Source organism: Rutidosis leptorrhynchoides, chromosome 3 (assembly GCF_046630445.1).
Source record: "Rutidosis leptorrhynchoides isolate AG116_Rl617_1_P2 chromosome 3, CSIRO_AGI_Rlap_v1, whole genome shotgun sequence".
Classification (NCBI taxonomy): Eukaryota; Viridiplantae; Streptophyta; class Magnoliopsida; order Asterales; family Asteraceae; genus Rutidosis; species Rutidosis leptorrhynchoides.
The window spans coordinates 576568622-576640710 of NC_092335.1; the positions used below are offsets into that span (position 1 = coordinate 576568622).

General features: G+C 33.1%; 3 protein-coding genes and 1 pseudogene across 3 annotated transcripts; 2 read left to right on the forward strand and 2 right to left on the reverse strand.

Moving 5' to 3' along the window:
* Nucleotides 1-7102: 7102 nt before the first annotated feature.
* Nucleotides 7103-15356, forward strand: LOC139898683 (uncharacterized). Its single transcript, XM_071881439.1, has 15 exons — nt 7103-7240; nt 8126-8559; nt 8654-8747; nt 8850-9036; nt 9263-9521; nt 9617-9832; nt 11481-11567; nt 11977-12111; nt 12214-12327; nt 12729-12976; nt 13655-13735; nt 13834-14065; nt 14372-14470; nt 14600-14785; nt 14921-15356. The coding sequence occupies exons 2-15, from the start codon at nt 8221-8223 to the stop codon at nt 15017-15019; spliced, it is 2376 nt and encodes a 791-aa protein (XP_071737540.1). The 5' UTR covers nt 7103-7240; nt 8126-8220; the 3' UTR covers nt 15020-15356.
* Nucleotides 15357-17142: 1786 nt separating this feature from the next.
* LOC139898684 (adenylosuccinate synthetase 2, chloroplastic) lies at nt 17143-27039 on the forward strand. Its single transcript, XM_071881440.1, has 4 exons — nt 17143-17520; nt 18669-19361; nt 25785-26100; nt 26591-27039. The coding sequence occupies exons 1-4, from the start codon at nt 17197-17199 to the stop codon at nt 26755-26757; spliced, it is 1500 nt and encodes a 499-aa protein (XP_071737541.1). The 5' UTR covers nt 17143-17196; the 3' UTR covers nt 26758-27039.
* On the reverse strand, nt 26999-27504 carry LOC139902121 (dehydration-responsive element-binding protein 2E-like; annotated as a pseudogene).
* Nucleotides 27505-27787: 283 nt separating this feature from the next.
* Nucleotides 27788-30260, reverse strand: LOC139898685 (uncharacterized). Its single transcript, XM_071881441.1, has 5 exons — nt 30093-30260; nt 29899-29997; nt 28853-29793; nt 28575-28647; nt 27788-28226 (listed from the first exon to the last, which is right to left on the reverse strand). The coding sequence occupies exons 2-3, from the start codon at nt 29983-29985 to the stop codon at nt 28951-28953; spliced, it is 930 nt and encodes a 309-aa protein (XP_071737542.1). The 5' UTR covers nt 29986-29997; nt 30093-30260; the 3' UTR covers nt 27788-28226; nt 28575-28647; nt 28853-28950.
* Nucleotides 30261-72089: the final 41829 nt, after the last annotated feature.

Consider the following 72089-nt stretch of genomic DNA (forward strand, 5'->3'; position numbering starts at 1 on the left):
CACACACACATTTACCAAATTCATTCAATCATCATCTAAATTCGACCTAGGAGGGTTACAACAAAATAAATTACATATTCGTGATCCTCTCTTCATCCTCTTCATTTTGGTACCAACTTCATCTCGTTTGAGTAACATTTCTAAAACTCTAGATTTCTCTAAATTCGTGTTTTTGACTTGAAATGGTGTTAGTTAGTGTCTATGGCTCATTGTGATGTCGTGTATGTAATTTGTATGCTCGATCTCGTTGTTTTAGTATAACTAGCATGAACTTGAATCTTGGTGTGTTGTTCTTGAATTTTGGATGATCATATGTTGTTAGATGTTAAAAGTTCATGTTCTAATTGTGTTCCTAGTATCACTAGCTTCAATTTGATGTGTAGGTTGCTTGAGAAAACTCCATAAACTTGATTAGTGATTTTTGGTGAATTTGGGTTAGGGTTTGATAAGCTTGAAATGAATAGATGATACATTGAATGCCATGAATTATTGTTAGTAAGTAGTTAGTTGTATTGTATGCTCGATTACCTACAAAACGGCGTGTTGTATGTATGCATTAAATGCCCGAATCATAAATGTGCGCTTATCAAATTCGAGTATTAAATGTGTGCATTAATCGATCATTTATTTTGGAAAGCCGATTGTTACAAATAATGTTTTTGGTTGGTGAAATATATTTAGTTGTGTTCTTTGTCAAATTACCTTTCCAACGATATAAGGTGCGAGTTCTAAGAGTTAGCGGTTTGTAATTTATGCTTGAAAGAGTTTTGATTTGGGACTTGAACAATTGAGACAGACCAGGTACCAGCGCACGACCAATGCCGCGGCGCGGCCAGCTTATGTCGCGGCGCGACATAAGCCGTGGTCAGGTTCTGACCTCCATGTCCAAAATACGAAAAATGTTTGGCATACTACGGACCTCCGATTCACATGAAACTTGTTCTAACATGCTCATATATGATTAAAAACCTCAGAAAAATAGTTCGGGACCCGACCCGAACATGTTGACTTTTTTGTTGACTTTAACCCGACCAAGTTGACTTTTAATCAAACTTAACCAAATATTTGTGCAATCGTTCTAACATGTTTTTATACTTGTACCTTGCATGAAACATGACAATTTGATTCACATGCTATTATGATCGAGTCTTAACGAGCCATAGGACTAATTGAACATCTTTGACCTATCGTGTTTACCGTTATTGATACAACCTATTGTTTAGGTCAAGACTAGCATTGTTCTTTGCACACGTTTACTTGTTGAAGTACTTTACTACTCGTGCACTCAAGGTGAGATCATAGTCCCACTTTTACTCTTTTTGAACTTACATTTGGGATGAGAAAACATAAACATTTCTTTACTAAGTGAACACAAGTACAGGAAAACAAACATTCTACATACGAGTTTAGAACAAAATCCTCAATTCGATTATCATTAGTTACACTTGCCGGGTGTAAGCGAGAACTTATGTTGTATGGATCCATATGGGTTTGACAAACCCTCATTCAAACGGTTCGCTACCGTTTACGAATGAAATATATTTTTGAGAAACAGTGTATGTTCTAGCACTAAGTGATGGGGTTCTATGGAAGGAATGTTAAGCATTGATAATTGGGTGCTCGTAAAACAAACTTTTGGAATGTATTACTATTATTTCATTGATGCAAATCTTGTGGTTCACTTGTACTTACTTACTTAAACCTATGATTTCACCAACGTTTTCGTTGACAGATTTCTATGTTTTTCTCAGGTCCTTGAACGATACATGATACATGCTTTCGCTCATTATTTTGATACTTGCATTGGATGTCGAGTATATATGCATACACAGAGCGTCTTTTGGCTACTTTTAAATTATGTCGCATAAGTTTCATTTGTACTTATAACTTTGTAACGTAACTTGTGGTGGAACTATTCTCGTAAACTTTGAACAATCTTTACATTTGAAATGAATGCGACATATCTTTTGGTCAACCGTTGTTTTAAAGACTTATGACCACGTAACGGGGCCTAAGTAGACGGTGCCGTCAATGACGATTTTGTCGGGTCGCTACATGATCTTCAAAACACACGGGTTCAAACTGATCGGATTTGGGGATGAAACCTTTAGATTTGAAGTTGATTTATGACTTGTGTTTTAGGGAGAAACTTAGGGTTTTTTTTGTTGTTTGACCTCGCGAATGAACGTAATCGATTGATCATTTGATAATCGATTAGGGTGACGAATCATAATACCCGTCATATTGATAGACTTTAGAATTGAAACATCAATGGACTTTTCAGTAGCGATGATTTCGGAGAAATTTTTTGGAGGTGGACGATATCTGCGTGAAAAAATTAGGTGATCCATAGAACCCTAATTTTCTTTGCCCATCCGTATGTTTTTTTTTGTCTCCGAGGGTATATGTGTAATCAAACAATTGAAGATTGGGATTATGAGCTCATTAGGTAGATTAGTAGATAATCAATGGTTTAGATCAAAGTTGGCTATTGTAATGGGTGACTAGGATTGTGTATCTCTTTTTAAAATGAGCTAATTTTCATTTTGTTATTATATATAGTATAGAGTATAGATATAGATATAGATTGTATATTGATTTTTAAAATATTTGTTTTCAAATTTTAACTTTTATTTATTTATTTATTTATTTATTTATTATTATATCATAATACTTGACAAAATCTTTATCAATAAAAACACGTTTAAAACATATTTTATTCATGTAAACACGTTTAAAGCCTAGGTTATAATACCAATATCTGTTGCTGGAGTTATTACTCCATCATTTGCAACTCCCCCTATTGTCAATGATAATGATAAAGTGGTTGGGATCGTAATGGTTCAAAACAATCTCGTCTCAAGAAACACAAACAAAAGGTGAAAGAGGTGGTAGGTAATTTTGTGGCTGGAGACGAAGAAGAGATTGGTATTTCGGATGATCGTCAACAAGTTGATGTGCAAACTGAGATAAGTGCTAATGATCAGCCATTTAAACCTCGTACAAATATTGGTAAGACAAATCCAAAGAAGGATAGCGGTTCGTTTGTGCTTCGGGATGAAAATGAATTGGACAATTCAGTCGATAATCTTAAAGGATTTTTTTTTTTAAATTTGGCGGACCAAGGCTTGAGCCCCCCTTGCGCTTTGGGTTCTTTAATCAATCGTAGCTCGGGCAACGTTACTACTTACAATTATAAATCTAGGATAGACAAATGAGTACATATTGACAAAGTCCACATATGACTTCTCGACAGGACGAAAGATACCAAAAACGTCCTTCTCAAGCCAGTTAACTTGTTTTAAATGTTGTTGTACTTGTTTGCTTTTTGTTTCATGTAGGGGTTGTTTGTATTTTTATCATGGTTGTTGTAGGTTGATTCGTTCTTGTTTTTGGTCTTCGGTAACGTTGGACTCGGTTCGAGTTAGCTTCTCTTTAAGTTGGTCTAGTTGGTTTACTTTTTTCGAGTCCATTCGTTGATGTTATGGTGTATCGGTTTATGGATCTTTCATCTATTGATGAAGGTTCCTTTAATTTTAATAGTAATCGTTATTTTAGCAACAACAAAAAATTATGTAAATTTGGTCAAATATTATATAAAACAGATAAAAATATTTGAAGCTAAAGTTGTAAAAAGATTTTTAAAAGTTAAACATGACAGTTATTTTGGGACCGATTGAGTAATTAACAAGCATATCTATTTATTTAAAAATATATACAAAATCAACAAGTTATATCACAAACTAAGCACAAATGGGTTTTTTTTTTCGCTTTGCAAATCATTAAATCATCTCTTAGAATCATAATGCATATTCTAAAATTGGCAATATTGCAATTATTTTCCAAAATTGTGACACTAGTAGTAAAATATAATACTCTAATACATCAAAAATTAACAAAGTTTTTTTTTTTTTTTTAAACAGCAGTACGCGATCACCCAAGGAGGGACTTAACCACCCACGCGTTCATCTCCCTGCAGTTGAATAACCCACCCCCAACTGCTGCCAGGAGGAAACCCGGTCCAATCCGAGGGCATGGGCGGTAAAACCCCCCTCCCCCATTGCCCTCGCAACGCGATGTGCGGAAGGCACTCTTGGGTGAAATCAAGGGTAAATGGCAACATTATGTGCAATGCTGTACTTCACGGGAGTCAAACTCCTAACCTCTCGCTAAAAGAGGCAGACCAATACTCTGGATATGTAGAAAAATATGGGAAAAATTCTAACTAGCTAACATAACTCATATTTTATTGAGCTTCAATGAAAATATGAACCGAAAGGAAAATGAAAAAGCAAAGAAAAAATTGTTGATACCCTTGATATGTATACAAACTTCAACCATAGGTGTGATGAATGATGAAGATAGGCTAAAAAATGTATGCACTAACACCAACACACACCAAGTGTGTCTCTTTATTACATAACAAATGTGTAATCGATGAAGTTGTCCCTTATTTTCTAGGAATTTTTGTAAGAAAAAAATCGATCAACACTCACTTGCCAAATATTCAACCAGATAAAAATTAGTAGGAAAATATTTACTAATTTCTACTGTTATTAAGAAAATGAACCTCAAATACTACTATATATACATGTACATTGTAATGTTGGAGCTAATCGGTGAAAATGTAAGATATGAAGAGGTGAGTTAAAGAAATGATAGAGTTTTGTGCTAATGTGACTATAATGTGGATGATTAGAATTCTGGTAAGAGTTGTTAAGTTAAGATAGTGAGTGCTCTTAGTACTCTCTATTAGTTATTTGACATACGAGTCATTACTATAGGTCTCCCTTCTCAATTTTAATAAATAATAGAATAGAAAATCAAATTTAAAGAATAGTTTATACAAAATTTTCATATATTAATATAAACCTGCAACTAACCCATGTTCCGAGTCTTTGTGCTAGATCTAAACGGATTTTTTAGATCGAACTTGTTATTTCCTTAACATACTCCTATATGAAGAAAATAAATCCATATCACATTCCATATTTCCATATTATATATCAATAGATTAATAGATAGATAGATAGATAGATAGATAGATGATACCTACGGAGTAGATTATAAGTGGTAGCAAAGGCCTTTTGGCTCACTCCTATCAAGGAGTGTCATTAATCTTGAAGTTATGAGTGCGAATCTCGTCATGGACAAAATGGGTGTGTGTGTGTGTGTGTTTTTGTTGTTTAATTATAAGAGAAAAAAAGATAGACTATTTGTGGTTTATTCAAAAATTACGTGGTTGGTACCCGTGTTTTACTCCATATTACACGTGTGGTCCCTTTATTTTTTACGTGGTTGATCGCATAAATTACGCTGACAGTTCCTGTCACTAACGATCGCAAAATAATTTCTATTAAATTCAATCATGTGCCATGCATGTGAGGGTAAGATTGTCATTTCGGCCCCTTTCTTCTTCTATTCATAAAAGGCAACAACAATCAATCTACAACTTTTTTTTTATCTCAAAATAAATCAAAAACCTTTCAATCTACCCTAAAATAAAAGAATCTCTACCATAAACTCAAGCAAATCGATCTAGTTAACAATGTCGATAACTTTAGTTATATTAAGTATACGGTGAGTTAACTGATGATATACATCTCTCAATCAACCTAACTTACTTGCTCCCGATTAGTATAAATCAGGGACGCAAACCCCAAAAATGATGAACAATTAAAAAAATGTTAAATTGGCGGGGTAAGACATGGTATTAGGTGTTGAGAAATTGGAACCGGATTCTATTAATCTTCTTCACCTTCTTTTTTTCAAGGAGACTTCCGGTCACCTTTTCTGGAGCCACTTCTAGCGGTTATTTAATTTTGCTGGCAAAGGTTAATAGTTTGCCAACTTCATAATTCAGATTAAGTGTATCGTTGTATGAAGTATTAACTGCATTGCTGATATTGATCTCAAAACGGAAACAATACAACTAGGCCGTGAACAAACGTTAGTTGTATTTTCTAAAGTGTTTATCTTTAACCCTATATGTGTGTATCGATCTATGAATATGAGTTTTATGAATATGTTTTATTAGGTGGATTGTGTTTTATGAACAACATCCCGAAAGAAAGAGGGGTAAAAACAGAAGAAGGGTAAAAACGAAAGTTGGGGATAAACTTGAATGACTAAAATACACTCATCTGCAAGACACATGTCAACATTTAATGAATTTTTTACGACCTTTAGTGACAGGGATAAACAGTGTAACTTGTGCAAACCACAATTATTTACCTCGTAAAAAAGTGTAGGGACAAGCGTAATTTAGAATAAATCACACTGGCAAACCGCATAATGTTTTGCCAAAAAAAACTAAAACTATTATAAAAAGTCGAAAAATTCATCAAAAAAATGAAGGCTCTAAACAAAATACAACACAAGGGTATCACGTCCCAAATAAACGAACCAGAACCAAACTAAAACAATCAAACGAACTTACATCAAAGCTACAAAAACATAACTAAACGGCGAACAAGAAACAAATAAAAACACAACGCAAAGCACCACAAGGGACACAAACGCTAGAAGATCACATTCATCAACTTTAAAGTTTCTCATCTCCTCCTCGGGAACCTTTTAAACCTTAGACTGTTTCTTTTATTTTTGCTAAGGAATCGTCTGCGAGTTAATCACTTTTCCTTCGACCCAAATATCTCGAATTCTTTCGTAGCCTCTTCAAAAAAGCTAGAAAAATTGGTCGACTAAGATCCACCGATGTTGATGCTTTTATGTATTGTCGAAGACTAAGCGGGCGTCCTGATTATCCACCAATTTCTGGGGACCACCATCCAAAACACCTAACCCATTAACCTGAAAAGTCACCTTCAATCGAAAAGATTGTTTCTGTTTTATTTTATTCTTCTTAAAATTTCTATTAGTAACATTTTCATTCATATAAATAAGTACCCAAAGTCCTAGTCCTTTTACCCTAGTCCTAGTGTAAAAGGAGGTCAACTTCTTAGATACAAAATTCAAATCTGAAAATAAATAATAGAGATCCTGCATGTAAGTGGGGGTCATGCCATTTGATAAAATCTTCATCCATCAACACTTAAGCCATCATCTCAGGGGGTATTTTAGTAATTTCCTACAGACGTTTTTAGATTAATGTTGAAGTAGATAGAAGTGCAGAACTATTTTCATCGTTAACAAAACGTGTCGTCTTTCACCATTTTATGGTGTCGTTTCTCTCTATTTTCTGGGTTTCACTTCAAACTTGAAAATACAAACCCATCATCTGGTAAGTTGATCTATTAACATATTTTGTTAATGGGATAGTTAAAATTTGAATAATTTAACTTTAATTTCAATAAGATTCCAACTTAAATGCAAATTTCTTGTACATCTTACTGAAATACGGAGTATGTTATAATTCAAGATTAATTTGACTTAGCTAATTTTGAGAATTTTGTGATAAATCTATGTTTTTCTATATGGGTTTGGAAGAAAATGAAAAGGGTTAGCTGAATTTATCTAGTTTTTGTTGTATTTGGTTAACAATTATTGAATCAGTTTCATGTTCTTACTTCTATAACTGTTAATCATCATATGTTTATAGTGGAGTTAGTTAACATTGTTTGTTAGATTCAATTTAGTATACTCTAAAGGTTTGAATAATGATTATTTAATTATGGGGTTTAAAAGGTGAATTATGCTTTTCTGTGTTATTCCTCTTTGAACAATGATTATTAATTTGCATAATTTTTATTTTGACTTCTTCAAATCAAACATATGAACTTGATTTAATTCATTTGGATTTATTAAGTTTGAATTTTGATTTATGGGACAATAATGGGCCCTCTTGTAGAATTCTGCACATGATTTTTGCTTGTTTAACTTTTAACAATTTCAGTTCAAAAGGAAGTTAAAATTTTGTATATGTAGTTGACCTGGGATTGCATTTTAAGGTCAAATGGTGAACTTCTTGAATTACTGTAAAGATTTGATAAAAATAATGGGAATTTGTGGTCTGTATGTAGTTGACTTTCTAAGTTTTAAGTTGACTGGTTCTGATTATTATACATTTGAACCCACCTAAAACCATACAATTGATATTTATATAGTGAAGGTTTCAATCAAAATGCTTTCTTTATATCTGATTTGTTTAAAGCTTATTGATTGACAGCAAAGGGAGATTTGAGAAGGTCAAAGATAGTTTTCAAAAGGTCAACTAAACAAATTGGTTGATTCAAATTCAAGATCCGGAAGTATTGTAGGACGATGTTCCTCGCTCAAAAGTTGAATTGTTCATGGTCATTAGTGGCAACCGTTGTTTCAATAGTAGCATTGGTTTCAGTAGTTCAATTGTTCTTGTTTCCAGCTGTGCCTTCTTTTGAGTATTTTGGATATAAACAAGTCAAAGACTCGTGTATACCGGTCAACGGAACGATTGATGCGGGAAAAAACAACATTTATCGAAGTAATCAACAGCCTTTAATTGTTCGATTTCCAGCTGACTTGCATAACGCTGTTGTTTATCGTGGTGCACCATGGAAGAATGAGATTGGACGATGGTTATCGGGTTGTAGTTCAGTTGCCACCCCAATAAAAGTCAACGAGGTATTAATTAAATTAAATTAAATTCTATGATATATAAATTTACGTTAGCTTATAAAAATCGATAGTTGCTCATAGTTTGTGGCACGGTTGATAGCAAATTAGTGGGAAGAAATGTAAAGACGAGTGTAGCGGTCAAGGCGTATGTAATCATGAATTTGGTAAATGCCGATGCTTTCATGGATACAATGGTTAGTACTGTTTCAATATTTAATCTTGTAATTACGGTGGTGGCGAAACGGGCGGGTTTTTGTAATGGTCTAATGGATTTAGATTTTGTAATGGCGAAACAGGAGACGGATGCTCAGAAAGACAAGAATTTAGCTGTAATTATCCTGCAACTGAGGATCTACCGTATGGACGATGGGTTGTTTCGATCTGTTCTGCACATTGCGACACAACACGAGCGATGTGTTTTTGTGGTGAAGGAACGAAGTACCCGAATCGGCCTGTTGCTGAGGCATGTGGGTTTCAAGTAATGTAAGTTTAGATTTCTTGTATCCACCAAATGCAATTTCGGTTTGACCCGTTTGCTTATGAAGATTTGGGTTTTATTTTATCTTTAATAGAGATGAAAAAAATTAACTTTATGGAAAACGGGTCAAATGGGTTGAAAATGGCATAAAGTGTATTTCACATTCATACAAACTTCTAAATAGCTTTTTAAGCTAAACCAGTATTATTTTTTTTTTTAAATTCAACCCAGATTACCTTCCGAACCTGGTGGCCCGAAAGATGTCGATTGGTCAAAAGCTGACCATGAGAATATTTACTCAACAAACACTAGTGTGCATGGCTGGTGTAATGTTGACCCAGTTGACGCATATTATTCAAAGGCGAAATTTAAAGAAGAGTGTGATTGCAAATATGATGGTGTTTTTGGGCAGTTTTGTGAGATACCCGTGTTAAGTACTTGCATTAACCAATGCTCGGGTCAAGGACATTGTCGTGGTGGGTTCTGCCAGGTACGTTTCTATATAAATCTCGACTTATTTTCAACCATAGATTACTGAATAAAACCGTATGATTCGAATATTTAACCAAACTTGTTTTTATGCAGTGTGAAAATGGATGGTACGGAGTGGATTGTAGCATCCCGTCGATTCATTCTTCGATTCGCGATTGGCCAAAGTGGCTGCGTCCCGCTCGGGTTAGTATTCCTGACGACGGACCGGTTGCCGGGAATATTATCGAGTTAAATGCGGTAGTTGAAAAGAAACGGCCCTTTATTTATGTATATGATTTGCCCCCAGAGTTTAACAGTCTCCTACTTGAGGTTAGAATGCTTACGCAGTTACGCTAAGCTGTATGTGTATACGCTATTTTCTCTGTTTTCTTTATTATCTATAGTTTCTATTAAAATGCTAAAATGATGATGTCATTATTAGACTAATTGCTTTGTTAAGAAAAAATTAAAAATAAAAAGAAAAAAATCTAGGTCACTTAGATGATGTCATTAATTCTAAATACTTTATAATTAAAAAAATTGTATTTATAGTAACTAACATGTCATTAAAATAATTAATTATTTTAATTATAATTATTAACATGTTAATTGTCAATTAATATATGAAGCATTATGTACAACTTTATGATAAAATACTCCCATGACCATAGGTACAATATTTGAAGCAATATGTACAACCTTTTGGTAAAACACCTCCATGACCATATGTACAATATTTGAAACATTATATACAACTTTATGAAAAAACACATCATGAACACACGTATAAACTTTGAAGCATATTGTACAGCCTTCATATAATAATTGTATTTTAGTTTTAAAAAAAATAAAATTAAAGAGGCATTTGTTATTACTAATAATTATTATTAAAAATATAAATACTTAATTTTAGAGCAAACTTTATTACTCCGTATTATTATTAACTGGGTCATCTTTACGGGATTAATTCCGTTACATATATATGCGAAATACATGTCTCAATAAAATGTTGTAATGTACTAGCTTTTATGACAAAAAAATAATAATTGTGATGAAAATTGGAATAAGGTTGTGTCATTAATTCTAAATACTATTAATTTTTAGAAAAAATTAATAGTATTTTATGACAAAAATTAATAGTATTTTATGAAAAAATTAATAGCTTTTATGACAAAAATTTTTAGAAAAAAATCTAGGTCACTTAGATGATGTCAATAATTCTAAATACTTTATAATTAAAAAAATTGTATTTATAGTAACTAACATGTCATTAAAATAATTAATTATTTTAAATATAATTATTAACATGTTAATTGTCAATTAATATATGAAGCATTATGTACAACTTTATGATAAAATACTCCCATGACCATAGGTACAATATTTGAAGCAATATGTACAACCTTTTGGTAAAACACCTCCATGACCATATGTACAATATTTGAAACATTATATACAACTTTATGAAAAAACACCTCATGAACACACGTATGAACTTTGAAGCATATTGTACAGCCTTCATATAATAATTGTATTTTAGTTTTAAAAAAAATAAAATTAAAGAGGCATTTGTTATTACTAATAATTATTATTAAAAATATAAATACTTAATTTTAGAGCAAACTTTATTACTCCGTAAAACTGGGTCATCTTTACGGGATTAATTCCGTTACATATATATGCGAAATACATGTCTCAATAAAATGTTGTAATGTACTAGCTTTTATGACAAAAAAATAATAATTGTGATGAAAATTGGAACAAGGTGGTGGGAGAATCAATGTAGTTCATTTATTCTGACCAAATTTCTTAGTCGGAATCTGTGGTTCTACGGGTCATTAAACTAAATGACTTTAGCATTTACATTCACTTAATACTTAAAACATATCATTAAACTATTTCGTTTAAACAAACCCGTGATTTCACGGGTCATTTCACTAGTATTAAATATTAAAGTTTGTATATTGTCGGGTTGCAGGGTCGTCATTTTAAGTTCGAATGTGTAAATAGGATATATGACCCGGACAATGCTACTTTATGGACAGATCAACTATATGGTTCTCAGGTATCAGCGAATTCTATGATATCATATAAATAAATAATCAGAATATGATTATTATCTAAATAAGACGGAAGCGCTTAGTGCTATAAGTGCTGTCTGAAGTTATAATAATCAAATTCTTAAAAAATTTAATAAAAAATTACCAAAAAGGAGATTTATTGCAAGAAATGACAGACATATTTCAGTAAAATGGTAAAACTTTGGTCTTAGACGCCATTTTATTTTACTTGTTTTGTTTTGGAGGATATAAAACTGATTATCTGAATGGTAAACACTGATTGTTGTTATTTTAAGTTGAAATGATAAATAGTTACAAAATGCAAATCCAAACAGATAAGTAAAACATTTAAGTTAAATTTTGGGATATTAAAATTGAATTTAAGCCACTTTATGTTACTCTCTGCTTTTATAGATGGCAATGTACGAAAGCATGTTAGCCAGCCCACATCGGACTTTAAATGGTGACGAAGCAGACTATTATTTCGTGCCAGTTCTTGATTCATGTATCATAACTCGTGCTGATGATGCACCGCACTTGAGCATGGAGGTATGTGCATGCTAAAACCATTTCTTATACTCCGTAGTAACTTAGAAAAAGTGTTGCTGTTTGTGTGTATATTTAAGTGTTTGTATTTTTTAACCTTTTCAGGAACATAGGGGTCTAAGAAGCTCTTTCACCCTTGATTATTATAAAAAGGCGCATGACCATATTGTTCAAAATTACCCGTACTGGAACCGATCAGCGGGAAGAGATCACATTTGGGTATGGTTTCGGTAGATGGCTAACAACTTTTGCAGGACTCGAAATTACTCGGCGAGTACTCGGTTTTTGCAACAGGAGTACTCGGTCAAACTTGTTCAAACTGGATCAAAACACGGTCAAACTTGGCCAAAACTCGGAAACTGGGAAATTGGTCAAAACTCGGGATTAACTCGGAAAAACAGTCAAAACTTGGTCAAAATTGGTCAAAGTCAAACTTGGTCAGCATCCGAGTACTCCCCGAGTTGCCGAGTACTCCCTAAAAAGTACCAACCGAGTACTACCTGAGTAGCGATTTTTGCAACAGTGTTGCTATCTAAACCATTTAAAAGCCTAAAGAAGTCGATTACAATTTTCCTTATTTATGTTTTTTTTTTCTCTTTTTGTCTTATATGGTAAAACAGTCATTTTCATGGGACGAAGGTGCTTGCTATGCCCCGAAGGAGATATGGAACAGCATGATGTTGGTCCATTGGGGTAATACGAATTCGAAATACAACCATTCGACAACTGCTTATTGGGCCGACAACTGGGATCTAGTCTCTTCAGATAGAAGAGGGAATCATTCTTGTTTTGACCCGCAAAAAGATCTCGTGATTCCTGCGTGGAAACGGCCCGACGTCACCTCCTTAAGCTTAAAGCTTTGGGCTAGGTACATTTTTGAGCACAAGTGTTCATTATTTAATGATTTATCTATATACATGCATAATATTAATAGGTGACAAAGTAGGTGGGTTATTGAATGGGTTGTGCCACGATCGAAGTTTCATGTCATGAAGCATTTACTAAAATCGCTTTTTAATTTTTAAGTACTACTTGCAAGACATGATTAGTAATATTCGATTCGATTATTTAATAATATTATGGATCTTGAATAATGATTTATGAGATTTTATGGATTTTAGAAGCTTCAGATAACTTTCAACTCGTTCCGGTTGCCCCATACTTTTAATTTTATTTTTAAAATTTTATTTTTTTATTTTTAATTTTAACAGTCAGAGAAGTTAAAACGCCACCTTTTTTCCGTAAGTGTATGGGTTGACATTGCCACCTCTACTAGTTTCCCTTTGCGAAACTTATATTAAAATAACTTTTTTGCTTGTTTATGATTGATACAATATGGTAACATTGATTTTGAATCAAAACTTTTGAGGCTTATGTTCATTATCGAGTTAATATTTACTAATAGCCAAACACCCTTTGCAAACTGTTTTTCGTTAGTTGCAGTTATTTATGTGAAAAAATTCCCATATATTCTAATGGCACAGTACAGGGTAGTGTACACCGAGGGTAAAAACGTAATTCGCTAACTGTAATTCCATCCGTGTAGGCCTCGTGAGGAACGGAGAACATTGTTTTACTTCAATGGAAACTTGGGACCAGTTTATGAACACGGACGCCCTGAACCTTCGTAAGAGAATTAACGAATATACGTAGTTGACTTGGTCAAACTAACTTTTATCCTTTTTTTTAAAAAAAAATTATGGTTTTATGTCATCACGCATGCAGATATAGTATGGGTATAAGGCAGAAACTAGCAGAAGAATTTGGATCGTCTCCAAACAAAATCGGGAAGCTAGGGAAACAACATGCAGAAGATGTGGTTGTGGTCTCGCATCGAACAGAAAGTTATCACGAGGAATTGGCGAGTTCTGTATTTTGCGGAGTTATGCCGGGCGATGGATGGAGTGGTAGAATGGAAGATAGTATTTTGCAAGGTTGTATTCCTGTTGTTATTCAGGTTATTACCTCTACCTTATTTTTTTTTTTTTTTATTTTAATGTGCAAGTTTACAATACAATTAAAAAAAAAATATTAGTAATGCTAATTATGTCATTAGCCCTTAGGGCTGTCATTAACAATTATATTTATGAATCAAGTAGTGGTACATTGAGTTGGTGGAGGTAGTTATTATTAAGGAGTGGGTGGTTATATTCAATGTACAAATAAATGATGCTCGTCTAATGATCGTCCTTAGGGCTCTCATTAGAAAATTCCTTATTTTTTTGCGTTTTTTTATTTCCCTAAATCAAAATATCATTTTCAGGATGGGATCTTTTTGCCTTGGGAGAATGTGCTAAACTACGAGAGTTTTGCAGTTCGAATCGGTGAAGATGAAATACCAAACCTCATAAACATCCTTCGGGTAAATTCTCTATTCATAAATTAAACCATTTGTCACACTAGCACAGTATGTAAACACATGACCCATTTGCTACTTCTCGTGACCCGTTTTTTCAACCATTATAATATGAAGTAATGTTTGTTTATGTAGGGGTTCAATGAAACGGAAGTAGAATTCATGTTGTCGAACGTAAAGAACATTTGGCAAAGATACTTTTATCGTGATTCTATTATGCTCGAGGCCGAAAGACAAAAATCTACATTTAAGTACATCAAAGATTGGGCTGAAAAGGTTTCTGAGCTAACCGATGATGATGTTTTCTCAACATTCATACAGGTATACGTTCATATTGCACCACAAAGGATGAAAAATGAGATAAAACAATACTCCTTTACTAAGTTTCAGAAAAAAAAAATACGAATACTTAAACGCTTTGAATTTATATCATTTTATTTTTATTTTTTTTGCTAGATATTGCATTACAAGGTATATAACGATCCTTGGAGAATACAAAGCGCTACCCTGAAAAATGAAACGGGTATACCCGACGAATGCTTACTCAAAGTATAGCGAAGAACGTATATATATTCATTGAACATGAGCTTTGGAACCGTACGTTGTTTGGATCATAGGAACAGGGCGACACAAAATTGTAAAATTATATATGTCCTTTCCAGGTTCTTTTGGTTTTTGTCTTGTTTTGTTTTGTTTTGTTTTGTTTATTTCTATATAGGAGTCTTAATTTTGTGTAAATGCAAAGGCCATTTTTATTTGTTTTGGTAGATACTATTTGAATGTGGTCATTTTTGGTCAGGTTATGTTTACCATGCGTGTATATGTGTATATATGGATTCATATGGACAAAGGGAAGTTTGATTTGAGTTTTATATAATAGGAACAAAAGATAAAAGACAAGTTGATGGTGAATACATTATGTATATTTATTTACATTGGTCATGATAAGTACGTATAATAGCAGTCAGTAACCGGAGCTCAGCCCGCGTTGTAACCCTCCACCACTGGGCTACTGCGAACCAATCTGAACACTATTCACTAACATCCATAGATCACTTGACAATGCAATGCTTGTTTAACTAAAGAGCAAAAAGGAAGGGAACGATATACTGATCATATACTTGATTATTTTGCCCGATTATTCACCAACGGTCAATTTCATATCTCGGGCAAAGAGGATTGTCCCGGTAAAATTTACCGTATTAAATAATTATAAGTTACAAGAATAAAAAGGTGCAAGGCCAGATATGGGCATGTAGCTTTTAATCTAAAATGACATATGAATTATTATAGCCTGCATGATTGCATGTAGTCGGAACTGTGGATGTGGTTGCCGGAATTATGGTGGTGGTAGTCGGAACTGTGGTGGTGGTCGTTGGAGTCATAAGTAGAGGTTATGTTTGATGATTGGTTCACAAGATGTTAATTATCATAAAGAAATACAAAGATATGACAAGGGTAGTTTTGAAAATAGGAGTAGCTATATGGATAGTAGTGAGCTTTTTGGACAGTCTCAGAAAGTCTTTAAGTCAGCTAAAGTTAATTATAGAGTTGAAAGTAAACAACGTGGACTTTTGACCGAATAATCCAATAGCTCAATCCAGCCCATTAAGCCATATGTAAACAACCCCTTACTCTATTTTATTTAATATTAGCTTCTTATGATCAAAGTTCTTATTGTTAATGTGAATGCTCTCCATCTTGAAGGTTCAAAATGTATGATGTGGGAATGTGTTGTCTTCATGTCTTTATGGTGCACCATTGGGTTCAATTTTAGTTCGAATGTGTTGTCTTCATGTTTTTTGGTTTGGGTTAAAGGTGCAGTAGTCAAGAAATGAATGATAAGGAGTTGGGATGCATGAATTTATGATGATCATTCATTTAAATCTCATGTTCTTTTTTCATGAAAGTGTAGTTCACAAAGCTTATAAACATGGATATATTGTTTTAAATGTGCCAAGATGAGTAAGGTGTAGTGTCAAGGTACGTTCACACATTTTTCTCAATGCATTTTGATAATCCTTAAGAATTGTTCCGGTTTGTTTCTATTGTGAACTTTATAGGCAGTGGCGTAAACATAAACTTTTTTCACCGGAGTAAATAAATTTTAAAAGCGTAGTAAAATTTTTGAGCAAAATATGTTGGTTTTTGGGTAAAATATGGAAGTTTTTTTAACAAGATATAGAGACTTTTAGGAAAAAATATGGATGATTTAGCGGTAAAATATGAAAATTTTTGAGAAAAAAAAAATAACCGACGACAAAATTAAAAAATTCAAAATTTTTACACTAAAAATTTCAAAGTCATTGATGAGATCAGATGCCCCTTATCCTTACTAATTTACCACTTGTTATAGCTGATTGCTTAGAGTTTTGTTGGTTTCGTGATTATTTTGTATTTTTTTTTTTTTTTTAAGTTCTATAATTTGGTTGATGCTTATCATCATTATCATGATAAGTTTCTCTTCTTAATACATTTATTTTCTATTTTTAGCCAAAGAAAAAAAAACTTATTGTAAAATTAAAATTTGTATTAAATTAAATTATAAAATAAATTGTTAATTTATTAAATTAAAATTAAAGTTTAATTGTATTCTAATTCTAATTTATTTAATTTTAATACACTAATAAAATAAAATGAAAACTGAAATGTAACTTTATACAGGAAATAGTTTATAATCCTCTGGCTGCGCACCCTCAACATCAATTCAATAACATTACAGCGAGTTAGTCATGAACTTAACCTCAATCCAATTACACACAAACCCTAGCATTATCAACAACGACTCTGCTTCACGCAGGACCTCCTTTAATGGCGTCACTACTTTACCTGGCATTTCACTTCACAATTACACCACCAAAAAATCCGGTCTAATTACATGTTCAGCAGCATCATCTCCGCCGGTTGCCGTACAACAATCGGCAACTGAGTTACCGAGTCGAATCGGAGAATTGAGTCAAGTATCAGGTGTTCTAGGGTGTCAGTGGGGTGATGAAGGTAAAGGGAAACTGGTTGATATCTTAGCTAAACATTTTGATGTTGTTGCTCGTTGTCAGGTATACTTTGCACTTCAATTATTATTATTATTTTCTTATATATTTAATAAGTTTTATGAAATTATTTATAGTCAACTCTGGCATGTAAAATGGTTGAACCCTAAATGCTAGCTTCGACCTGTTTATGACCTGGGCTAGATTAATAAACTGCATGACAAATGTTAGAAGATTTTATTTGAATAAATGATAAATTTATGGTATACATATAAGAAAAGGTATAGTAATTTAACATTAGTGGAAAATGGAACTGATTGTAAAGGTACAATAGGTATTTAATCGATTAATTAATTAATTGTCTTCGGAAATTGTAGCCACTAGCTTCTTTTTTTTTTTTTTTTTTTTTTTTTTTTTTTTTTTTATGAACAATAGTACGTGATCACTCAGCGGGACTTAACCACCCACGCGTTCATATCCCGCAGTTGCATAATCCGTCCCAACTACTGCCCAGAAGGAAACCCGGCCCAATCCGAGGGCATGGGCGGTAAACCCCCCACCCCCACTGCCCCCGCGATGTGCAGAAGACCCTTGGGTGGAATTCAAGGGTAAAGAGGCAACCTTGTGTGCAATGCTACACCCCACGGGAGTCGAACTCCTAACCTCTCACTAAGAGAGGCAGACCACTACTACATGAGCTACAAGCCCCTAGTTAATGGTGGTGGTCGCTCTAGAGTCGATACTTGTGAGTAAACTTATAAATAAATGGAAGTTTTTAGCAAGCAGACCCTATAATTTCACCCTGGATTTGTAAATAAAGTTTATTATATGTTTTTTAGTATTATAATCTTCTATCGCTCAGGTATAGGTATATCAGTATATGAACATGATTCAATTGGTAGTTTTCAGTAGTTTTGTTGTAAATAAGGAGTTGTGTCCCTCATGAATGCAATTTATAAACAAAAAGTTGCAGATAGGCAACTATGTATAAGTAATCTGTAGTAGGTTGGGGGTAAAGGTAGGGCAATTAAGTATCAATACAGTTGCAATTTTGCTATCAAGTTTGTCTACTTTTGAATGCGATGTTTTATGTTGGTTCCGGGTTAGGTTATTCCATTTCGGATTAGTTTCAATTTTGTTTTGTGTACATATTAGCCAAAGTTCATTTATTTCCCTTCTTTAACTTTTTTTTTTTTTTTTTTTTTTCGTTTCAGGGTGGAGCAAACGCTGGGCACACAATCTACAATTCGGAAGGCAAGAAATTTTCACTTCATCTTGTGCCATCAGGGATACTTAATGAGGAAACTATGTGTGTTGTTGGAAACGGAGTTGTAATCCATCTTCCCGGTTTTTTTAAAGAAATTGACGGTCTTGAATCTAACGGAGTTACCTGCAAAGGAAGGATTTTAGTTTCAGATCGTGCACATTTACTATTTGATTTCCATCAAGAAATTGATGGTCTTAGGGAAGCAGAATTAGCCAAATCGTTTATTGGGACCACAAAAAGAGGAATTGGGCCATGTTATTCTAGTAAGGTTATTAGAAATGGTATAAGAGTAAGCGATTTAAGGCATATGGATACTTTTCCTCAAAAGCTTGATCTTTTATTATCAGACGCAGCTTCGAGATTTAAGGATTTTAAATATACACCTGATATGCTTCGGGAAGAAGTTGAGAAGTATAAAAGGTTTGCTGAGAGGTTGGAACCGTTTATTTGTGATACGGTTCATTTTATGAATGAATCTATATTACAGAAAAAGAAGATTTTAGTTGAAGGTGGTCAAGCAACTATGTTGGATATTGATTTTGGGACGTACCCTTTTGTTACTTCTTCTAGTCCATCTGCTGGTGGAATATGCACAGGCCTAGGGATTGCTCCGCGAGCCCTCGGTGATATTATTGGAGTGGTACTGTACTTTCTATATATATATATATATATATATATATATATATATAGGGAGAAGATCCAGCGCTAGAGAAGGGGGGGGGGGGTGGGGATAAGGGGATAAGTTTTTCATATATTTGATTTTCTAAAAAAAAAAAATTAAATATTCTGGTATCAATTTTCATTGTGTAGATTCAGAAAAATAATAATTTTTTTTTTAACTGGCTTGTTAACTTACATATGATGTCTGATGTGTTAACATCTTTTCACACACCAGATGCATGATAACAAAAAAAACAGAGAAAAAATGACTTTTGATCAATGAAAAACAGTATTTAGAGTTTAGAAATTAGGGTTTAGGGTTTAGATTTAGGGTTTAGAATGAGTTTTTAATACGAATGGTTTAGAGTTTAGGGTATAGGGTTTAGGGTTTTGGGTTTAAGGACTAAACCCAAAACACTAAACCCTAACACCTAAACTCTAAATCGAGCTAAATTAAAAAAAAAAAAAAAAACTCAAAACAGGTTAACATACATCAGATGTAGGATAAGCTACTTTCAAAATTAAAAAAAAAAAATTAACTTTTTTTTTTCTTTCTGAATCTACACAATGAATACTATTCCCAGATATTTTTATTTTTTAAATTGGAGCTGTAGAATTAAATATATAAAATAGAGCCCACAAACATTAAAAAACATTAAGATTAGGTGAAAATATGAACAATTAAAAAAGGACAATTTGTGATAAATGTTATTATTCTGACAAGAAAACGTTCGAAGAAATAACATTCATCGATAAATGTTATTCTTGATAACATTTATCGTGATTAATGTTATTCTTCGAGCGTTGTTTTTCATCTTATGTGAAGTTTTTTACTTTCAAAATTTAGCCCGATTTAGAGTTGGGGTTTAAGGTTTAGTGCATTGGGTTTAGTCCCTAACCCTAAACTCTAAACTGTTCGTGTTAAAAACTCAATCAAAACCCTAAGTAAAAACCCAAAACCCTAATTTCTAAACTCTAATTTCTGAACGCTAATTTCTAAACTCTAATTTTTAAACTCTAAAAAAAAACGCTCGAATAATAACATTCATCACGATGAATGTTATATGTTATTTCTTCGAGCGTTTTCTCGTCAAAATAATAATATATTTCACAAAGTGTCTTTTTTGAATGTTCATATTTTCACGTGATCTTAATGTTTGTAAAGGAAAAAAAGTTACTTCCCCCTTCCCCCAACTTGTCACTTCCCTCTGAATCCTCCCATGTGTGTGTGTGTATATATATATATATATATATATATATACACACACACACACACACACATGGGATGGGAGAGATCAAAAGATAAGTACCCTTTTGGGGATAAGGGAATAATCTTTTTTTTTTTTTTTTTGTATCTTTAAAATTAGAGGTTAGATTTTTTAATTTCTGGGGTTAGTATTCATTATTTAGATTCAGAAAAAAAAATCAATATTTTTTTTTTTTTTTTTTTTTTTTACAAAAGCTATGATGTATGATAAGCTACCGTGAGTAATTTTTTTAAAAACATTCAGCCCGATTTAAAGTTTAGGGTCTAGTGTTTTGGGTCTAGTGTTTTGGGTTTAGTCCCCAAACCCTAAACTCTAAACCATTTTTGTTATAAACTCGATCTAAACCTTAAATCTTAAAATCTAAACCCTAATTTCTAAACCCTAATTGTAAAACCCTGAACATTGTTTTTCATCAGCAACAACAATACCCAATTCACCTGGTAGGTATGTGGGAGGTGAGATGTAGACAATCTTTCCTGTACCCGAAAATAAAAGAGAAGTCGTTTCTCTAACCACGAGTCAAGAAAGGATTCTCCACCTACAGGAAGAGAAGTCATTGGTTATTTTCTCATTAGTTTTGGTTATCATACATCAGATGTATATGTATGATAACCTCATATCATACATAGATGTATGATACCAAGGTTGTAAAAAACTTTTTTTTTTTTTTCTCTGAATCTACACAATGAATACTAATCTGAGATTTTTTTTTTAATTCAACTCTAATTTTGAAGATTAAAAAAAAATAATTTGCTTATCTCTTATCCCCAAAGGGGTACTTAGTGCTATATATATATATATATATATATATATATATATATATATATATATATATATATATATATATATATAGTGGTAGGATCAAGAGGGAAGTAACCAATCGGGGGAAGCGGGGGGAAGCAAAATCTTTTTTTTTTTTTTTCGTTTTTTGAAAAAACTTTGTTCACGAACATTATAGATTGGATGAAAATATGAACATTTAATAAAGACACTTTGTGATGAATGTTTTTATTTTGGCGGGAAAACGCTCGAAGAACTAATATATAACAATTATCGTGTTTTTCGAGCGTATGTTGAGGTTTTAGATATTAATCTTTAGATATTAGGGTTTATAGGGTTTAGATATTAGGGTTTAGAAATTTAGGGTTTAGGGTTTAGATTTAGGGTTTAGATTTAAGATTTAGATTGAGTTTTTAACACGAACGGTTTAGAGTTTAGGGTTTAGGGTTTACGGTTTAGGGTTTGGTGTTTTGGGTTTATTCCATAAACCCAAACCCCAAACCCTAAACCCTAAATTTTAAATCGGGTTAAATTTTACTTCACAAAACATGAAGAAAAAAAAACGTTAACATTCTTCACGAACAATATTATCTTGAATGTTATTTTTGTCGATCGTTTTCCCGCCTAAATAATAACATTCATCATGAAGTGTCTTTTCTAAATGTTCATATTTTCGTGTGATCTTGATGCCTGAAAAAAAAAAAATTCCAAAAAAAACGAAATTTTTTTTTTTTTTTTTTGCTCCCCCTCGCTTCCTTCGATTGGTTACTTCCCCATTGATCCTGCCCCTATATATATATATATATATATATATATATATATATATATTTTGGGGAAGGGGGAAGTAAATTTTTTATTTTTAGTTTTTCATTTAAAAAAAAAAAAATTTGAACATTAAGATCACATGAAAATATGAACATTTAAAAAAGACACTTTGTGATGAATGTTATTATTTTGGCGGGAAAACGCTCGAAGAAATAAATGATAACATGCATCTTGAGTGATGTTTTAATTAAAATTTTATCATCGTTTTTTTTTCACCTTATTTGAATTTATTATTTTGGCGGGAAAACGCTCGAAGAAATAAATGATAACATGCATCTTGAGTGATGTTTTAATTAAAATTTTATCATCGTTTTTTTTTTCACCTTATGTGAATTTTTTTTCTTCAAAAATTAGGCCGATTTAGAGTTTAGGGTTTAGTAATCCTAAACTCTAAACCGTTCGTGTTAAAAATTCAATCTAAACCCTAAACCCTAAACCCTAATTTTTAAACCCTAATTTCTGAACCGTAATTTATAAAACCTAATTTATAAACCCTTAAAAACAACTCTAATTAAAACATTACTCATGATGCATGTTATCATTTATTTTTTCGAGCGTTTTCCCGCTAAAATAATAACAGTTATCACAAAGTGTCTTTTTTAAATGTTCATATTTTCATGTGATCTTAATGTTTGAAATATTATATATATATATATATATATATATATATATATATATATATATATATATATATATATGAATTAAACATTTAATATTATAAAAAGTAAAGAACACCCCAAATAAGTAGTATGAGTTGTATAAAATGACGATCCTTAACACAAAATCGTCACACGAACATTCACCCGTTAGTATACAGGTATTTAGCAGTAGCATATTAAATACTTCTGCTTTTATTTATACATACATAAGCTAATTTTATACGTACATTATGAACAAACAGTTTAATAATTTTTTCTATTAGACATTTCATCAACAATTTAGCAACATAATAGGATCTCAATACTGAATATCTAATTTTTGGTAATAAAAGTGCTTGGTTCTTTCCAATTCCATTTTACTCTCAGGTGCTGCACTCTGTGTGTTATCAACGCTTCCATTTTTCCCTTTAAAGTACAAGTATGTCAGCACCATAGAACTGCAAACGCAAATAATCACTTTAGCCCATTTATCCCCCATCACGGCCATCTTGGCCACCTTCTCACAGTAAATCCTGACTAGACTAAATATTATAATTAATATTAATATACATTTATATAGCATATATACATCTATACATATATAATATAAACTTGATTGTTACAAAAAAGTTACTAGAATAACTATCTTTACCAAAATAATTATGCATTTGGAATAACAAAAAGTCAATCATAAACTTGACAGTTGAACTTCCTATTTGAACCATGGGAGTAACTACTAACCTAGGAAATTCGTTAGCAATTTTTTTTAGCAAACTATTCAGCAAAGACAACAAGATTACTTATAGAAATTTTTTTAGGAGAGCCAACTTGAGATCTATATATTCAGAAATCGTTAATAGTTATAGGTATAATTAACATTGCATGATATTATATAGATCTTACTTAAAATTAAGATGTCTCTCCAAAAGATCCTTTTATAAGTAATCCCGTTGTGTTTGCCGAGTATTTTGCTAAGAAAATTGATAAGAAATTTTCTAGGTTAATGTTACTTTCATAGTTCAAATAGGAAAGTCAACTATCAAGATTATAGTTGACTTTTTGTTTTTTAGATGTTTCATTATTTTGTTAAATATAATTATTGTAGTAAATATTTTAATACATTAATATAATGGCGAGCATGTTAGTTATTTGTATAGATGTTATCTCATAATGGTGCTAATTTCAATACATTTGTAATGATCAAGTTTATATGTATAGATGTTATATAAATGTATTACGAGTATTAGTTATTATATTTTTGGTCAGGTTTTTATTTACTGTGGAAAGGATGACCGTGATGGGGAAAAATGGGCTAAGGTGATTATTTGTGGTTCTATGGTGCTAGCATACTTGTACTTTAAAGGAAAAATGAAAGCGTCAATAATCTAGAGAATACAGCTCCCGGAGTAAAGGGGAATTGGAAAAAACCAAGAACTTTTATTATTTGAGTTTAGATATTAAGTATTGAGATCATATTATGTTGATGAGTTGTCTAATAAAAAAAATTACTCCATCCGTCCCATAAAAATGATCACATTTGACTTTTCAAAGTCTTTCTCCTTTAATTGTATTGTTTGTATTATTAAATACTTTATGAAAGTTATACCAATGAAAAATACATTTTAATAGTCAATCCATTTATATTATTTTCATCAAATATTATATCATACAAACAAAAATATCTAAAGTCAATTTGATATAGAAAGACCTGAAAAGGCCAATTAGGACATTTTCTTTTGGAACAAAGGGAGTATTAAAGTGCTTGTTCAAAATGTACGTATAAAAATACTTGATGTATGTAGGGCTTAAATAAGTACAATAGTACACTGCAAAATACCTATATACTAACGGGTGAATGTCTGTGTGCCGTTTGTGTAGAACATTGTCTTTCTATACAACTTGTATTATTTATTTAGGGTGTTATATATATATATATATATATATATATATATATATATATATATATATATATATATACACACACACGAGTTCTGTATTCTTTGGAGGTGGCTACTGACCCATTTATTTATGAATGGTTTGATTTAGGTTTTGTTTATCTCTAACGGGTTAACAATTCTAAATTATAATAGAAAGCTTAAAAGTAAGGAGTTGAAAGTTTTAAAAAGTGTATTACAAGACATTAAGTTTTTATATCATGTTGAAATATTATATTATGATCTGTAGATAGCATTTCACCGATTTTTAATAAATAATTTTTGGACAAAAAGTATTTTTTTTCCCTCACAATATGCCTGTTTTATGCCAATATGCCTGATCCCTTTGACCAACTCATTATGCCAATTGCCACCTCAAGTATTCATGCTACACATAAGAGAACTTCACTTGTTGGAGAAAATCTCATTATTGATGGTATTTTCTATTGAAATTAAGTTGAGGTGTGTTTGATTACCTTTTAATTGAATATTCTGACCCCGAATGACATAGGATGTTGAATGGTTCAACATTCAGTGCTGAACCATTCATGGTTGAAATACCTTTTTAGCCATTTATCACCCAAATTTTATGTAGTATCCCTTTAAAATTATATCAAGAACACTTATTAAACAACTCTGTTGTTTTTTAAATTAATGCGATAATAAAGTAAATTGACATCATTTATATTGTTTATTTAAATTGATTATCAAATAGTTTATTGTCATTCAGATCAACTTTATTCATCGCTAAATCATCCAGTTTTATCGGACAAAGTCTTAGTTTTTTTTCTTCTTCTAGATTTGTATTCTCATGAATGTTTTGATGAAAATGGTAGTAAGCCTATGATATTATGATTTTTTTTAACCTTTCAGCTTTGTTTTATGATAGTTCCAAAGAACATAACCTTCAAGAATTAAAGTTATACACTTTAGTAATTATTATTGCCTTTTGATACAGGTTAAGGCATACACTACTAGAGTTGGATCTGGCCCTTTTCCAACAGAGTTATTGGATAAAGCTGGTGACCTTTTGCGGTTTTCTGGTCAAGAATTTGGCACAACAACCGGTCGTCCACGTAGATGTGGTTGGCTCGATATAGTCGCTCTTAAATACGTTTGTCAGATAAATGGATTTTCATCTCTAAATCTCACCAAACTTGATGTTTTGTCTGATCTTCCCGAAATTCAATTGGGCGTTTCTTACAAACATTTGGATGGTACACCCATTAATTCGTTCCCTGGTGATTTACGTGTTCTTGAACAGTCAAAGGCAAGTGCTGCTTCCTTTTCTTTTCTTTTCTCTTCTCTTCTTAAGTTTCATATTTATTTATATTTTTATTTTAAATATATAATAAGGGTATGAAGGAATGAAATGATGTCAAAGTATTTTTCATGTTGTGTGCGAACTAAATTACTGAAATGCTGATTGAACAACCATACTTAAACTTAGAGTTTGCAATTTTAATCCTTTTACCTATGAATTGGTCTATGATTTTGTCTAAAGGGTCATAGTAGTAAATTAAAAAAAGTTTCGCTAAGAAGGTAAATTATATTTTTTTTCCTGCTAGAAGAAAAAAGAATGAAAAACAACTTTTGGGTCAACTGAATGAACCCAGAACCCTACCCAAATTATCCCGTTCCTATGGAATTATTTTCTTTGAATTGGATAATTTTTTCTTTATTTACTCAATTAGAGATTATACATTGTTTAAATGCAGGTTACACATTGGTTTCATTTGCATATCTTGTGTGTGTTTCAGGTAGAATATGAAACTATGCCCGGGTGGAAGACTGATGTCTCATCTATTAGAAATTATTCTGATCTACCGAAGACTGCACGTCATTATGTTGAAAGAATAGAAGAATTAGTTGGCGTGCCAATTCATTACATTGGTGTAGGGCCCGGACGTGATGCTCTTATATACAAATGATGATCACGTTATGCAGATTTGTAGCGTTAACTATCTATTGCCTAAAATTTATTGGTGAGGTTACAGCAATTTGTGGGCACAAGTTGTGTATTCGGGATCATGAAGTTGGTCTTTCGCTTCTGTATTGTTGGATGTATTTCATAAAAGATGTATCAAGTAATTTACTTGACCCATACTTATGGTGTTATGTCATTTTATGGTAAAAAGAAAATAATGACCGCTTTTAATCCAACATTTGTCTTCAACTCTTCAATTTGCTGGTTTTTAATGCATCTTTCACATGGGTAGTTTTCTCATTAGTAACTTGAACTTGGATCTAATTTGTTCTGATTAATAATAGAACTATTCGAGTTAACAACACGGTGATTCGTGAGTTCTTGAAGTCTTTAATGAATAACATTATCACTTTGGCTGTGCATTAAGATTACATAAAGAAAATCATGTACACTTGTGTGATTTATCAAAAGGTTTGAAGTTAGATTGAAGATGGGGTAAGTTGAGTTAAGCATCAGGACCATAAAGTAGTCTAGCAGCTTTATCGCAAGTAATTGCAGCTTCTTTGGCAGTTGCAAAAGAGCTCAACCATAAACATAAACGTGGTCGTTTACTGGGCTCACGGATTTCAGCAACCCATTTGGCTGAACACCATGATACTCACAAGCTGTGTTATGTGGGCCGTCTTTGCTTCAAGTGAGACCTTTCCTTCCATGGCTAGAATCAGGCTGCGGTTCTAGGGCTGTTGCCCATAGTGTTTTTTAAATTGAGAAGTAGGAGATAGTGGTGAGTCAAGTGTGAATGGGCGCGGGATTATGTAAAAAAGAGAGAGAGAGAGAGAGAGAGAGAGAGAGAGAGAGAGAGAGAGAGAGAGAGAGAGAGCTTTTTGGGGATTAAAATGCGATCATGTTTTCGAAGCCCATGTTACCATGTATTAGTAGTGTGTAGTGTACACCCACTTCAAAAGCCCAAAATAAGTACTATTGTACCTATTTTTGTTGGTATCAAGTATTAACCAAATTTCAATTGGCAAGTTTCTTCCATTTGAAATATACAAAAACAACAATACATATAATACTCTAATATCTTTGTGATTTCATCAACAAAAACACAAATTGTCGTTCATGAATTATCCAAGATTTCATGAACTTCAGCAATTTTTGGGTCGAAACACTTTATAGAGAGAGTGTTCAGACGATTCAGGAATCAATCCGGATTATCATTCCATACCTAGTTTCGAACAAGGCTGACATTCAATAAAAGAAACCAAAAGAATCATATATATAGGAATATAAAACTTTGAAATATTACAGTTTTATTTTATTAGAAGATGGACTTCTTTTGCACAAGTTTCTCCATTTATCTTTTAAGTCAATTGTTGTACGACTTTTATCGAAAACATCGTGTCCGAAATGTAAAATCTCTTTCCATGGTATTCCTTTCCTATTGGTAGCTGGAAACTTTTGCACACCTTCCTGAAAATAATCAATCATAATTTCACATCAACTAAATCTCTGCTTGTAACTGATTGAATTATAAGTGTCAAATGGGCAGGTTAGGTAATGGGCCAAATGAACAGGATCATGCACCCAAAAAGATAACACTTTCTCATTAGCATCTACACATAATTTGACATTTCAAATACGTTTGAGAAGACTATCATCCAATTTTTACAATAGAACGATTTACAAAAATACTTTACTCATAATGGGTCAAAAATACTTGAACAAATTTTTTATACATCAAACAAATAATTTGATTACCGATCGATATAAATGTGAAAAAAGAATCAAAAATTAGATAAAAGACTAGAGAGTGAATACCTGTAGTACATCCTCTTCTGATTTTGACCATGGAAGGTTCTTTCGTCGCGCTAAATTAACATTCGGTATTATGCTACAATTTGAAATGTATGCTAATCAATGATCAGTTCATCACAATCAAATTCCAGGGGAAAAAAAAAAAAAAAAAAAAAACTAAATATTATTAGTAACACGGTACGAGAAAAATATGTCAAAGAAAAAAAAAAAAAAAAAAAAAAGATTTTTGACTGATTTTTTAGTGGGAAAATTCGAGTAACTATCCACAGTGAAGAACTTACTACTGTCGCTCGCTTTTAATGGATCGTTTTGAACGATGAGACGCAGAGTACACAGGGCTTTCTTTTTCGCAGAGCTGTCTCTTTCGCATGCGTATTGGTCAATGAGGTGAGCCAGCTGGCACACAATGATCTTTACTTCTCATCATCGTATCCTCATTGCTACTTACTTTGTCCTTCTTTGGGCTCGGGCCCACGTCTCTAGTTGGGCTTAATTCATTGTTATCCAAGCAAGCTTCTTTTTCAGAATACACCTCTGGTTTGTCTTTGATCCCCGAGCTTAAAAACGCTTGTACATTTTTCCTAGCCAAAGAAGCCTTTTTCTTAACTTCAAGATACTTGGATATTGCATGAGAATACGCACAAAACGGGCAGAAATAATTCCCATTTTCATCAAACTTTGCAGCAGATCCTACACACCTCTCGTGAACCCTAATCGGACAAGTATCAGAACTACAAACCAATAACTGACCATCTTTGTTACACTTCATACAAAGATAAATCTCACTGCAATCAATTGTTGCCATGAAATCTTGACTAAGTGTTTGTTGAGAGCTCAAAAAAGCTTCTTTCTTTGAAGCAATATCAGTCCCCTCATCATAAGATTTTTCACTATCGGTCCCTGTTTCAAGTTGACTACCATTTTCAATGGGATTTTTTCCATTACGAGAGGGCCCACTAATTGAAACATTTGGTAGAATGTCATTATCATCCTCACCAAGATCAATATTAACATTACCACAAGTATCTTCAAGTTTTTTTGATAGTGTAGGGTCCACGTCATCTGTTAACGTGTTTCCCTCTAAGCCTATAACAGGGGATTCTTTATAAATTTCATGTTCTTTTAGGATTGTATTTTTCAATACATTTTCACCTCCTACATTACTCATCTCTTTTAATGATGCAAGCTGCGGGTGATTTCCCTCAAGAAGTACTTCCTTAAGCTGTTTAATCAAGATTTAAAATGTAAATAAACCCAAAATGTTTATTTTTTGGTAAATGGTTATGTATGTGTAATTGTGTATACGAAAAAAGATTATGTAACTCACCTTTTGCAAAGTACTTTTAGGCAAAGAGGTCCTTTTATGCGATATGAATGGACGAACATTCCACTTCTGCCTTTCTAACTCCGTCATTGGTCCAGATATCTGTTACAATTTTATAAATTGAATTAAAACATACGAAAAGTTTAAAGTTTTGCTTTATTTATTTTAATATATAGCCACGTATATAGCCACATTACCCTGTCTAATATCTTGTGCAAAACGTCTTCACAATGCGCTGATACATCAAACGAGATCTTACCAATGTGGGACCCAGCAATACCAACAGTAGCTACAGTTTCATGAATAAACAAGCTCTCTAAGATCCTCAAAGAGACCGTCTCCCTCGCATCCTTTCCCACGTCATCCAAGATTGCAGGGGCATTTTTCACCAGATCTGAAACCTCGAAAGTATGATTATTTAAGAATATTTGTTAAAACGAACATAACACAGAGTAAGAAGACTCAAACATACCAGTTAAAGTCGATGAATCTACTTGATCAAATTGTGCAACAGATTGAATGACCCAACTCCATGCCAAGTCTGTTGCAGAACAAGACTCAGTTGGCATGAAGATCACTGTTTAACAGACAGTCAATGCAAAAACTCAACTTTGAAAATGATATCAAGTTCGTGTAAAGAGAATCAAATATTGATTGCTCAACTAGTGTTACATCCACCTTACTTAATTAGGTTTACAGTAGATATTATTAAAATCATATTCTCCGTTAGATGAGCCTGTTTGTTTCCATCAATTAGAAAATTTTAATTAATAATTATGTTACATTTTAAGAAGAAAAGAAAAAAAAAACCCTAGGTCAACAGTCAAGTCTATCATGATCAAAATTAATAACTAACAAGTTTTGCACGAACAATTTATCAAGTAAATGCAAATACAAACAAGTTAACATAACAATATACATATTAGTATATTACATATAGAAAAATTATAGCACATAAATAGATTTATTCTGAAATCCGTTGAATAATTAATTAATGAAACAAATACAATAAAAATTAAAACTAAAAACTGTGAGTAAGCAAACCGAGTTGCAACGTAGACGGTTGAAAGGTAGAATTTGTTACAGAATGACGCAATTAACATCCGAAGATTGAAGCTTTTGTAATTGCGTTCGAGAATTGGGCGTGATTAGTACTCCGTATGATTTATGAGGACGAACAGACAGTATTGTAGTATTACTACTACTACTGTTACAATTATGTAGAGTGGAAATGGAAAAGCTTGTGTGATAAGCCTCGGCAATTTCAAGCATTCCTCCTCCTTTTATTCTGTTTATTTATATTTATGATTTATGATGATTTATGATACGATTTAACTCTGAATTTCTATTCTATATTAGATAGAAGTAATTTTCTACTTTAAAAAATAAATAAATATTATATATTAATTGGTCATCAAAATTTATTGTTTTGTATTTGTAAGTCATTCATATATAAAAAGATTTTGTAGGTTACTCAAATTTAACTATTCGTGTATGTAGGTAACCCATATTTAAAAAATCATTCGTAAGCAATCCAAATTCGTATGTTGTCACATAATTAAATTCGACTTAAACTCTTTGTAAATTTTTTAAAAAAAAATGTACATACTCATGTGTTTGGTATGAACTAATCGTCATATAAATAATGTTAATTAAAAAAAAACTTGGTTATTTGTGTTATTTTTTACATTTTTTCAATGAGATTTTAGCCAGATTTGGTAACGATGGAAGAACACACGAACTTGGATAACCTACAAAAATATTTTCGAATATAGGTTAGCCGTAAACACGAAAAGATAAATTTGGGTGGCCTACAAAATCATTTTTAAATATGTGTGGCCTAAAAATAAAAAATTATGAACTTGGGTGACCTCCCGATATATAATCCTGAAAAAAATACAATAAAGTTTTTGTAACGACCCAACTTCGTTTTACCAAAAAACACGACTTATTTATTTATTTTTTTTAAACAGGCAACCTGGACGGCGTCCAGTTATGTGGACGGCGTCCAGCAGTGAAGACCAGGACGGCGTCCAAGCCTTTTGGACGGCGTCCAAATGAACTAAATGTTTCAGCTCAGTTTTTCAAATTCACGCGGGCAGAAAACCCGCTTTCCAACACTTTTAAACGAAACGGTTTTTACAACACATTAGTATAATTATAATTAAGAGATTTCCACAATAAAAATCGAGTTTTACAACACCGGTCCCACATGGACCCGAATTACGACAAAGTGACCATTTCGACCCATTTATATATATATATATATATATATATATATATATATATATATATATATATATATATATATATATATATATATATATATATATATATATATTGACGGATTAGGACTCTACAACCCAACCCGATACCATGAGCATAATCCCGGGGACTACCAAATCCCCCATCCGCGTCCGATTATCCAAAAGCTACCCCATCAAGCCCGAGCGTTCCTAAGCGTCTAGTCTAACAACTAGTTAGCTTCAAATTTACAATACCTGTAAAAAGGGAAACAACGAGAGGGGTAAGCATAAAGCTTAGTGAGTGCAATAGTTATACATACACATATATAACCTACTTACTTGCAACCACTTACACAATTCCGCATACAAAACTTGTAACTCAAATAGCATGTCATCATACTCGTAATACTAACAAGTTGTACACCATCACAAAACCGCATTAGCATATACTCAACACAATATATATATATATATATATATATATATATATATATATATATATATATATATATATATATATATATATATATATATATATATATATATATATATATATAATATGCTAAACAATCAACAACCCCCCATATGGTTAACCATAAACGCTATGGTGCTACCGGCTCGTGGTTCACACCATACGCATTTGAGTCATACTCTTTTATAGTGCTACCGGCTCGATGGTTCACACTTTATTTTATAGTGCTACCGGCTCGTGGTTCACACTTGATGCTACCGGCTCGATGGTTCACATCATGATTTTATAGTGCTACCGGCTTGTGGTTCACACTTTGATGCTACTGGCTCGTGGTTCACATCATGATTTTATAGTGCTACCGGTTCGTGGTTCACACTTTGACACTCGTCACATACATGTTATGGCACTACCGGCTCGATGGTTTATACCATAACATTCACAAATAAATACACCATATACACATACGTATAATTACTCCACTCACCTCGTAACGCCCGCACAAATCATGTATGTAAATCGCCTCCAAACGCAACCGAGCAAACCTTTTACCTATATTACGCATATAGATATACAAACAATCAACATACATCCTCTACAAGAGAATTCGACGCCAAAGCCCTTAACCAAGGGTTTATACCTACCTCCACAAATCCGCCCATTTAGACACCTAAAGTGGACTTCACCAATTACCACTATGGGTGATAATTCCGACCCATCAAACAAGTACAATTTAACCAAAATTATACTTGACACCATTTAAACCAAAATCGCTTCCCATGATTACTTTCATTCAAAAACGCCGCTTAAGACCTAACAAAAGCGTTTAACATCCATTTGACCAAAACTAGCGTCATTACCAACTTTGACCCATCAAAGTCAACCCATTTTGACATAAGTCCCAAAAACGTCTTTAATCACTAACGGCTAGTGATTTACTTTACAAAACACCATTTAACACTTTAATCAAACATTTATATACTCGATTCATCACATCTTGACCCAAAATATAATTCGACACAAATCAAGGTCAATACCCATTTTGACTAGTACACAAGTTCTTATGAACATCTATACACTAACACATTTATGATTTAGTGATTATGACCAAAACCATGACCAAATTCGTCATCAAACCCTAACCAGCCAATAACGGGTCAAAACCCATCTACTAACCACAACAAACCCATTTCACAACTATTCAAGGGTTTCTAACAAAATCAAGCTCAACCCCTAATTTGAATATCAAAATCAAATAAAGATAATCGGAGTTAGGACTTACCACCACTACCAAAACGTAGCTAAGGACGCAAGGAATAACTTTAACACTCGAACCTTTACCCGATTCAAGCTTCTTCTTCTCCAATCGAAGCTTTCTCTCTCTAAAACTCACCCTCTCTCTCTAAATAAGATGGGAGTGTTTGTGTGGGTGAAAATGAGGCTTAAAAGAGCCTTGGATCAGTTTTGATGATCTCAAACCGACCCCAAAGTGAAAAGGCAAAAACACCCCGAAATATACCCTTTAAAAACATTAAAATATCACAGCTGGCCTGTCAGGCCTTTTGGACGGCGTCCAAAAAGGTTGGACGGCGTCTAGATCAACTGGATCAGCTTTCTGAACTTGTTTTGGTCGTAACTTTCAAACCGTAACTCCGTTTTCGATGAATCAAATATCGTTGGAAACGTAATGAGATTCCTTTCTAATGGTAAGGTTTTGAAACATCAACTCAAACTTTATTTACGATCCAAATATACGCTTACATGCCTCGTAATTCGAATGACGTCCAAAATAACGTGTAACAGAAAACAGAGTGTTACAACTCTCCCCCACTTGGCCTGGATCATGTCCCCATGATCTTCATCATCTACCAAGAGGTAAGTGCTCCAAAGCCTTCTCACTTACTTACAACAAGGAACCACGCCTCACGATCCTACGAAACACAACCAAACTCGATGTCCATAACAATTTTCATTACCCCGAATATCTCATCACACGCTAATAATCACTAGCGTGCATTACCGCAACAAGCGATATCTCATACGCTCAAAGTTTAAATGCCCATTTAGGAAAAGTACGGAAAACACCGTTATCCCTTTAAATTCTCCCGGCTACAACTCGCAACAATCTACATCCATAACTATATCAACCAACGCAATCTACTAAATCCACTATGTCGTGAACCATGTCTTGCATTAATCCCAATCGAGAAGGATTCATGCTTCCTTAAAACTCCGTACTCTATCGGTTCATAAACGTACTACTCAACCGGTCATTCATGTGTAGTGACCCGAACTTTTCCATGTTAATATATATTAAATGAAATTGTTATTTACATGATTAAGTGTTTCCAACATGTTAAGCAATCAAACTTGTTAAGACTTTATTAATTGAAATAGGTTTCATATAGTCAATTGACCACCCAAGTTGACCGGTGATTCACGAACGTTATGAAATGTCCTGTTCATATTGATTATAAACGTTCCATATTAATTGATTTCGTTGCGAGGTTTTGACCTCTATATGAGACGTTTTTCAAAGACTGCATTCATTTTTAAAACAACCATAACCTTTATTTTATCAATAAAGGTTTCAAAAGCATTACGTAGATTATCAAATAATGATAATCTAAAATATATATTGTTTACACACGACCATTACATAATGGTTTACAATAGAAATATATTACATCGACATATGTTTCTTGAATGCAGTTTTTACATAATATCATACAAACATGGACTCCAAATCTTGTCTTTATTTTAGTATGCAACAGCGGAAGCTCTTAATATTCACCTGAGAATAAACATGCTTTAAACGTCAACAAAAATGTTGGTGAGTTATAGGTTTAACCTATATATATCAAATCGTAACAATAGACCACAAGATTTCATATTTCAATATACATCCCATACATAGAGATAAAAATCATTCATATGGTGAACACCTAGTAACCGACATTAACAAGATGCATATATAAGAATATCCCCATCATTCCGGGATACCCTTCGGATATGATATAAATTTCAAAGTACTAAAGCATCCGGTACTTTGGATGGGGTTTGTTAGGCCCAATAGATCTATCTTTAGGATTCGCGTCAATTAGGGTGTCTGTTCCCTAATTCTTAGATTACCAGACTTAATAAAAAAGGACATATTCGATTTCGATAATTCAACCATAGAATGTAGTTTCACGTACTTGTGTCTATTTTGTAAATCATTTATAAAACCTGCATGTATTCTCATCCCAAAAATATTAGATTTTAAAAGTGGGACTATAACTCACTTTCACAGATTTTTACTTCGTCGGGAAGTAAGACTTGGCCACTGGTCGATTCACGAACCTATAACAAATATGTACATATATATATCAAAGTATATTCAAAATATATTTACAACACTTTTAATACATTTTGATATTTTAAGTTTATTAAGTCAGCTGTCCTCGTTAGTAACCTACAACTAGTTGTCCAACGTTAGATGTACAGAAAAAAATTGATATATATTATCTTGAATCAATCCACGACCCAGTGTATACACGTCTCAGGCTAAATCACAACTCAAAGTATATATATATTTAGAATCAACCTCAACCCTGTATAGCTAACTCCCACATTACTGCATATAGAGTGTCTATGGTTGTTCCAAATAATATATACACATGGGTCGATATGATATGTCAAAACATTTGCATACATGTCTATGGTATCCCAAGATTACATAATATATTAGAATACATGTATAATACAATATAAGTTAGCTAGGATATGATTAATATAGATTTATTACCAATTTTCACGTTGCTACAACAAGAAAAATTATCCAATCTTGTTTTACCCATAACTTCTTCATTTTAAATCCGTTTTGAGTAAATCAAATTGCTATGGTTTCATATTGAACTCTATTTTATGAATCTAAACAGAAAAAGTATAGGTTTATAGTCGGAAATATAAGTTACAAGTCGTTTTTTAAAGGTAGTCATTTCAGTCGAAAGAACGACGTCTAGATGGCCATTTTAGAAAACATACTTCCACTTTGAGTTTAACCATGATTTTTGGATATAGTTTCATGTTCATAAGAAAAATCATTTTCCCAGAAGAACAACTTTTAAATCAAAGTTTATCATAGTTTTTAATTAACTAACCCAAAACAGCCCTCGGTGTTACTACGACGGCGTATGTCCGATTTTACAGTGTTCTTCGTGTTTTCAGGTTTTAAATCATTAAGTTAGCATATCATATATATATAGAACATGTGTTTAGTTGATTTTAAAATTCAAGTTAGAAGGATTAACTTTTGTTTGCGAACAAGTTTAGAATTAACTAAACTATGTTCTAGTGATTACAAGTTTAAACCTTCGAATAAGATAGCTTTATATGTATGAATCGAATGATGTTATGAACATCATTACTACCTCAAGTTTTCTGGATAAAGCTACTGGAAATGAAAAAAATGGATCTAGCTTCAAAGGATCCTTGGATGGCTTGAAAGTTCTTGAAGCAGAATCATGACACGAAAACAAGTTCAAGTAAGATTTCCACTCGAAATAAGATTGTTATAGTTGTAGAAATTGAATCAAAGTTTGAATATGAGTATTACCTTGTATTAGAAAGATATCTTACTGTAAATAATAAAGATTTCTTGAGGTTGGATGATCACTCTACAAGATTCGAAGTAAGCTAGCAAACTTGGAAGTATTCTTGATTTTATGAAACTAGAACTTGTAGAATTTATGAAGAACACTTAGAACTTAAAGATAGAACTTGAGAGAGATTAATTAGATGAAAAAAATTGAAGAATGAAAGTGTTTGTAGGTGTTTTTGGTCGTTGGTATATGGATTAGATATAAAGGATGTGTAATTTTGTTTACATGTAAATAAGTCATGAATGATTACTCATATTTTTGTAATTTTTTTGAGATATTTCATGCTAGTTGCCAAATGATGGTTCCTACATGTGTTAGGTGACTCACATGGGCTACTAAGAGCTGATCATTGGAGTGTATATACCAATAGTATATACATCTAAAAGCTGTGTATTGTACGAGTACGAATACGGGTGCATACGAGTAGAAATGTTGATGAAACTGAACGAGGATGTAATTGTAAGCATTTTTTGTTAAGTAGAAGTATTTTGATAAGTGTATTGAAGTCTTTCAAAAGTGTATGAATACATATTAAAACACTACATGTATATACATTTTAACTGAGTCGTTAAGTCATCGTTAGTCGTTACATGTAAGTGTTGTTTTGAAACCTTTAGGTTAACGATCTTGTTAAATATTGTTAACCCATTGTTTATTAAATCAAATGAGATGTTAAATTATTACATTATCATGATATCATGATGTATTAATATATCTTAATATGATATATATACATTAAATGTCGTTACAACGATAATCGTTACATATATGTCTCGTTTCAAAATCATTAAGTTAGTAGTCTTATTTTTACATATGTAGTTCATTGTTAATATACTTAATGATATGTTTACTTATCATAATATCATGTTAACTATATATATATATCCATATATATATGTCATCATATAGTTTTTACCAGTTTTAACGTTCGTGAATCGCCGGTCAACTTGGGTGGTCAATTGTCTATATGAAACCTATTTCAAATAATCAAGTATTAACAAGTTTGATTGCTTAACATGTTGGAAACATTTAATCATGTAAATATCAATTTCATTTAATATATAAAAACATGGAAAAGTTCGGGTCACTACACGTTAAAACTTGTAAAAACTATATGATGACATATATATGATTATATATATAGTTAACATGATATTATGATAAGTAAGTATCTCATTAGGTATTTTAAAAATGAGTTATATACATAAAATTGAGTTTATTGAATTAAGAAACTCGAAACGATATATATAACGATTATCGTTATAACAACGTCTTACTAAATACATATGAATCATATTAAGATATTGATACACTATGTTTAATCATGATAAATGATAAGTAAACATGTCATTAAGTGTATTAACAATGAACTACATATGTAAAAACAAGACTACTAACTTAATGATTTCGAAACGAGACATATATGTAACGATTATCGTTGTAACAACATTTAACTGTATATATATCATACTAAGATATATTAATATATCATAATATCATGATAATTTAATAATTTAACATCTCTTTAGATATAATAAATAATGGGTTAACAACATTTAACAAGATCGTTAACCTAAAGGTTTCAAAACAACATTTACATGTAACGACTAACGATGACTTAACGACTCAGTTAAAATGTATATACATGTAGTGTTTTAATATGTATTCATACACTTTTGAAAGACTTCAAGACACTTATCAAAATACTTTTACTTAACAAAAATACTTACAATTACATCCTCGTTCAGTTTCATCAACAATTCTACTCGTATGCACCCGTATTCGTACTCGTACAATACACAGCTTTTAGATGTATGTACTATTGGTATATACACTCCAATGATCAGCTCTTAGCAGCCCATGTGAGTCACCTAACATATGTGGGAACCATAATTTGGCAACTAGCATGAAATATCTCATAAAATTACAAAAATATTAGTAATCATTCATGACTTATTTACATGTAAACAAAATTACACATCCTTTATATCTAATCCATATACCAACGACCAAAAACACCTACAAACACTTTCATTCTTAAATTTTCTTCATATAATTGATCTCTCTCAAGTTCTATCTTCAAGTTCTAAGTATTCTTCATAAATTCTATAAGTTCTAGTTTCATAAAATCAAGAATACTTCCAAGTTTGTTAGCTTACTTCCAATCTTGTAAAGTGATCATCCAACCTCAAAAAATCTTTCTTATTTACAGTAAGAGATCTTTCTAATATAAGGTAATAATCATATTCAAACTTTGATTCAATTTCTATAACTATAAGAATCTTATTTCGAGTGGAAATCTTACTTGAACTTGTTTTCGTGTCATGATTCTGCTTCAAGAACTTTCAAGCCATCCAAGGATCCTTTGAAGCTAGATCTATTTTTTTTCATTTTCAGTAGGTTTATCCACAAAATCTGAGGTAGTAATGATGTTCATAACGTCATTCGATTCATATATATAAAACTACTTTATTCGAAGGTTTAAACTTGAAATCACTAGAACATAGTTTAGTTAATTCTAAACTTGTTCGCAAACAAAAGTTAATCCTTCTAACTTGACTTTTAAAATCAACTAAACACATATTCTATATATATATATATATATATATATATATATATATATATATATATATATATATATATATATATATATATATGATATGATAACTTAATTATTTAAAACCTGGAAACACGAAAAGCACCGTAAAATCGGACATACGCGGCGTAGTAACACCGCGGGCTGTTTTAGGTTTGATAATTAAAAACAATGATAAACTTTGATTTAAAAGTTGTTCTTTGGAAAAATGATTTTTCTTATGAACATGAAACTATATCCAAAAATCATGGTTAAACTCAAAGTGGAAGTATGTTTTTCAAAATGGTCATCAAGACGTCGTTCTTTCGACTGAAATGACTACCTCTTACAAAAATGACTTGTAACTTATATTTATGACTATAAACATATAATTTTTCTGTTTAGATTCATAAAATAGAGTTCAATATGAAACCATAGCAATTTGATTCACTCAAAATGGATTTAAAACGAAGAAGTTATGGGTAAAACAAGATTGGATAATTTTTCTTGTTGTAGCTACGTGAAAATTGGTAACAAATCTATATTAATCATATCCTAGCTAACTTATATTGTATTATACATGTATTCCAATATAATATGTAATCTTGGGATACCATAGACATGTATGCAAATGTTTTGACATATCATATCGACCCATATATATATATATTATTTGGAACAACCATAGACACTCTATATGCAGTAATATTGGAGTTAGCTATACAGGGTTGAGGTTGATTCCAAAAATATATATACTTTGAGTTGTGATCTAGCCTGAGACGTGTATACACTGGGTTGTGGTTTGATTCAAGATAATATATATATCAATTTATTTCTGTACATCTAACTCTGGAGAACTAGTTGTAGGTTACTAACGAGGACAGATGACTTAATAAACTTAAAACATTAAAATGTATGAAAAATGTTGTAAATATATTTTGAACATACTTTGATATATATGTACATATTTGTTATAGGTTCGTGAATCGACCAGTGGCCAAGTCTTACTTTCCAACGAAGTAAAAATCTGTGAAAGTGAGTTATAGTCCCACTTTTAAAATCTAATATTTTTGGGATGAGAATACATGCAGCTTTATAAATGTTTTACAAAATAGACACAAGTACATGAAACTACTTTCTATGGTTGAACGATCGAAGCCGAATATGCCCCTTTTACTTGGTAACCTAAGAATTAGTAAACCAGTCTACTAATTGACGCGAATCCTAAAGATAGATCTATTGGGCCCAACAAACCCCATCCGTTGTAGCGGATGCTTTAGTACTTCGATGTTGTTTTATTATATATCCGATGGATGTCCCGGAATGATAGGGGATATTCTTATATGCATCTTGTTAATGTCGATTACCAGGTGTTCAAACTATATGAGTGATTTTTATCTCTATGTATGGGATGTGTATTGAAATATGAAATCTTGTGGTCTATTATTATGATTTGATAATATATAGGTTAAACCTATAACTCACCAACATTTTTGTTGATGTTTTAAGCATGTTTATTCTCAGGTGATTTTTAAGAGCTTCCGCTGTTGCATACTAAAATAAGGACAAGATTTAGAGTCCATGCTTGTATGATATTATGTAAAAAATGCATTCAAGAAACTTATTTTTGATGTAATATATTCTTATTGTAAACCATTATGTAATGGTCGTGTGTAAACGGTATATTTTAGATTATCATTATTTTATAATCTACGTAATGCTTTTTAAACCTTTATAGATAAAATAAAGGTTATGGTTGTTTTAAAAATGAATGCAGTCTTTGAAAAACGTCTCATATAGAGGTCAAAACCTCGCAACGAAATCAATTAATATGGAACGTTTATAATCAATATGAACGGGACATTTCAGTTGGTATCTGAGCGTTTATCTTAGAGAACCAGAAATTTGCATTAGTGTGTCTTATCGAGTTTGTTAGGATACATTAGTGAGTCTGGACTTTGACCGTGTTTTCTTTAAAAACGATTGCTTAATACTTTTGTTGGAAACTATATATTATTAACATGTAAATATTATGTGATATATTAACCTCTTAATGTGTTTGATATTGTGTGATAGATGTCTACCACTAGTACAAATCCCATAGATTCACCTAATAATAATGAAGAGTCGAATATATTTTGGGAAGATTCACAAATTCCCGAAGAGGAACCGGAAGAAGAGGAACCGGAAGAGGAGGAACCGGAAGAGGAGGAACTAGAAGAGGAGGAACCGGAAGAGGAGGAACCGGAAGAAGAAGAGGTTTCGGAGGAAGAAATATTGATACCTATAGTAAATCGATTAAATAAAAGAAAATCCTCAACCAACGGACCAAAGTTAATAATGGTCAATGGTGTTTCCGCCAAGGAAGCAAAATATTGGGAAGATTATCAATTTTCCGATGAATCGGATCCCGATGAGGATTCCGATGATGTTATAGAAATTACCTCGACCCAATTTAATAAAGCGAAAGAAAATAATAAGGGAAAAGGTATAAAAATAGAGAAACCCGATTCCAACCCCGATGAACTTTATATGTATCGGCAACATCTGTATTTCCTAAAATGTAACAATGACCCGGGAACCTCTAAACCACCAGGTTTTTCTAAACCATTGTGGAAAACTACGGCTCGTATTAGAGGAACACCATATATTCCTAGAAAATTAGGAAAACGAACCAAGTCCGAAGAAGAAGAAACCAGTGATTCATATTAGAGGGTTGTAATCATGTTGTGTATTATATGTATTGTAGTGTGCTTGTACTTTTATGTTCTATGTAAAAATTGCTTGTATTGTTTGTTAATTATCTTTTACGAATCTAATCCTTGTCTATTTTACAGTTTAAATTAAAATGTACGATAAGGGTAGGCAACCGAATATTTTAGAAGATCTACCAGAGGATATGATTGAGGAAATCTTGTCTAGAGTCGGTCAGAATTCATCAGCACATTTAGTTATGGCGAAATTAACTTATCAAACATTTGAAAGACTTTCCAGAAATGCCTTAGTTTATAAAAGGCTTTCCTTAGATAGGTGGGGTATATCACATTGGGGAGACCGTAAGTTACACCGTGTTTCCTTTAAAGCGTTAAATGCGGGGAACCTAAATGCAATTTTACGTTACGGGTTAAGAACCTATTTTGACTCAACATATCCCAACATAGGATTTCGTGAGTTAGAAAGAGCTTCTAACATGCAACATAAATAAGCATGTTATACTTACTGGTTGGTGATGTTCGCTTCTTACCAAAGTGAGAAAAAGAACATCGGATTACAACTTTTAAATAAAACCTTCCCACAAGTGACGGATTCAGTAGTTGGGGTGAGAAACAAGGTTTTTAGATTATTACGGAGCTGTTGGACATTACGAAACCCTCGTCCTTTTGACTACATTACAACATGCTGCCTAGCCAATGGTCATAACGGTTACTTTCCACAAGATCAAGGATGGGAAGTCGTCTTAGTAAAACCTGAATGCATGACTTGTTTCTGGACTTATGAATTACGTGTCTTTATTTCTTTTGCTGAACAACTTGCGTATTAACTAGAATTTCCTTCATAGCTGCTGAGTAGCAAAGTTATTATGTCCTATATTTCATCCTATATGTATAATAGCAGTATTGTAAGCTTGTAAAATATTGTATAAAGTTTGAACGCGAAATATTATTGTAAATTTTTTTTCATATATAATCGTAGTAGTTGAATTGTATAATAGCTACTAAGTATGAACTTAACGGGTAGGTACTACCCGATTTAAAACTATAAATGCTAATATGAAGAAAAAGCTTTTATAAATAAGTTCATATTATGCAATGAAATACTATTGACTACTCTTAAATTCTATATGATTAACTCAATTCTTTTGGCTATTTTTGAAGGAAATGGCACCGGCGACTCGTCAGAACTTGAACATGAGTGAGGAAGACTTCTGTGTTTTCCTTGCTGCGAACATAGCCGCAGTGCTGGCGGCGATGCAAAATAACAATAACTCTGGATCTAGCAGTGGAACTAATTCCGTAAGAAATCGTGTAGGATGCTCCTACAAAGAATTCACTGCCTGCAAACCTTTGGAATTTGATCGAATCGAAGGACCAATTGGATTGAAACGGTGGACCGAGAAGGTCGAATCGGTGTTTGCCATAAGTAAGTGTATTGAAGAGGACAAAGTTAAGTATGCTACGCATACCTTCACAGGTACAGCGTTAACATGGTGGAATACCTATCTCGAGCAGGTAGGACAAGATGCTGCTTACGCACTACCATGGTCAGCATTCAAGCAATTGATGAATGAGCAGTATCGTCCCAGAAACGAGGTCAATAAGCTCAAGGTAGAGCTTAGAGGATTACGAACGTAAGGTTTTGATATCACCACGTACGAACGACGATTCACAGAATTGTGCCTATTTTGTCCCAGAACGTTCGAATACGAAGAAGAGAAGATCGACGCATTTATAAAAGGGTTACCGGAAAGAATTCAAGAAGATGGGAGTTCACACGAGCCCGCCTCCGTATAAAAGGCAAGTCGAATGGCTCACAAATTAGTGAACCAGATCGAAAGAAGGATTAAAGAGCAGGCGACCGAAGAGGCTAACATGAAATAAGTCAAGAGAAAGTGGGAAGAAACCAATGACAAGAGTCACCAATACAACAACAACAATCACAACCACAATCGCAATAACTATCCTAATAACTGCAACATCAGTCGCAACAACAACTTCAACAAACATCCCAACAACAATTACAATAATCGTCCCAACAACAATAACAACAACAACAACAGCAACAATAACAATCCCAACAACAATCCCAATAACAACAATGGCAATAAAAACCAAAAACAACCATGCCAAAGATATGAAGAGCATCACCTGGGGTTCTGCACGACATTTTGCAACAGGTGTAAAAGAAATGGTCATAGCGCGAAGAAGTGCGAAATCTACGGACCAATGCATAACAGAACTAAAGGAACAAATAATGTCAGAACCAATAACACCGCCATAGTTTGTTTTGGATGTGAAAAACCGGGCCACTTTAGTAGAAATTGCCCGAATCAGGGGAATACTAATGGGGAGGGCCGCGGAAGAGTTTTCAATATTAATACGGCAGAAGCGCAGGAAGACCCGGAGCTTGTTACTGGTACGTTTCTCATTGACAATAAATCTGCTTATGTTTTATTTGATTCGGGTGCGGATAGAAGCTATATGAGTAGAGATTTTTGTGCTAAACTAAGTTGTTCACCGATGCCCTTGGATAATAAATTTTTACTCGAATTAGCAAATGGTAAATTAATTACAGCAGATAATATATGTCGGAATCGAGAAATTAAACTGGTTAGCGAAACATTTAAGATTGACTTGATACCAGTAGAGTTAGGGAGTTTTGATGTGATAATCGGTATGGGCTGGTTGAAAGAAGTGAAAGCAGAGATCGTTTGTTACAAAAATGCAATTCGCATTATACGAGAAAAAGAAAAACCCTTAATAGTGTATGGAGAAAAGACCAACGCGAAGTTAAATCTTATTAGTAACCTGAAGGCACAAAAACTAATAAGAAAAGGTTTCTATGCTGTGCTAGCATACGTCGAGAAAATCAATTTCGAAGAAAAGAACATCAATGATGTTCCCGTCGCAAAAGAATTTTTTGATGTATTTTCGAAATAATTACCAGGACTACCTCCACACCGGTCCGTTGAATTTCAAATAGACCTTGTACCGGGAGCTGCACCAATAGCTCGTGCTCCATACAGACTCGCACCCAGCGAAATGAAGGAACTTCAGAGCCAATTACAAGAACTTTTAGAGTGTGGTTTCATTTGACCAAGCACGTCACCGTGGGGAGCTCCTGTACTGTTTGTCAAGAAGAAAGATAGTACATTCAGGTTGTGTATCGACTACCGAGAGTTGAACAAACTTACCATCAAGAACCGCTACCTACTACCGAGAATCGACGACTTATTTGATCAACTACAAGGCTCGTCGGTTTATTCGAAGATTGATTTACATTCTGGGTATCATCAAATGCGGGTGAAGGAGGATGATATTCCAAAGACTGCTTTTAGGACGCGTTACGGTCATTACGAGTTTATGGTTATGCCATTTGGGTTGACTAACGTACCAGCTGTGTTCATGGACCTCATGAACCGAGTGTGTGGACCATACCTTGACAAGTTTGTCATTGTTTTCATCGATGACATACTTATTTACTTGAAGAATGATCAAGAGCACGAAGAGCATTTGAGAAAAGTGCTAGAGTTGCCGAGAAAAGAAAAACTGTACGCTAAGTTTTCAAAGTGTGCATTTTGGTTGGAAGAAGTTCAATTCCTCGGTCATATAGTGAACAAAGAAGGTATTCAGGTGGATCCAGCAAAGATTGAAACCGTTGAAAAGTGGGAAACCCCGAAAACTCCGAAACACATACGCCAATTTTTAGGGCTAGCTGGTTATTACAGGAGATTCATCCAAGATTTTTCCAAAATAGCAAAACCCTTGACTGCATTAACGCATAAAGGGAGGAAATTTGAATGGAAGGATGAACAAGAAAAAGCGTTTCAATTGTTACAGAAAAAGTTAACTACGGCACCTATATTGTCATTACCTGAAGGGAATGATGATTTTGTGATATATTGTGACGCCTCAAAACAAGGTCTCGGTTGTGTATTAATGCAACGAACGAAAGTAATTGCTTATGCGTCAAGACAATTGAAGATTCACGAGCAGAATTATACGACGCATGATTTGGAATTAGGCGCGGTTGTTTTTGCATTAAAGACTTGGAGGCACTACTTATATGGGGTCAAAAGTATTATATATACCGACCACAAAAGTCTTCAACACATATTTAATCAGAAACAACTGAACATGAGGCAGCGCAGGTGGATTGAATTATTGAATGATTATGACTTTGAGATTCGTTACCACCCGGGGAAGGCGAATGTGGTAGCCGACGCATTGAGGAGAAAGGACAGAGAACCCATTCGAGTAAAAGCTATGAATATAATGATTCACAATAACCATACTACTCAAATAAAGGAGGCGCAACAAGGAGTTTTAAAAGAGGGAAATTTAAAGGATGAAATACCCAAAGGATCGGAGAAGCATCTTAATATTCGGGAAGACAAAACCCGGTATAGGGCTGAAAGGATTTGGGTACCAAAATTTGGAGATATGAGAGAAATGGTACTTAGAGAAGCTCATAAAACCAGATACTCAATACATCCTGGAACGGGGAAGATGTACAAGGATCTCAAGAAACATTTTTGGTGGCCGGGTATGAAAGCCGATGTTGCTAAATACGTAGGAGAATGTTTGACGTGTTCTAAGGTCAAAGCTGAGCATCAGAAACCATCAGGTCTACTTCAACAACCCGAAATCCCGGAATGGAAATGGGAAAACATTACCATGGATTTCATCACTAAATTGCCAAGGACTGCAAGTGGTTTTGATACTATTTGGGTAATAGTTGATCGTCTCACCAAATCAGCACACTTCCTGCCAATAAGAAAAAATGACAAGATGGAGAAGTTAGCACGACTGTATTTGAAGGAAGTCATCTCCAGACATGGAATACCAATCTCTATTATCTCTGATAGGGATGGCAGATTTATTTCAATATTCTGGCAGACATTACAGCAAGCCTTAGGAACTCGTCTAGACATGAGTACCGCTTATCATCCACAAACTGATGGGCAGAGCAAAAGGACGATACAAACGCTTGAAGACATGCTACGAGCATGTGTTATTGAGTTCGGAAACAGTTGGGATCGACACCTTCCGTTAGCAGAATTTTTCTACAACAATAGCTACCATTCAAGCATTGAGATGATGTCGTTTGAAGCACTCTATGGTAGAAAGTACAGGTCTCCGATTTGTTGGAGGGAAGTGGGGGATAGACAGATTACGGGTCCGGAGATAATACAAGAAACTACCGAGAAGATCATCCAAATTCAACAACGGTTGAAAACCACCCAAAGTCGACAAAAGAGCTACGCTGACATTAAAAGAAAAGATATAGAATTCAAAATTAGAGAGATGGTCATGCTTAAAGTTGCACCTTGGAAAGTTGTTGTTCGATTTGGTAAACAAGGGAAATTAAATCCAAGATATATTGGACCATTCAAGATTATTGATCGTGTCGGACCAGTAGCTTACCGACTTGAGTTACCTCAACAAATCGCAGCTGTACATAACACTTTCCACATCTTGAATTTGAAGAAATATTTTGCGAAAGAAGAACTCACTATTCCATTAGACGAAATCCAAATCAACGAAAAACTTCAATCCATCGAAGAACCCGTCGAAATAATGGATCGTGAGGTTAAAAGACTTAAGCAAAATAAAATACCAATTGTTAAGGTTCGATGGAATGCTCGTAGAGGACCTGATTTCACTTGGGAACGAGAAGATCATATGAAAAAGAAATACCCGCACCTATTTCCAGAAGATACATCAACACCTCCAGCTGCTTAAAAATTTCGGGACGAAATTTATTTAACGGGTTGGTACTGTAGTGACCCGAACTTTTCCATGTTAATATATATTAAATGAAATTGTTATTTACATGATTAAGTGTTTCCAACATGTTAAGCAATCAAACTTGTTAAGACTTGATTAATTAAAATAGGTTTCATATAGTCAATTGACCACCCAAGTTGACCGGTGATTCACGAACGTCAAAACTTGTAAAAACTATATGATGACATATATATGATTATATATATAATTAACATGATATTATGATAAGTAAGTATATCATTAGGTATTTTAACAATGAGTTATATACATAAAATTGAGTTTATTGAATTAAGAAACTCGAAACGATATATATAACGATTATCGTTATAACAATGTCTTACTAAATACATATGAATCATATTAAGATATTGATACACTATGTTTAATCATGATAAATGATAAGTAAACATGTCATTAAGTGTATTAACAATGAACTACATATGTAAAAACAAGACTACTAACTTAATGATTTCGAATCGAGACATATATGTAGCGATTATCGTTGTAACAACATTTAACTGTATATATATCATACTAAGATATATTAATATATCATAATATCATGATAATGTAATAATTTAACATCTCTTTAGATATAATAAACAGTGGGTTAACAACATTTAACAAGATCGTTAACCTAAAGGTTTCAAAACAACATTTACATGTAACGACTAACGATGACTTAACGGCTCAGTTAAAATGTATATACATGTAGTGTTTTAATATGTATTCATACACTTTTGAAAGACTTCAAGACACTTATAAAAATACTTCTACTTAACAAAAATTCTTACAATTACATCCTCGTTCAGTTTCATCAACAATTCTACTCGTATGCACCCGTATTCGTACTCGTACAATACACAGCTTTTAGATGTATGTACAATTGGTATATACACTCCAATGATCAGCTCTTAGCAGCCCATGTGAGTCACCTAACACATATAGGAACCATCATTTGGCAACTAGCATGAAATATCTCATAAAATTACAAAAATATGAGTAATCATTCATGACTTATTTACATGTAAACAAAATTACACATCCTTTATATCTAATCCATATACCAACGACCAAAAACACCTACAAACACTTTCATTATTCAATTTTATTCATCTAATTAATCTCTCTCAAGTTCTATCTTCAAGTTCTAAGTGTTTTTCATAAATTCTATAAGTTCTAGTTTCATAAAATCAAGAATACTTCCAAGTTTGCTAGCTTACTTACAATCTTGTAAAGTGATCATCCAACCTCAAGAAATCTTTTTTATTTACAGTAAGATATCTTTCTAATACAAGGTAATACTCATATTCAAACTTTGATTCAATTTCTATAACTATAATAATCTTATTTCGAGTGGAAATCTTACTTGAACTTGTTTTCGTGTCATGATTCTGCTTCAAGAACTTTCAAGCCATTCAAGGATCCTTTGAAGCTAGATCTATTTTTCTCATTTTCAGTAGGTTTATCCACAAAACCTGAGGTAGTAATGATGTTCATAACATCATTCGATTCATATATATAAAACTACCTTATTCGAAGGTTTAAACTTAAAATCACTAGAACATAGTTTAGTTAATTCTAAACTTGTTCGCAAACAAAAGTTAATCCTTCTAACTTGACTTTTAAAATCAACTAAAAACATATTCTATATCTATATGATATGCTAACTTAATGATTTAAAACCTGGAAACACGAAAAACACCGTAAAACCGGACATACGCCGTCGTAGTAACACCGCGGGCTGTTTTGGGTTTGATAATTAAAAACTATAATAAACTTTGATTTAAAAGTTGTTCTTCTGGAAAAATGATTTTTCTTATAAACATGAAACTATATCCAAAAATCATGGTTAAACTCAAAGTGGAAGTATGTTTTTCAAAATGGTCATCAAGACGTCGTTTTTTCGACTGAAATGACTACCTCTTACAAAAATGACGTGTAACTTATATTTCAGACTATAAACCTATACTTTTTCTGTTTAGATTCATAAAATAGAGTTCAATATGAAACCATCGCAATTTGATTCACTCAAAACGGATTTAAAACGAAGAAGTTATGGGTAAAACAAGATTGGATAATTTTTCTTGTTGTAGCTACGTGAAAATTGGTAACAAATTTATATTAATCATATCCTAGCTAACTTATATTGTATTATACATGTATTCTAATATATTATGTAATCTTGGGATACCATAGACACGTATGCAAATGTTTTGACATATCATATCGACCCATCTATATATATTATTTGGAACAACCATAGACAATCTATATGCAGTAATGTTGGAGTTAGCTATACAGGGTTGAGGTTGATTCCAAAAATATATATACTTTGAGTTGTGATCTAGCCTGAGACGTGTATACACTGGGTCGTGGTTTGATTCAAGATAATATATATCAATTTATTTCTGTACATCTAATTCTGGACAACTAGTTGTAGGTTACTAACGAGGACAGCTGACTTAATAAACTTAAAACATTAAAATGTATTAAAAATGTTGTAAATATATTTTGAACATACTTTGATATATATGTACATATTTGTTATAGGTTCTTGAATCGACCAGTGGCCAAGTCTTACTTTCTGACGAAGTAAAAATCTGTGAAAGTGATTATAGTCTCACTTTTAAAATCTAATATTTTTGTGATGAGAATACATGCAGCTTTATAAATGTTTTACAAAATAGACACAAGTACATGAAACTACTTTCTATGGTTGAACGATCGAAGCCGAATATGCCCATTTTACTTGTTAACCTAAGAATTAGTAAACCAGTCTACTAATTGACGCGAATCTTAAAGATAGATCTATTGGACCCAACATGTAACATCCCGCGTTTTTCCGTTAAATTTATTTTAACACCGTCTTTTTTTTAAATAATACCTTTCATTATTTAAATTCGCAGTTTTCGTTGACTAACGTTCATAATATTTCCGTTATTTAATTATGACACCACTCGTTTACTCGAGCGTTTTTAAAATATTCGTTTGGTTAATTCCCGCACCCGCTTTAAAACTTGAGGGACCAAGGTTGTCATTTGACCAAACTCATGACTAGGTCAAAGTGGTCAATTCTATCCTCCTCCATTCATTTTCATATTTACCATCGTCATTACTTCCATCTTTTCTCTCAATCTTCAAACAAGAGATTCATCATCCAAATTTGAATCAAGAAGCAAACATCAAAACAAATTACATTTTCGTGATCCTCTCTTCATCCTCTACATTTTGGTACCAATTTCATCAAGTTTGGTTAACTTTCTAAAAATACTAGATTTCTCTAAATTCATTTTATATACTTGAAATGGTGTTAATTAGTGTCTATGGCTCAAGTCTAACATGAATATATGTTTAGTTTGCTCGATTTGTTATTTTGAGTAACTAGTTTGAACATTTGAAATGGGTTTGCCGAATCTTTGATTTTGGATGATTAAATTTTGATTAAATATTAAAGTTCATGTTTTAATTATGTTACTAGTATCACTAGCTTCATTTTGATGCGTAGGTTGATTAAGAAAACATCAAACACATGATTATTGATTTTTGTGAATCTTGGTTAGGGTTTGATAGACTTTAAACGAACTTTTGATGTTTAAATGCCATGAAATGTTATTAGTAAGTATTTAGTTGTAATGTATGTTTCATTACCTTCAAAACGGCATAGCATATGTGTGAATTGGATTCCCGAGTCAAGAAATGCGTTTTGTGAACTTGAAACTTTGATTTTGAACGTTTAAAGATCATTTGATGAGGTTTTAATTATTGTTAATGATAGATTTGATTCATGAAATGTATTTAGTTGTATTCCTTGTTAAATTACATTTTCAACGATATAAGATACGTGTTTTGAATGTTAACGAGTCAAAAGTTATGGTTGTTTGAAGTTGAAATCGTCTAAGTGTTAAACTGCCCAGAAATGGCTGATACAGATGCAGATGCGGCGCATCTGAGGCAGACTGCCCAAAAATGTCAATTTTCGCTTAATTCTAAGTATGCTACGCACCCCCGATCAACATGAAACTTTGCCAACATGCTTATACATGACTTCTAAGCTCAAGAAAATAGTTCGGGACCTGACCCGACCCCGTTGACTTTGACCAAGTTTGACTTTTAGTCAAACTTAACAAAACACTTATGCAATCGTTCTAATCTTATTGTATACTTGATTCTTGCATGAAACTTGACAACGTGATTCACATGCTATATAATCGAGTCGTAACGAGCCATAGGACTAATTGAACACATTTCGCCCGACCTTGTGTCGTAACTGATTAATTGATACAACTTACTTGTTTAGGTCAAGGCTAAACAACTTTCATGCACACGTTTACTTTGTGAAGTACATTTATACTCGTGCACTCGAGGTGAGATCATAGTCCCACCTTTTCAACAACTTTTTATGCTTTTAAATTGTGGGCTGAGAAACATATACTTTGTTACATTTTGTACTACTTACTTTTATACTTTGAATACAAGTACGATGAAACAAACATTCCACAGCGAGTTAGAACAAAAATCCTTAATTCGATTATCATTAGTTACACTTGCAGGGTGTAAGCGAGAACTTATATTGTGTGGCCATACGGGTTTGACAAACTCTCATTACGGACGGTTCGCTACCATCTACGGATGAAATATATTTTCGAGAAACAGTGTATGTTCTAACACTATTGTGATGGGGTTCTATGGAAGGAAATGTTAAGTCTTGATAATTGAGTGCTCGCGAACAAACTTTTGGAATGCAAACGATTTAGATAATCAACGTTATGGAAATACAAAATCTTGTGGTTCAAAAACAATGTTTATTAATACACCTATGATTTCACCAATGTTTTTCGTTGACAGTTTTCTATATGTTTCTCAGGTTCATGAATGGCTATTTGATACATGCTTCCGCGTACACTCATACTTGCTTGGGGTCAAGCATACATGCATACAATCTGATTACTTGCTTGGAGTCAAGCATACATACGTACATACATACATATGCTAGCGATAGCACTTTTGGATTCAAACATATTGTTTACATACTTACGCTATTTATAGCAACCGTGATTTTCAACTTATTATGTCGCAAGTTATTTCATTATACTTTATAACTTTTGTAAACTTAAACTTGTTTTCAAACCGTTTAGTAAACTAAACTTTGCAAGTCTTGTGCGATTCAAATGAATGCGACATAATTTTGGTCAAACGAGTCTCATATAGGAACTATGACCACGTAACGGGACCTAAGTTAGCGGCGCCGTCAATGACGATTTTGTCGGGTCGCTACAGATGGTATCAGAGCGTTGGTTGTAGGGAACTAGGATATGCATAGTGTGTCTGACCGAGTCGTTAGGACGCATTAGTGAATCTAGACTACAACCGGATAGTTAGCCATTGCATTCTGACATACATTTGCTATAGATAGCACTTACTTGACTACTTGTGCATTATACTTGAATCATTCTTAGGCAAACTTTTTAATGGTACCAAATTTTCATCATACGAATCCGTATTCTGCCACTTTTTGGTAACACACGTAAATTCAAGATTTATATGCGTATGGATGACGACGACTTCATTAGTCACACTTATTCGGGAACTCTGTCTCCCACGTTGTAATTCTCCACTGTTTCAACTTACTATCGGTGTCACACCGGAGTTCCTTACTATCTACCACTTCCTGTTACTACCATCACTACTCTAGGTGAGTATCGTCATCAATACTTATCACTACGGTTGCGTACTATTTGATATCATGATTCGTTACACTTCTCGTACAGGAATACATTATTGTTTGACTTGAACCGCACTGACGTGAACAATCATTATACATTTCCATCGGGGAATGCTTCTTTAGAGTTGTACTAATTCTTTCGATTCAATACGAGTCATATTAGAGACATCGTTACACTTTGTTCATTTTAAAACTTCACGATTACACAAACTTGAATCTATGGAGTGATGTGGGAATGGAGGTATGAATTAGCGTAATATAATGACACTCGATCAATGTGGTTATATTAAGGTAAGTCATACCAAAGTTCTAATGACACGTGATGGTGGTTGGTCTCGATCAACCTAATCACCACCATGTGCCATGTACATAACTTCATTTTTCTTGTTGGATATCCCAAAACTCCGAGAATATTAATAACAACCATACCAAGGACACACCTTCGATTATTGTTGAACCATACTTATTCTTCCGAACGAACAACCAATCCTTTCGACTTCAACCATATGTTGCACGTGTATACTATCTCGTCTTCGCACAGTTTTATCGGCGAACTACAATATGCTTGTTATGCTTACATCGAGGTGGAAACTTCTCTCACATCACACTCGTACTTCTGTATAAGGAAATCTTTATTCTAAATTCTCAATGGAGGGAGAGACTCTTCACATTATACTAGTATTCGCCTCGAGGGTGAATAGTCCTAACGAACGTTTTCGGAAACCGATAAATCTTTCGCGGCGCGAAATTCTTGAGAAACAGAAACTTGTTCTAACTAAAGTTTTCAAGTCCTAACAAACTTGTTCAAATTTATCTTAAGGAAATGTACCTCGTTTCGGATCGAGATCCTCGTTTCACTTCTAGATTTCAGAGTGCCTTACAAAAAGTCTCGGGACCACATTTAGACATAAGTACCGCGTGTCATCCACGAACCGACTAACAAAGCAAATGTACAATTCGAACCTTGGAAACCATAATACGAGTTTGTGTTATCGACTTCAAAATTACTTGATAATAGTATTTGCCTTTAACCGAATTCTCTTACCACGATAGTTATCCAAAAAGACTCAAAACAACCGTAGTCGCCAAAGGAGCTATACCGATGTTAGACGTAAACCTCTCGAATTCCAAGTGAGTGACCGCGTAATGCTAAAAGTCGCACCTTGAAAAGGTGTAATCCATTTCGGGAAACGTAGAAAGCTAAATCCGCGATATTTTGATCCTTTTGAAATCTTGGGGCGTATTGGACCCGATGCATACCGTTTAGATTTTCCGATTCATTTGAGCTCCGTTCATCCTACATTTCGTAGATCAAACTTGAAGAAGAGTCTTGCGAAACAGGAACTTGTTATCCTTTTTGATGAACTTACTATCGATGACAAACTCCGCTTCCTAGGAGGACCGGTTGAAATTATGGATCGTGAAACCAAACTTTGAAACAACGTAAAATCCCGACCGTCAAGTTCGTTGAAATGCCCAAGGAAGTACTTTCATTTATTCGTAGAACTGGAAACGCAAGATCTCGAGGAAGAAACAACGACTACTACGCCTACTTAAATTTCGGGACGAAATTTCTTTTAAGGTGTAGGTAATGTAACATCCCGTGTTTTTCCGTTAAATTTATTTTAACGCCGTCTTTTTTTTTTAAATAATACCTTTCATTATTTAAATTCGTAGATTCCGTTGACTAACGTTCATAATATTTCCGTTATTTAATTATAACATCACTCGTTTACACGAGCGTTTTTAAAATATTCGTTTGGTTAATTCCCGCACCCGCTTTAAAACTTGAGGGACCAATGTTGTCATTTGACCAAACTCATGACTAGGTCAAAGTGGTCAACTCTATCCTCCTCCATTCATTTTCATCTTTACCATCTTCATTACTTCCATCTTTTCTCTCAATCTTCAAACAAGAGATTCATCATCCAAATCCGAATCAAGAAGCAAACATCAAAACAAATTACATTTTCGTGATCCTCTCTTCATCCTCTACATTTTGGTACCAATTTCATCAAGTTTGGATAACTTTCTAAAAACACTAGATTTCTCTAAATTCGTTTTATATACTTGAAATGGTGTTAATTAGTGTCTATGGCTCAAGTCTAACATGAATATATGTTTAGCTTGCTCGATTTGTTGTTTTGAGTAACTAGTTTGAACATTTGAAATGAGTTTGCTTAATCTTTGATTTTGGATGATTAAATGTTGATTAAATGTTAAAGTTCATGTTTTAATTGTGTTACTAGTATCACTAGCTTCGTTTTGATGCGTAGGTTGATTAAGAAAACATCAAACACATGATTATTAATTTTTGTGAATCTTGGTTAGGGTTTGATAGACTTAAAACGAACTTTTGATGTTTAAATGCCATGAAATGTTATTAGTAAGTGTTTAGTTGTAATGTATGTTTCATTACCTTCAAAACGGCATATCATATGTGTGAATTGGATTCCCGAGTCAAGAAATGCGTTTTGTGAACTTGAAACTTTGATTTTGAACGTTTAATGATCATTTGATGAGGTTTTCATTGTTGTTAATGATGGATTTGATTCATGAAATGTATTTAGTTGTATTCCTTGTTAAATTACCTTTCCAATGACATAAGATACGTGTTTTGAATGTTAACGAGTCAAAAATTATGGTTGTTTGAAGTTGAAATCGTCTAAGTGTTAAACTGCCCAAAAATGGCTGATACAGATGCAGATGCGGCGCATCTGCCTCAGATGCGGTGCATCTGAGGCAGACTGCCCAAAAATGTCAATTTTCGCTTAATTCTAAGTATGCTACGCACCCCCGATCAACATGAAACTTGGCCAACATGCTTATACATGACTTCTAAGCTCAAGAAAATAGTTCGAGACCCGACCCGACCCCGTTGACTTTTTCATTGACTTTGACCAAGTTTGAATTTTATTCAAACTTATCAAAACACTTATGCAATTGTTCTAATCTTATTGTATACTTGATTCTTGCATGAAACTTGACAACGTGATTCACATGCTATATAATCGAGTCGTAACGAGCCATAGGACTAATTGAACACATTTCGCCCGACCTTGTGTCGTAACTGGTTAATTGATACAACTTACTTGTTTAGGTCAAGGCTAAACAACTTTCATGCACACGTTTACTTTGTGAAGTACATTTATACTCGTGCACTCGAGGTGAGATCATAGTCCCACCTTTTCAACAACTTTTTATGCTTTTAAATTGTGGGCTGAGAAACATATACTTTGTTACATTTTGTACTACTTACTTTTATATTTTGAACACAAGTACGATGAAACAAACATTCCACAGCGAGTTAGAACAAAAATCCTCAATTCGATTATCATTAGTTACACTTGCAGGGTGTAAGCGAGAACTTATATTGTGTGGCCATACGGGTTTGACAAACTCTCATTACGGACGGTTCGCTACCATCTACGGATGAAATATATTTTCGAGAAACAGTTTATGTTCTAACACTATTGTGATGGGGTTCTATGGAAGGAAATGTTAAGTCTTGATAATTGGGTGCTCGCGAACAAACTTTTGGAATGCGAACGATTTAGATAATCAACGTTATGGAAATACAAAATCTTGTGGTTCAAAAACAATGTTTATTAATACACCTATGATTTCACCAACGTTTTTCGTTGACAGTTTTCAATATGTTTCTCAGGTTCATGAATGGCTATTTGATACATGCTTCCGCGTACACTCATACTTGCTTGGGGTCAAGCATACATGCATACACTCTGATTACTTGCTTGGAGTCAAGCATACATACATACATACATACGCTAGCGCTAGCACTTTTGGATTCATACATATTGTTTATATACTTACGCTATTTATAGCAACCGTGATTTTCAACTTATTATGTCGCAAGTTATTTCATTATACTTTATAACTTTTGTAAACTTAAACTTGTTTTCAAACCGTTTAGTAAACTAAACTTTGCAAGTCTTGTGCGATTCAAATGAATGCGACATAATTTTGGTCAAACGAGTCTCATATAGGAACTACGACCACGTAACGGGACCTAAGTTAGTGGCGCCGTCAATGACGATTTTGTCGGGTCGCTACACAACAAACCCCATCCATTGTAGCGGATGCTTTAGTACTTCGATGTTGTTTTATCATGTCCGATGGATGTCTCGGAATGATAGGGGATATTCTTATATGCATCTTGTTAATGTCGGTTACCAGGTGTTCAAACTATATGAATGATTTTTATCTCTATGTATGGGATGTGTATTGAAATATGAAATCTTGTGGTCTATTATTATGATTTGATAATATATAGGTTAAACCTATAACTCACCAACATTTTTGTTGACTTTTTAAGCATGTTTATTCTCAGGTGATTATTAAGAGCTTCCGCTGTTGCATACTAAAATAAGGACAAGATTTGGAGTCCATGCTTATATGATATTATGTAAAAACTGCATTCAAGAAACTTATTTTTGATGTAATATATTCTTATTGTAAACCATTATGTAATGGTCGTGTGTAAACGGTATATTTTAGATTATCATTATTTGATAATCTACGTAATGTTTTTTAAACCTTTATAGATAAAATAAAGGTTATGGTTGTTTTAAAAATGAATGCAGTCTTTGAAAAACGTCTCATATAGAGGTCAAAACCTCGCAACGAAATCAATTAATATGGAACGTTTATAATTAATATGAACGGGACATTTCATCATGAACATTCTCTGGACCGAGAACCAACTTCCTCCTGCTCCACAACTGGGTCATTCTTTCAACGAAGAAATTTCGGTAACCCCAAAATAATCACTTAGGAGCACCACTTTCCCATCAATCGATCTGCACACGACCATCCGTCACTGGATTAATCCAGGACGACAATAATACACCTCGAGTTAGATGAAACATCAACACTTCGTCACTGGGTTTCTCTCCTAAACCCTACAACACATTCATACAATACAGCTTCCTAGTACTAGCATGAAGACTATTCGTATACTAGAATCTCATCAACATCGAATTATCATCAAAAAATTCGAGATTTGCCCCACGACCCACAAAATTATTCACCCATGCAGGGTGAATCCTCCTACCTAGACCGTCCATTAAGGATGGCCTCGACATTTCAATGCGACTAATAGGTCGCATCACTAGGAATCACACCCTTGCGAACCAACAACATCCTCGTGTCTCTATGCGAGACAATCGGAATCGACACTCTCCGCCTCACAATCGCCTATAAAGTAGAATAATCCACTGAAAATTTCCAAGATCAGATTTCCCGACAGGGAAAACACAGTATTCACCACGATATCGAACTCGTTCCCATCAATAATCCTATCCGAGTTTCACAAAAACTCAGATTTTCACTATGAGAGCACCCGCAATGACCACTTCATTTTCTCACTTCTGTGGTCTTAAACTGCATACTTGGTCTCATACCGCACTTTGGTACTACACGACTACCTTACATAAGAAGTCTTACACTTCCTTTCACCCCATCATCAGAATCTTCACGGATAACATTCCGGAATTGTAACTCACAATCGTAATGCACGATCTCGAGTCGACATCAACAACGCGTCACTCTTCCTTGTTAGGAACTCCGAATACCTATCGAGGCTTAGCACGGTACACTCTGACACTTCACTATACATAATACCACCGGAGCTTCCTCGGGCGACAGTAAAAACTCCCCCACTTAGGATTCAGCTCCACATTCTTACCGCCAAGATAATAACATCATGCGGAATTATCATTCCAGGAAACACATGACCACCCTCATCGTTGGTCATATACTCCAAGTCACCACGAATGCACTTTAGGCTCTCAGAGCCGACAAACACCTTCCCTTTAGATGTCGTACACGCGACAACATCGCACCTTCATACCACAATTACAAATAACAGTCCTTCACCGTTCGCAAAGCGAACTCCACCAAAGTGTCACGTACACCTCTACGACTAGGCATATGCCACTCCGGTTAATCACTCGTGCATCTTAGTCGAGATCACCCGACCTTCCTCGCAACGAACCATTATCCGCAATTGCTCACTCTCATGGAGAAGAGTGACCAATCCGATACAATAATTGCGTTGACCACAATATCAACACTTCATCATAACCTTTGGCCTAACTGACCATTAAGTCCATCACCGGCTCACCGGTCATCTTTACCCGTCTATTACTTAAGAGCAACAAGATTCGCTCATCCCTCACTTCATAAGAATTGTTTACTGCAATGCTCTTAGACTTCGACATTCGCAACTGTTGAATTACAATCACCCATCGATCACTATTGTAATCTCCGCTGCTTCCAAGGGTATCTCACGGGAACCCTAAGCACAAAGTGATCACACCACTATCGCAGTTGATCATTACACTAGCAGGTATAAAAAGGCACCTGACGCAGTGTCATGCAGACTCCCACCACAATCAACCGAATTTTAGAAACTCGATCTTTAGGTTTCATACACCCGATGTCACCCATCTCTCCATAATAATGACCCGAAGTCATACCTACCCGACAAACCTCACGGTTTATTGTCTTATCAAAAGTTCCTAGCGATCACACGCTACCCGCAATGTCCACAAGGCCAACGATATAGCCTCACGAAACCTTTCATTTAACACTAAAGAGATGCTTGAAAACACCAAGTCTTACACCCTTCCGCACATCGACACATCCACCACTACAAGGGATATTCCGTTAGGAATGTTACCCTATAATCCACAGCATGCTAACATACTAATGCAATAACTGTCATACGGTTTCCACTCCCATGAGTTTAACGACCTGAAGACTCCTCGATTTGCCAATTCCAAGGCGACTCACAATTAGAATCCTTACACGGTTTTCTAACCACACACTCTACCAAGTGTAACCCAATCATACAATCATTAGACTTGCTACATCCTATTACGGAATTTAAGTCCTCGACGCACACACACACACACACACATTAATCGGTCATCCTAGTTATGATGGGTAACTATAACCAATGACGATCTCAATAATGCACCCACGACCCGAACTCGTGAGTTGGCTCACTCACTTAACTAATCGAATCCAACGTAACAATTTCTGACTCACAACAAATCTGATGTGACAACAAGCACATCACCCGAGACCACTATAACCTAGGAACCAATAAAAGATTCCTAACTCGTCCCGATTCTACCCCAACCATGCCACGTTTCCTCCGCTCGGTACTCGTCATGTCATGCTTGGTATCAAGATACACAGTTGTAATAATGGTGATCAATCACTATTACAATTGTGTACCTTACCATTTTCGCATGGTCACGCAAAGTACTTTACCCGGACTGACGCGACATTCACACAAAATAACACGCGATAACTCCTAGTACCCGAATGACCAAAGTCCTTACCGCGAACTTGATCACTCAAACCACCAAACATGCGAATCTCTCTAATAGATTCGTCCCTAAGACACCACACTAATATATACCTGTATATATACAACAATATATAATATAGTAATAAACGTACACAAGTACACCACAACAACAAGTCAGCCTACAACCTAGGTGACTATCACTGTAATAACGTCCAAGTTCGCCTACTTACATTAGGCACTTGCTATCTAAGGCACTGATTTACACGTGAAATAAGGCCCCACATAATCACACTTTGGACAAACACAAGTCCTAGTTAGTCACCTACTCTAAGGCACTAACAAATCTCAATCCGACCCGTATTCCTACAAGTCCCGCAAATAATACATAACCGTCAAAAAGTATAAGACTAGGCACCTATTCCAAGGTCACCTAATTCCCTTAGACTATGCTCTAATACCACTTGTAACGACCCAACTTCGTTTTACCAAAAACACGACTTTTTTTTAAACAGGCAACCTGGACGGCGTCCAGTTATGTGGATGGCGTCCAGCAGTGAAGACCAGGACGGCGTCCAAGCCTTTTGGACGGCGTCCAAATGAACTAAATGTTTCTCCTCAGTTTTTCAAGTTCACGCGGGCGGTAACCCCACGAAACGGTTTTTACAACACATTAGTGATAATGCTAAAAACGAACATATATTTCATAGCATTATCCTTCAAGAAAGAAAAGCTTTTAGTTGCAATTGTTCTGTTTACAAGTGATATTCGTTTAAATAATAAAAGGTGAAGACAAAAGACAGATTCGATGATTTGAAGACGCAAATGACCAAAAAGCTCAAATGTACAAGATACAATCCAAGTGGTTCAAATTATTGATGAGAAATGTCTAAAAATTATAAGAGTACAAGCCGTGAAACGCAAAGTAAAAGATATTAAATCGTACAAAAGGACGTTCGAACATCCGAAAACGAGCCCTGAACCAACTATCAACGCGCGACGCAACGGACCTAAAATTAAAAGTCAACTATGCACAAGAATATAATATAATATCTATATATAATTATATAAAATTATATATATTATATTATATAATAAATAAATCAAGAGCCGCCTACATTTTGGATGCATTTGGAGCTGGAAAAGCAGGCCATGCGATCGCATGGCCAGGAAGGCTTATTCCCATTCGATCGTATGTCACTCAGTACATGGCCACATCTATAAATTGAAGCATTTTCGGACGAAATATTACACCATAATATATATCATTCACTGATCTCTCTCTCAAATATATTTATATTTATATTTTAATTATAATTTTAATATTAAGTTAATAATAATAAGGTTATAATAGCGAATGTTTTAAGTTTGTAAGTCGAAACTATGTCCGTGTAACACTACGCGATAAATACTCATTGTAAGTTATGTTCAACCTTTTTAAATTAATGTCTAGTAGCTAAGTTATTATTATGTTTATTTAAGCTGAAGTAATCGTAATGTTGGACTAACTATTAAGACTGGGTTATTGGGCTTTGGACCATAATTGGGGTTTGGACAAAAGATCGACACTTGTAGAAATTGGACTATGGACTATTAATAGGCTTTATATTTAATTAACTAAATGATATCTTGTTAATTTAATATAGAGATTACAACTTGACGTATTTATATATAACCACATACGATTGAGTGGGCACGGTGGGCGGGATATCTATAAATACTAATAATTGTTCATTTGACCGGACACGGGGATGGATTAATAGTCAATGGACTCATTGAAACAGGGGTGGATTACATTCAAGGGTAATTGGTGTAATTGTTAATAAAGTATTAAAACCTTGGATTACACGCAGTCGATAACCCGGTGTAATAATTAAACGAAGTATTAAGACCGTATTACTGTTTAAATCCCAATTAGTTGGAATATTTGACTTCGGGTATAAGGTTAAATTGGCGAAGACCCTCGCACTTTATAATTATCACCGATGGACTATTATGGACAAAACCAGATGGACTTATCGAATAATCCAGGACAAAGGACAATTAACCCATGGTAATAAATTAAAATCAACACGTCGAACATCATGATTACAGAAGTTTAAATAAGCATAATTCCTTTATTTCATATCTCATCGCACTTTTATTTATCGTCATTTTATTTATCGCACTTTTAATTATCGCACTTTTATTATTCGTCATTTAATTTACGCTTTAAATTAAGTTATATTTATTTTTATTATTTTACATTAGGTTTTAATTGGCAACTTAAGTTTTTAAATCGACAAACCGGTCATTAAACGGTAAATCCCCCTTTTATAATAATAATAATACTACTTATATATTTATATTTATATAAATATAGTTTTGAAAAATATAGCGTTAAACTCAGCTAGCTCCCTGTGGAACGAACCGGACTTACTAAAAACTACACTACTCTACGATTAGGTACACTGCATATAAGTGTAGTAGCAAGGTTTAGGTATATCCCATTCAATAAATAAATAAATAACTTGTGTAAAATTGTATCGTATTTAATAGTATTTCGTACTACACCCTACACACATCAAGTATTTTTGGAGCCACTGTCGGGGAACATCAAGCGAAAGCGAAACGCTATATTAAAAAAAACATATATTTTTCTATTTTTGTGAGAATTTATTTATAAGTTCATAAATATAAAAACATAAAAAAAGAAAGAAAAATATATTTCTATATTTTTAAGTATTTATATTAAAAAGTTTATATTTTAAGAGTTATAAAACTAATAAGTAATATTTTTTTTAAAAACTAATACGTTTGTATTTATATTTTATATATATTAAACTCAGGAAAAATAAATAAATAAAACTGTAAACGGGCCGAGAACTGTAGCAGCCCAAGATCTGAGCTGGATCCAAAAGCCATGCGATGGCATGGCCAAGACACGTAGAACTCATGCGATCGCATGAGCCTGTCTGACAGGTCTGAATCCTCTGACGTACGGATTAGGGTTACGTTAATTATTATTATTATTAATTAATTTATTATTTAGGGTTTAATTAAATAATATTTAGTTTTAGTTTTATTTAATTTGTAATATTAAGTTTTAATTAGTTTTATTAATTATAAAATTAATACTTTTATAAAATAATAATATAAAAATAATATTTTTATAAAAATAAGTAATTTTATCATTTTTTATATCTTTTTATTAATTGTATTTTTTTTATCGTTTAATTCGTAATTTGTATATTTATCGTTCGTAATTAGTTTTAACTTAGTATTTGCCGTAGTTATTTTATATTTCTAGATTTTTAGGCTTTGCCGTAAAATCCCTTAAGTGCTTTTTCTTTAGATTAAGATTTAGGCGCTTTAGAATTTTACGACGTCGCTTATCGCTTTGATATTTAATAAATTTTAGGTCCTTTTTAAGTTATTGCCGTTTTGGATATATAATTCCTCTAAGCTTTAATACCTTTAGACGCAAGTTTTAAGATTTAGTTTTTAGACTTTTAAGTTTCGACGCTTTACTTTCTTATTTTTATTTTTTGACTTATTATTTTTCGAATCTTATTTTTTGACGCGCTTTTTCTTTTTCATTTCTACGCTCTAGTTTTTAGGACCTAGAATTTTCTATATTTTCTTTAAATTTCGACGAAAAATTATTTTAAGCGGTTAAATTGATAGACATCCAAAATTTTCTGGTTCGTAGTAATAGTTGGATTTGTTAGTGGCGAGTTGTGGGCTTCCGATTTAAAGGGTTCTGGCTACCTGCTGCATCTATTGGCTATTCGAAACGTGGGCAAAATCAGAAAAGTCTATTAATTTGATAACTTTAATAATTTTTATCTTTATAACTAATAGGATATTCAGTGAATGCACCGAGCAAAACGTTCACCACCTTTCATACGTTCACCACCTGTAACTCGATCAAGACATTTAGCAAATATTGTCGCCGTTGATTTTTCTTTAGAATCATCATCTAGTCGAATAAGTATGATAATGCTAAAAACGAACATATATTTCATAGCATTATCCCTCAAGAAAGACAAGCTTTTAGTTGCAATTGTTCTATTTACAAGCAATATTCGTTTAAATAATAAAAGGTGAAGACAAAAGAAAGATTCGACGAATTGAAGACGCAAACGACCAAAAAGCTCAAAAGTACAAAGTACAATCAAAGTGGTTCAAATTATTGATGAGAAACGTCTCGAAATTACAAGAGTACAAGACGCAAAACGCAAAGTACAAGATATTAAATTATACGCAAGGACGTTCGAAAATTCGGAACCGGGACAAAAGTCAACTCTCAATGCTCGACGCAACGGACTAAAAATTATGAGTCAACTATGCACAAGAATATAATATAATATTTAAATAATTATATAAATTATTTATATATTATATATTTAAAAATAACGTCGACAAGCAAGAAAACAAAGCAATATGAGCTGTCCCAGATGGCCATGCGATCGCATGGCCTGGAATCACGATTCTCATGCGATCGCATGAGTCCAGAATACTGGCCACATCTATAAATTGCAACGAATTCGGCCAGAATTATATATATATATATATATCTTTTTCTTTTCTCTTATCCTATGTATCAAATATCACTCCAAATATTAATCTCAATTTGTAATTTTAATTTTAAGTTAGTGATAATAATAAGGTTAGGTTAGTCGAATGTCTTAAGGTTTTGCAAGTTGAAACTCTGTCCGTGTACCACTACGCTATTAATATCCACTGTAAGTTATGTTTAATTTTATTATTAAATTAATGTCTCGTAGCTAAGTTATTATTATGCTTATTTAAATTGAAGTAATCGTGATGTTGGGCTAAAAATATTAAAATTGGGTAATTGGGCTTTGGACCATAATTGGGGTTTGGATAAAAGAACGACACTTGTGGAAATTAGACTATGGGCTATTAATGAGCTTTATATTAACTAAATGATACCTTGTTAATTTAATATATAGACTTATAGTTTGACGTATTTATATATAACCACATACGCTTGACTGGGCACGTGAAAGGACCCGTCCTAATCCATCCGGACGAAGTCCATATCGATTATAAACGATTCACAACAGTTGGTTACATCGCGAGGTACTTGACCTCTATATGATACATTTTACAAACATTGCATTCGATTTAAAAAAAAAATCTTTCTTTACAACGAAAGTTGATGACATGCATACCATTTCATAATATATCCAACTATAATTGACTTAATAATAATCTTGATGAACTCGACGACTCGAATGCAACGTCTTTTGAAATATGCCATGAATGACTCCAAGTAATGTCCTTAAAATGAGCAAATGCACAGCGGAAGATTTATTGCATACCTGAGAATAAACATGCTTTCAAGTGTCAACCAAAAGGTTGGTGAGTTCATTAGTTTAACATAAATAATCATTTCAAAATTTTAATAGACCACAAGATTTCATATTTTCAATTCTCATAAACATACGTCCCATGCATAGAGACACAAATATCATTCATATGGATTGAGCACCTGGTAACCGACATTCACAATATGCATATAAGAATATCCTCATCATTCCGGGATCCTCCTTCGGACATGATATAAATTTCGAAGTACTAAAGCATCCGGTACTTTGGATGGGGCTTGTTGGGCCCGATAGATCTATCTTTAGAGTTCGCGTCAATTAGGGTGTCTATTCCCTAATTTTTAGATTACCAGACTTAATAAAAAGGGGCATATTCGATTTTGATAATTCAACCATATATTGTAGTTTCGATTACTTGTGTCTATTTCGTAAAACATTTATAAAAATTGCGCACGTATTCTCAGCCCAAAAATATAAAGGGTAAAAAGGCAAATGAAACTCACCATACTGTATTTTGTAGTAAAAATACATATGACGACATTGACAAACTGAATAATGCAGGGTTGGCCTCGGATTCACGAACCTATAATCAATTATGTATATTAACACATGTAATGGTAATCGAACCAATTTGTATTTTATTTAGTGATTTAATTGTTATTTTAATATATTATATGTTTTATCAATAAATAATTTAAATATTTCTATTTTATGTATTATATCTAAATACTTAGTATTTATAATAAAACGTTAATATGGATATGTTATATGTATTAACTATAATATTTATATAACTAAAAAATCGTTTGATAACTAAATGATAATAAATAAAATTTATATTATTTAATAATAATAATATTAGTAAATATACTTAATAATGATAATAATAATAAGTATGCTAATAATACTTATAATGATAATAATTTTAGTATAAATATTGGTAGTACTAATAATAATAGTTTTAATGATACTAATACTTATAATAGTAATGAAAACGATAATTTTAAGTAAAATACCTTTGCTAAAATTATATAGTTTAAAAATGATAAAACTAGTACTAATGCTAATAATAACAATAACAATGATATTAATATTTATATAATGATATTGATATATTAATAATACTTTGTATTATTATAGTAAAACTAATGAAATTCTTAACAATAATAATACTAACTAATAACAACAATAATAATAATGATAATGATAATAATAATATAATAATAATAATAATAATAATAATAATAATAATAATAATAATAATAATAATAATAATAATAATAATAATAATAATAATAATAATAATAATAATAATAATAATATCAATTTTTAATATGAAAAGCTACCTCAAAAGAAGCATTAAAAAAAACTGCCGTGAACGGGACTCGAACCCATGACCTCTTGCTTAACCTGAAACACGCATTACCACTCCACTACTCCAGTTTTTTTGATTTAAACCCAGATTTATAACTATATAACCCGTATTACACAGCATCCAATTTCCTTCCAAATTACATGTTTTAATTTAAATTTGAATATAGGATTAGTGGGGTGTGAGCTCATCTGTAACACATCATCAACTAAATTTGCTGGGTTTATCAAATATCATTATAAAATGTCCCCTCACTTTCATTTGACATCATCATTTTCGTCTCCTTATCATCATCATTTCTTCCTCATGCATACAGTAACAACAATCATCGTGAGTTCAGTTTATATTAGAGGACAATAACAGAAACATGATTAGGAATAAAATGTGGCGAGTTTATGTGTTGATGGTGATGTTCTTGAAAGTGAGATGGTGGTTGTTGACGGTTGTAAAAACAGAAAAACATAAGGTGCTGATGAAAGGTGAAGATGGTGGATGAAGGTGTTGCTATGGTGGTCATGGGTGGTAGCCGGAAGTGGTGGTGATGAGGTGTCCGGTTGTGGTTGTGTTTCTATAAACAGAAAAAATAAAATAAATAAAACCGGGTTGGTTTGTTGAGTCACGGCGAGAGAAAGAGAGAGAGAGAGAGAGTTGGTGGTTGTTTGCGTAGCAGCAGCTGGTCACGATGGGTTGGTGATGGTTTCGACTATTCACAGCAGTAAAGGTGATGTTTGGTGGTAATGGAAGGCGGTTGACAATGGAGTGGGGTGGCGGTTTTCTGATGACCGGCGATGGAGAAGGTGACGGTGGTGCAAAGTGACGGTTGGTGTATGATTTAGAAGAATTAGTGATGGGTGGCGAGTGTTTAGCAAAACAGAGAAAAGAAAAAATAATAATATGATGTTAAGGTGGTTCAATTGAAAGAGGGAAGAAGGAATGGTGTTGGCGTATGATGGTTTCATTGGAACGACTTGTGGGGTGACAAGCTTTTTAATGGATGGCTGCAAGGTTACCAGCTGAATGAATTGGTTCATAACAATCACGGCAGAACAAGGCTCGATCCTTTACACAAAACAAAATGATGTTTTCTCTTGGCAATTATCACAAGGAGAAAGCTTATTAGACCAAGTTTATAGCAACAACCTTTAATGTACTAGCAAGCTTATTAATTGCAGGCACTTCAACATCACACTATATCTTCATTTCTCAACACTAATTAATTATTTAATATCAAACCACAAATAGTTGTAACCAAAGAAAATAAGAATACAGTGGTGAGAAGATAAGAATATAGATATATATTTTTTTTAGATCAAAATGCAAGATAGCAATGGAGACAACGGAGCAGTTAAAAAAGTCCAGTTGTGTGAGTAAGAATAAGTTTGAAAAAATGTAATGGTGATAACCTTTCAATGAATGTATATGTATATATAATATATAATAGTTATAGATATGTAATAATGTAATATAATAATAACAATAGATTAATCAAATGAAATGAAAAGAACGTGTAGGTGGATTGAAAAGGAAATAGTTTAGCCACCATATATTTTGGTTGTTAGTTACCGACACTTTTTCCACATAGTGCTATATCGTGCCTATTGCTAAACAGTTAGCGTATAAAAGTGTTCCTAAAAATCCCAAACTTTTAGAATAAATATATTTAATTATTTCACTCATTAACTGTTTGAAACCTGAGCAAAAAGATTCGAAAATTATTTATCTTCTGTTCCAATTTATATGTACGGAGTACAAAAACTTAGTTTGAAAAGGTAAAAAAAAAATATTTATCAAAACTGTTATCTTTTTAATCAAATCTTGGAACAACTTTTATTTTTAAACTTCATATATATATATTTGACCTATTTTAAAAATAATTAAACGTCAACCGAAAGTTACAGACATTTACCATTTAAACTCAAAATTAATTATATTCAATATGCACTACGTATATATATAAACAGTTTTAAATAACAAAACTTACTACGCAAATAAATATATATTAAATAGTTAAATTAAATATAACAATATGTATATACAAGAAATATACATATAAAATAATAGTTTTGATTACAACGTATTTTATTGTACATATTTATTTATAACAATAAATGTATATAATAGTTTATTAATGTTCAGGTTATTATATATATATACATATATTTATATATACACATTTTTATATATGTCCACATATTTACAAGCAATGGTTCGTGAATCATTGGAAATAGTCAAGGGTTAACTGAATTTATATAAACAGTTCCAAAATTTTTGAGACTCAACATTACAGACTCTGCTTATCGTGTCAAAATCAAATAAAGATTAAGTTTAAATTTGGTCAGAAATTCCCGGGTCGTCACAGTACCTACCCGTTAAAGAAATTTCGTCCCGAAATTTGAGTGAGGTCGTCATGGCTAACAATAAAAATGTTTTCGTGACTCATATGAGTTGATAAATTGAGTTTTATCATTATTGAGTAATGTGGATAAAACATTTCGATTATGCGAAGAGTATAACTGAAGCTATCACAAAAAAAAATGAAATGAGTAAATGAAGGTTCGTCTTAACCGGTGACGTAGTCATGGTTGATTTCCGGAAATCAAGGAATTTAAAGAAAATCTTTGAAATCTAAAAGATTTGATTCTTCGGCGAATAAGGAGATTAAGATCTCTGTAATTAAATACAGTGATCTGTCTCGATTACTCTGTCTAATATTTCCATTATAAATTAAACTCATCTTTTCCATTATTCTCACCATTCCTATACTTTCTTTCTTAGTTCATACATCCAAAAGATTGTGAAAATACTTAGTCCAGTTCTAATCCATAATATTTTCCTAATTATCATTTCTATCATCCTTCTTTTCCATCTTTCACCAGAAAAATCTGTCTACTTATACTATTACCTTGGGGTGATACTATTCTTAATTATACCGTGTCTTTTTATTACTATTCCTATTAATATCTACGGTTTGTAACCTCCGTGTTGTTATTGGGCTTAATATTTTCTCTTATATTTTGGAGCTCTTTGCCTTGTTATTATCCTCCCGACCTCTAGTAAAGCGAGTAACGGTCCAGAATTCATAAGTATGGAATTTCGGATAAACATCATGTTCTAAATAAGAAAGAATGTATTAGCACGATTTGATTTGTCAAATTACCAGAATCACTGAGAATAGAACTATCAAGAATATATTTTCTTGATATGTTCAAAAGTTAATCAGAATGAAAGAGTTATGTAACATGACACCTGATGACGTTATAATCTGTAAATCATCATGTTCCATTTAGAAACTCAGCATGATTTATTGTAATATAATCACGTTGATCAAGTGTCATTATATTATACTAACTCATGCATCAGTTCCCAACATCACTTCAATAACATTAATATTTTAAACTCCAAGATTTCAAAATTTAGAAACTAAAATAGTTTCTTTTATGATGTAACACAGGAAGCACGAAGAGGTATAAAATTTCGGATGAGAATATTTATGAAAATATCCTCAGAAATATCGAAGATATTGATGATGATATTTTGGAATTTCTAAGTTCTAAGGTTGATGAAGAAATATTTTCTGCAAGATTTTAACATGACTTCGGAGCAAGATATTCTCTAAAGATTTCAACGGATCCAGAATTACCTGAATTCTTTGAATATAGGGTATGGTCCTTCTATTTGTCCTTGGTTTCCTTCGTGGTTTGCTCAATCCGTTTTCCAGTTCCAACTTTTCTGAGCTTTTCCAACATACTATTCTTTATCATCAAACTTCCGATGATTAATGTCGTTTACGGTTGTCTATCATTTCTGCTGCTTCATTCAGCTTTTTCAAAGATCAATGTATTGATTCGTAGGCTGGATACTTTTCAAAATTTAAGAATGGAAAATCTTAATTTCAAGAGATAAATGCTATATGTATACGTTTAACTGTTGATGTAGAGACATTGTGAGATTCAAAATACTGATTGCTATTTCCCGGTGATTG

Bases quoted from the DNA above. Each gene is read 5' to 3' on its own strand.
- LOC139898683 (XM_071881439.1), top strand. From the start codon at position 8,221: ATGTTCCTCGCTCAAAAGTTGAATTGTTCATGGTCATTAGTGGCAACC. The intron at 8,560-8,653 runs GTATTAATTAAA...CACGGTTGATAG, and splicing joins CCCCAATAAAAGTCAACGAG to CAAATTAGTGGGAAGAAATG. The intron at 13,736-13,833 runs GTAAGAGAATTA...TCACGCATGCAG, and splicing joins CACGGACGCCCTGAACCTTC to ATATAGTATGGGTATAAGGC.
- LOC139898684 (XM_071881440.1), top strand. From the start codon at position 17,197: ATGAACTTAACCTCAATCCAATTACACACAAACCCTAGCATTATCAAC. The intron at 17,521-18,668 runs GTATACTTTGCA...TTTTCGTTTCAG, and splicing joins ATGTTGTTGCTCGTTGTCAG to GGTGGAGCAAACGCTGGGCA. The intron at 26,101-26,590 runs GTGCTGCTTCCT...TGTTTCAGGTAG, and splicing joins TCTTGAACAGTCAAAGGCAA to AATATGAAACTATGCCCGGG.
- LOC139898685 (XM_071881441.1), bottom strand. From the start codon at position 29,985: ATGACGGAGTTAGAAAGGCAGAAGTGGAATGTTCGTCCATTCATATCG. The intron at 29,794-29,898 runs GTGAGTTACATA...TTGATTAAACAG, and splicing joins CTAAAAGTACTTTGCAAAAG to CTTAAGGAAGTACTTCTTGA.